The sequence below is a fragment of the Lathyrus oleraceus genome, chromosome 4 (assembly GCF_024323335.1).
Source record: "Lathyrus oleraceus cultivar Zhongwan6 chromosome 4, CAAS_Psat_ZW6_1.0, whole genome shotgun sequence".
Classification (NCBI taxonomy): Eukaryota; Viridiplantae; Streptophyta; class Magnoliopsida; order Fabales; family Fabaceae; genus Lathyrus; species Lathyrus oleraceus.
In genome coordinates this window covers 49,214,843-49,286,931 of record NC_066582.1, presented here as the reverse complement: position 1 = coordinate 49,286,931, position 72,089 = coordinate 49,214,843, and the positions used below count along the sequence as shown (strand labels likewise).

Genomic DNA, 72,089 nt, shown 5'->3' with positions numbered 1-72,089 from the left:
AATAATAATAATAATAATAATAATAATAATAATAATAATGAAGAAGAAGAAGAAGAAATTAATTATATATATAGTTACCACAAGTATCTTGATCCTTAACATTTGTGACTACTCTTTGCTGTCTCTAGTCAAAGTTGGTTGGAACATCATCATCATTTGAGTTGAAGAGTATTGGAACTGACTCCATTTTGGAGGAAGAAACTTGACTTGGTATTTTGAGTCCAGTGTATGAAGCAATAAACTCTTCGCTAGTCCCCATACTCCAGCTTGGCTTGTCTTTCATTGTCTATCATAAACTCAACTTCCTAGAATACCAGACTCACTACTCAACAAATGTATGTTACTACTCCGCATCCATCTCAAGACAAGGAATCCATTACACACACTTGTGACCATAATGTCGTTATCACATACTTTTCTTAATACAAAGGTTTAACTTTTTCCTCTACATTCCCTCCTCAATAATGTGAATGATTATAAATTACACATCCCTATCTTAGCCTCAATGAAATCCTCATGACTCCATAGTGTTCTTATCTGAAGTGCATTCCACTATAGTAGTTGTAATGCAAGGTTTACATTGCTCCCAAACTCTATAACTACTTCTTTTCTAAGGTAATTCTATCAACTCCAATTACATAACCATTCTACTAGAATTCTTTAAATCCAATTTACTTGCTCTTTTCCTAAATCAGATCTCCTTCAACCAAAACCCACTAGAGCTTCTGTTACTATATAATGTGTGATCTCTCCTTGAAACAATATCTTATAATTGATCCTTAGATAACTCAACATTCCATAATGGTCTCTTACTAACACTGAATCCCTATCAAACTATCTTGAACCTAATATCCCTATTTAAGTCTGAATATACTTGATTTATCTTCTACACTTCATTTGGTGCATAAATGTTTCACTTGGAATGGGCATTCATGTCCTCGAGTCTCTTCTTAGACTTCACCACTACCTTAGACTCTTACAAAGGTGTCAAACGTCCTTATCTCTCAAGCTCTCAACCACTTAGAAGGTACCATTCTGAACATACTCCCTGAAATACTCTCGTTCTTCCAAGATATTCTAGTGACCTTAGAAATTGAAACACCAATGCACTATCTCACTTCTAGACCTTATGACATATGTACAACATAACCATCCTTTCTCCTTCACTACATGGAATTACTTACAATACTTATATGGAATTACTTACAATACTTATTCCATATCAGTGGGTCAAACTTATTCTACTAGCAGATTCACATATTTCTCAAAACTCTGAAAATTCATCCATCAGAAATTCCCAGTTCACGACTCCTTTAGCACTACAGGATTTCTTGAACAATAAACCTCTCTTCAATTACACATTACCAAAGTTACAACTTCTACTAAGGCTTCAACTGAATTAACCAGTTCTCCTCACTATCAAACTCTTGACTTGAGTCCACCCTTGAAATACAAGCTCTACACCACCTTCGGAGTCCTCATGGTCGCTAAACCCATGATTCTACCTACCACGCACATAACATTAGGTTGATCAGGGCCAATACTACTTACAGTGATATTAAGAATCATGTTGGCTAAACACACATATGACGCAGGAATAGATTTACTTATGATGTTTCAAGGCTAGGTCAAGAATCGACCTGCTCTGATATCAACTGTAATAACCTGTATAATATACGTCTAGAATATACATTATACATAGCATTAATTGATACTGATCCAACATAAGTGCCTAAAGGCATAATTATATACATGTCTATAATATAAAATACAACATATGGAACATGTCACACAATATTTCCTAAATAAAACTCTTAGAACTATGTACAATATTTACAATTATACAAAATCCACATCAGAAGATCATAGTAAAAGCTTCCCTTTAAACATCAATGTGTAACTCCTCTTATATAGTATAACCTGCAAACAACACCTGAAAAGCAACAAAAATATTTGGGTGAGATAATAATCTTAGTGAGTTCTCCTATCTTATGGGTCCACTCAGCTCAACAGGATTTCTACTCGATTCTAACTCAAGTATTCATCTTTCGTTACTTATGCATCACTCGCACCTTGTAACTTAAACTTGAGTAAATAAGGGATAATTGCAATGTATGGAAACATGTCACTTGAGTGCATCCACTCAATAAATCACTATTCGGATTCACGAAACATCAATCCCCAAACGGACCTATGTCTAAGCCTGGCTAGGTTCATGCATGCTCGTATGATTCGACTTCCACGGTGGATATTGGGTCCTCTATGAGGCTTAAACCCCAATTCAAGTGAATGTCACCCATATGGGCCTCTAACCCACTTATGGTATCTTTCACCGTATGGGCCTCTAACCCACTTAGGATTCCACCTTTCTCCCATGCTCGCCATGGTTGGGACTCAAACCTAATTGAGGCACGAATTATTGGAGCCATATCCCCACTTACCGCTTTACCTAAGCCTTTGAAGTGGTATATGCATAATCACAACTAATTTCGAATACGTGATTAGGTCTCAATAACAAATAGGACTTTCATAGCAACGCTCCTCACCAAAATAGGACTTTTGGAACAAAAGTTCCTCACCAAAATATCAAACAAATTCTCATGATATCATATCAATTCTCATGGCATCATAACGTGATCCGTTCTTATTACATAAAATCACACATGTTCCATACAAAACATATTGATTTGTTTATCAGGTGAATATTGGGCCACGATACACACCTAGGTACCGTTGCGCCCAAGCATCACTGTATACCCATTTCCATAACCTAGATTATCTTTCTAAGTTATTAATCAAGTTATTGTCCTAGGTTTTCCCACTCATCTTCATAAGGTTATAAAACATCTTATTTCACATTCAACACAACAATAATGTTAAGCATTCATCATAATATAATTCATAGCATTTATAAGGCACATAATATACTGTAACATGGTACAAGAATAATAGGCTTTTACTTTATCTTTCTATCGCATCCGTCTGCGTCCAAAACGGAGTTACAACACTCAAATAATCTAACAATCAAACTTAATCAAGAATATAGGTTAACACTTGTTCCTTTCACACATATTCAACAACAAGAGCTTAGCCAAGTGCTTCAAACAATTTCTTTCACATTTCTGAGCTTAATCGATTGGTTCTTCTTCTCCTTCTCTCTCTCTTCATTCTGCTGAGTTTGGGGGGGGTTTTCCTGCTTTTTCTTCATAAATTCATCTGTTAACTCAATATGTTCCAACCATAACCATCTCTAATTCATTCTGACAACCCAACCAACATGAGCATCATGAAAAACAAGAAACAACGCCATAATCCATCACAAAGCATCAATAACAACATACATGAGATCCTAACATCATATTATGGTTAACAACAACAACATAATTCATAAAACCATCTCTAAATGGTGAAATTGATGTAATAGAGATGATTCGGTGGTGATGATCATGATCTTCATGGTTTCCTTCCTCTCCTCCCAAGCTCTTCTCTTCCTCTTTCTCCTCTTCTCTACTTTTCTCTATTTTTTTCTTCTTCTGATAACTCTCTCTATCTTCTGTTTTCCTTCTTATCCACTTCTTCTTTTCTGCTTTCTTTCTATACCACACAAATATATATTATCATATTAAGTAGTAATACAAAATATCTCAATTGATATTTTGTCTTCTAGTACCAATTGACCAATTACTATTGTTATCAAAATATTCCATCTCTATCTTCTCATTTCCTTCTTATCCACTTCTTCTTTTCTTCTTTCTTTCTATACCACACAAATATATATAACATATAATTAATATTATATATATATATATATATATATATATATATATATATATATATATATATATATATATATATATATATATATATTATAATATTAGGCAGTAGCACAAAATATCTCAATTGATATTTTGTCTTCTAGTACCAATTGACCAATTATTATTGTTATCAAAATGTCCCCTCTTGTATTTATTAATAATGGTCCTTCCCTTTTAATAAGGATTGATCTCTTCAATATTCATTGGTTATTCTATTGGTCCCAACTGACAACATTTAAATCACATAGGAGCTCTAATTGTTCCAACTGACAAGAGATAGAGTACATAGGAACTCAATTGGTTTCAACTGATAACTAATTAAGCATTTAAGGGAATATAGGATATTATGGCCATGACGGGAGTCATGGTCATGACGACCATACCCGTCATGGTGTTGAAGCTTGACTTTTTCTAATTTTGTCTTCTAGTGGTGATGACCCCCCCCCCCCCCTTCCCACGTCATGACGGGCGTCATGCTGGCAAGGTGGGCATCATGACAGTGCAGAACTTGGTTTGTGCTCTGGTTTTCACCGTTTCGCATCATTTCTGAAATTCTAGTTAACAGACTTTCGATGTCACACGGGATGTTATGACATCCAATTCTGCGCAGACAAGAATTATGCAGAACTTAAAAGGTAAGTCCAGTAAATAACACAAGGAATTGTTTACCCAGTTCGGTGTCACACACACCTACGTCTGGGGGCTACCAAGCCAGGGAGGAAATCCACTATTAGTAGTATCAATTCAGACCTTAAACCAACTGTTTAACCCTATCACTTAATACCTACCCAATGCAATTTCAATCTTACTCTAATATCAGAGTTCCTACTCACTCCCCCTCAATCACCTCAGTGATTACAACCTTTAATTAAGATTAAAGATAATTGTGAAGTCACACTTCAAACAACTCTTGATTGTGCTTAACAGCTTTAATCAAGATACACAGCACACACGCTTAAAAGCTTTGAGTGACACAACACTTATAACTCAATGAACACCCTAGTCCAATGCAATCATCTAAGTGATAATTGCTTGGCTCACAAGATACACCTAATACAAGACACACACAAAAATACATCAGTGAAGTATAATGGACCAACAAAATCTTCACGCCTAAAATCCCCGAGTTCTGAATGAAGGATAGTCATCCTTTTATATTGCAGCACTTGGGCCTTGTACTTGTATTTCTTGAAATTAAGGTCAAGCAAGTTAACCTAATTTCCACATATTATGGTACTAACAAATAGGCTATTTGTTAGGTTCATTAATTGTAGCTTAGTTGTTAGTTTCCTGGATTTTAGCTCAGCTGTTGACTTCCTGAAGAATAGCCTGAGAAAACTGCTGAAACATAAAAACTAACCAACCTACAATTTAGCATATGCTGTCAGGAATGAATGTCACAACATTCAGTTTGACGTCCACATCATAGACCATATGCTAAGTCTGTTTTTCCTGAAAACAGACTGTACAAAGTGTTGTACTGTACAGGACCACTCAGTCCATACTTCAGTATTAGCTTACATTAATAAATGTCACAATATCCAATTTGACATTTACACAAAGAGCCTTATGCCATGGTCTATTGTTCTCCTGAAGAACAGACTGAGATACATACTGAAATGTAGCAGAAAACCAATCTGCCTATTATTCAGTATATGCTGTCAATGATGAATGTCATAACATCCAGTTTGACATTCAGACAGTAGGCCTTATGACAGGTCTGTTATTTCCTTGATAAACAGACTGAAAATAAATACTGAGTTATAATAGAACACCAACTGTTCTATTCTCAGTATCTGCTGTCAGGGATGAATGTCATAACATCTAGTTTGACATTCAGTAAGTCCTGTATTAGCTAAACCTGCAGCATACTACTCAAGTATGTCATGACATCAGTCAAGACATCAGAGTACAGCTAGATATTCTAACACACAATGCAGTCAAACAAACATCTCCACAGCATGTCATGACATCAGTCAAGACATTAGAATCCAGCTAGTGTTTTACCATAAAATGCAGCCAATCAAACATCTACAACTTCTTCACACGATCATTCTTGCAATCAAAACACCTGAAACATAGTACAATTACAAACATAAACTTATAAAAATAAAGATAAAAATACTCATATTTGCAAGTATATCAAGTCGGAAATGTGATGCTTTTCCAAGTTATCAAACTCCCCTACACTTGAACCATTGCTTGTCCTCAAGCAAGTTAGCTAGCATAAAATCAATTAATTGTAGTAGCATGATACAAAAAACATAAAGCATAGAAAAGTATCAAAACTACTCTTACATGGATTATGAAAATTATCTCGGCTAGGATCAACTCAATAGGTACTAATGCAACACTAAGGACATTGTGACAACACAAATCACTCTTGTGGACACAAGTCACCTTTTTATTTAATCATTAGCATGTGACCTGTTAGGTCTGATACATAATGATTGGTTGCATTTTGGAAAAACAAGTATTATTGACAGATGTTGAACAAGATGTCCTAACATGTTGATTCAACATTGGAGTATGATCATTTTTAGTAACTTGTGAGATTTGTTTTCTTCTTGATTTATCTGAAGATACTTTGAAGATTTAGTTCACGAATTATGTAGATCTTTTTCTAAAAAGAAAAAGACTATTTTGCCTTGACTTATTTACATTGTAACGATGTCAAAATATTTTGGGAAACTACTGATCTGATTGAAATCAAATTTGTTGAAGATTGTGCAGAGATCTTGGATCTGCTTTAAATCAAGCCTGAAGCCTGTGTCTTTCCACTACTACTTATAGATCGGTTCTAACCCTAAGAAGGAAATGAATCAGTGCATAATATTATTAAAATTAGGGTTTCGTGTATGTGCATTGTGTGAGCCATTCAAGAATCTCCTTAATACTTGAATTGGACCTGGTTTTTTGAGTTATAACAAACAATCCCTCAGAAGCTTTTAAGCAAGAGTGGATTGCGTTATTTTATTATAAGTTGTTGTATGGTTGAAGGGAAGTGAGAGGGGTCTCATATCTAGGAGAGACTTAGATAGAAACATCCACGGGTAAATATTAGGTGAGAAGTCTGTAAAACCTGAGGTTGTTTAGGACTTCAAACTAATTATGTGATAGTAGATTTCCTTTCTGGCATGGTAGCCCCTAGATGTAGGTCACGTTGCACTGAGCTGGATTAACAACTGACTGTGTTATTTCCTATCATATTGTTATTTAAATCCTAATATTTTTTGTGGTATGATAATATGTTGAACCTATTGTTGTGACATCGTGTACGACATCTAGGATCTGCATACCAGAATTTCAATTGGTATCAAAGTAGGCATCCTGCTCTATTTTTGGGTGAGATCCGGGGAAGATACTTTATGGTACCATGGACAAGGAAGAAGGATTTAACAACAAACCCTACATCTTAGATCGATCCAACTATGACTATTAGAAGGCAAGGATGGTGGCATTATTAAAATCTATGGATGACAAGACATGGAAAGTTTCATCAAGGGATGGGATGATTCTGTAGTGAATGATAAATATGGGAAGGCTACTACTGATCTGAAACCTGAAGAGGACTAGTTCAAGGAAGAAGATGAACTTGCTCTTGGAAACTCCAAAGCTTTGAATGCCCTATTCAATGGTGTTGACAAAAACATATTCAGGTTGATAAATACTTGTACTATAACTAAAGAAGGATGGGAAATCCTCTGAAGTACTCAAGAAGGCACATCCAAAGTGATGATGCCAAGATTTCAGCTCCTCACTACCAGATTTGAGAATCGACAGATGAAAGATGATGAGAATATTCATGATTTTCACATGAGTATTCTTGAAATAGCTAATTCATCTAGTGCTTTGGGAGAAAAGATGTCAGAAGAAAAATTGGTGAGAAAAATTCTCAGCTCTCTACCTAAGAAATTTGACATGAAAGTCACAACCATTTAAGAAGCTCAAGACATCAACACCATGAGAGTAGATGAACTTATTGGGTCTCTCCAAACCTTTGAATTGGGTATCAGTGGCAAATCTGAAAATAAAAACAAGAGCGTAGCTTTTGTGTCCAACACTAAAGATGAAGAAAACTAATGTGACTTGGATGTCGGTGAAGGAATGACTAATGCTATTGTTCATCTAGGAAGACAATTCAACAAGGTACTAAAAAGAATCAATAGGAAGTCAAGACCAAATGTCAAGAACATCCCTTTTGACATCAGGAATAATAATGAATTTCATAAAAGAACAAGAACTGAAGAGAGATCCAATCAAGGTAAAGGGATTCAGTGTTGTGGGTGTGAAGGATTTGGATATTTTATGAGAAGACATTTTTATCATTTTAAGAAGAATATGAAACTAGTCACCCACGAGTATGAGTACTTTACATCATCATGAGAAGGGCTCCAAATTAGATAAGGAATTAACAAGTATGTCATTAGGTCTCACAGATGTAAAAGAATTGACATCAATACTACGGGGATAGGAGGATTATATCTCAACTATGGAAATGACTGATGTCTAATACTTTGAGAAGAATTTTAAAAGGAAAGTGCACAAAGGCACAAAATGATTTAAATAATTGATGCATTTTTTAGTATTTTGAAATTAGTCTAAACATGCTTAAGATGGACTAGCATTTGTTTAAGAAAAAGGTTTTGAAAATCACTTGACAAAAGTCACGGTTTATTGAGAAAGTAATTCAAGTGTAAAAAACAAGAAGGTTTTGAAAAAGAGAGAAGATTTTGAAAATTAAAGAAGGGGGAAGGAGAAGAAGAGATTATACTAAAGCATAAAGTAAAAGTTAGAGAGGAAAGTTCTAACCAAGAAATAGCAAGCTTTATGATATAAGTCAAGCAATAATTCCCTCCTTTGGATTAAGCCTCAAGCAAGCCAGAATAAGAAAATAATAATCTATGTATCAGATGAAACCAAAGTAACTCAAACACTACTTCAAAAGGAAATCCCAAGTCAAAGGTACCAGATGAATTGTAGGGTCTCAAATCACAAGTCCCAAAGCAAAGGTCGAGATCCTAATTCTAAGTCCATAACTCCACAATGATGCCAAGGATAGTAACCACAAGTCCATGAAACAGGATTGTCATACGGTGAACTGACTTTAATGTGTTTTTAATCGCAATGTCGCGGTTAGCAAGAGTCGCCACCGACTTTTCTTTTATCCCATAAGGAAAGGTGGAAAAAACAGGAAAGACCTTATTTAAATTCTTAGGTTCGGGAGGTACGTTATACAAAGGGAAGGTGTTAGCACCCTTTGTATCCGTGGTTATCCACGGGCTCTTAATTGCTCAATCATTTATGTTTTCTAGTTTGAAAAAGTGTGTAGAAAATGTTTTGAAAAGGAGAATTTAACTTTGCAATGATTCTTGTATGAATGTATACAAAGTGGATCTCATGTGATTTTGAAAGTTGTTTAGAAAAATATAAATCGGCAATGATCCTAGTACGGATGTATGCTAAGTGGTGATTTTCTAAAAATGTTTGAAATGTGTGAGGTGAGAAAGAATATTTTAGGTTATGAATGAGCAATTAAGGGTTATACCTGTCCGAGGTCTTTCCGGGCATTTCCTATCCTTATGAGGGTAAAACTGTCCTTACTATTGAGAAGTAAGTAGTTTATCCTTTGGATGTTAAAGGGTCATTGTAGGGTCATCGATAGGTCATTGAAGGCAACAGTTGTGAGGACACCTTAGCATTCGAAGGGACTATCATCATTTAACCGTAGGCTACACCGAAGTCATCGAGGGACAAAATCGTATTTCCGAAGGCAACATCCGAGGGACCATGATTTATTTATGATGATTTAATCGAAAGGCCATTGCTAGGTGTATCCCCACATTCGCGGGACATGACCGTAATACCGTAATCGTGGGGTAACGAAGAGAGGTCCGATATTATTTATCTTAAACTCCGGCTTTGAAATTCAATGGTGTGACAATTAGGTATTAGGTGATAAATAATGTACTATACTAAAAAAATCAAGCTTGAAGTACTCAAGAAGGCACATTAAAATGATCCAGATTTCAGCTCCTCACTACCAGTAAATCGACAGATGAAAGATGATGAGAATATTCAGATTTTCACATGAGTATTCTTGAAATAGCTAATTAAAGTGCTTGGGAGAAAGATGCAGAAAGAAAAATTGGTGAGAAAAATTCTCATACCTAAGAGACATAAAACAACCATAAGAAGCTCAAGACATCAACACCATGAGAGTAGCGAACTTATTGGGTCTCTCCAAACCTTTGATTTGGTATCAGTGGCAAATCTGAAAATAAAAACAAGAGCGTAGCTTTTGTGTCCAACACTAAAGATGAAAAACTAATGTGACTTGGATGTCGGTGAAGGAATGACTAATGTATTGTTCATCTAGGAAGACAATTCAACAAGGTACTAAAAAGAATCAATAGGAAGTCAAGACCAAATGTCAAGAACATCCCTTTTGACATCAGGAATAATAATGAATTTCATAAAGAACAAGAACTGAAGAGAGATCCAATCAAGGTAAAGGGATTCAGTGTTGTGGGTGTGAAGGATTTGGATATTTTATGAGAAGACATTTTATCATTTTAAGAAGAATATGAAACTAGTCACCCACGAGTATGAGTACTTTACATCATCATGAGAAGGGCTCCAAATTAGATAAGGAATTAACAAGTATGTCATTAGGTCTCACAGATGTAAAAGAATTGACATCAATACTACGGGGATAGGAGGATTATATCTCAACTATGGAAATGACTGATGTCTAATACTTTGAGAAGAATTTTAAAAGGAAAAGTGCACAAAGGCACAAATGATTTAAATAATTGATGCATTTTTTAGTATTTTGAAATTAGTCTAAACATGCTTAAGATGGACTAGCATTTGTTTAAGAAAAAGGTTTTGAAAATCACTTGACAAAAGTCACGGTTTATTGAGAAAGTAATTCAAGTGTAAAAAACAAGAAGGTTTTGAAAAAGAGAGAAGATTTTGAAAATTAAAGAAGGGGAAGGAGAAGAAGAGATTATACTAAAGCATAAAGTAAAAGTTAGAGAGGAAAGTTCTAACCAAGAAATAGCAAGCTTTATGATATAAGTCAAGCAATAATTCCCTCCTTTGGATTAAGCCTCAAGCAAGCCAGAATAAGAAAATAATAATCTATGTATCAGATGAAACCAAAGTAACTCAAACACTACTTCAAAAGGAAATCCCAAGTCAAAGGTACCAGATGAATTGTAGGGTCTCAAATCACAAGTCCCAAAGCAAAGGTCGAGATCCTAATTCTAAGTCCATAACTCCACAATGATGCCAAGGATAGTAACCACAAGTCCATGAAACAGGATTGTCATACGGTGAACTGACTTTAATGTGTTTTTAATCGCAATGTCGCGGTTAGCAAGAGTCGCCACCGACTTTTCTTTTATCCCATAAGGAAAGGTGGAAAAAAACAGGAAAGACCTTAATTTAAATTCTTAGGTTCGGGAGGTACGTTATACAAAGGGAAGGTGTTAGCACCCTTTGTATCCGTGGTTATCCACGGGCTCTTAATTGCTCAATCATTTATGTTTTCTAGTTTGAAAAAGTGTGTAGAAAATGTTTTGAAAAGGAGAATTTAACTTTGCAATGATTCTTGTATGAATGTATACAAAGTGGTTATCTCATGTGATTTTGAAAGTTGTTTAGAAAAATATAAATCGGCAATGATCCTAGTACGGATGTATGCTAAGTGGTGATTTTCTAAAAAAAGGATGTTTGAAATGTGTGAGGTGAGAAAGAATATTTTAGGTTATGAATGAGCAATTAAGGGTTATACCTGTCCGAGGTCTTTCCGGGCATTTCCTATCCTTATGAGGGTAAAACTGTCCTTACTATTGAGAAGTAAGTAGTTTATCCTTTGGATGTTAAAGGGTCATTGTAGGGTCATCGATAGGTCATTGAAGGCAACAGTTGTGAGGACACCTTAGCATTCGAAGGGACTATCATCATTTAACCGTAGGCTACACCGAAGGGTCATCGAGGGACAAAATCGTATTTCCGAAGGCAACATCCGAGGGACCATGATTTATTTTATGATGATTTAATCGAAAGGCCATTGCTAGGTGTATCCCCACATTCGCGGGACATGACCGTAATACCGTAATCGTGGGGTAACGAAGAGAGGTCCGATATTATTTATTTAAAGTCCGGATTTTAACAATTAATTAAATAGTCGTAATCAATTAGGTAATTAGGTCCACAGTAAATCAATGAAATCAATACATCAAAAAAATCAAGCTTGGTGATTCAAGATGAATCTCCACATTAAACTTAGGTCATCCAAAAGCCATCTCCTCAAGAATGTCCACACCTAAAGCGGCATGCATAGCCGGCTATTTCTTTGGAAGTATGCTAGCTTTAACACACCTTAAACACACGGGTGAGAATACCAAGTTAAAGTGCAATTGAAAATTGCACTACAGAATGAACACAATAGTCACAAGGCCAAATAATGCATGATTACAATAAGACAAACATAAAACGAAACATGAGAACAGCTACTGGTACGTTCGCCTCTGCTTCGCCTAGCGAAGGCTTAGCGAATATTCGCTCCAGGCTCGCTTAGCGATGTGCTAGCGAGCGGCGACAGATTTTGAGTTTGACAATAGCATGGCTTCTGTAACCCTGGACTTCATAGCATTTAATTATATGAACAGCATGGCAGTATTATTCAAGTACATTTAAATTTGCATGTGAAACCAAATTGCATTCGAAACTTCAATCACGATGCTTTATGTATGTAAAGATTATAATTTAGAAGCATAAAGCAATAGTGATGCGCAAACCTGTGGCAGCTGAACGGTAACACTGGATTGGCAGATGGCTTTTGGTATCGGACGGAGTTAGGCGGCGGTAACTTCAGAGCGAATGAGCGGCCTTCAGGGTTTCTATGCCAGGGCTTTTGCACCAGGGTTTCCGTCCTTCATCCGCCTGTTTATGTGTTTCCGCGTTTTTTCCTCTGGGTCTGTCCTATTTTCGTGGCTGAGGACTGGTATTTATAGTAGTAGTGGTGGTGACCTAATGGGCTTAAAATGAGGTCCAAAACTTCTGATTTTCGCCGGCTTCGCTAGGCGAAGGAATTGCTCGCCTAGCGAGCAAGCTAGTTTTGGGCTTTTTTCTGGACCTGACGCTTCGCTGGGCGAGTGTCATGATGAAATGTTCGCTAAGCGAAGAGACTGCTCGCCTAGAGAGCAAGCTATTTTGGGCCGCCTTTGGATTGGGCCTGTTGTGAGCTGGGCTTTTATCCATTTGATATCAGTGCCTTGCAGAGCAAGTCAGAGGGTCTTGAGAAATGCCTTGTAGTATCAATGGGCAAATTTTGGGGTATGACAACTGCCCCTGTTCAATATTCTTGAACCGAGAGAGTAGAATGGTATGTGCCGTTCGTGGTCTGGAGGTGAAAGATTATTGAACACTAGAATGCCCCGAAAATTTGCGCTTGTCCATTAGGAGCTAGTCTTGATGGAGATGTTATCCAGGAAGTTTGATGACGAGCTTCCGATTGTGTCGTACGTTAGACGATGTCTGAAGACATGGATGTCATACCGGGTCATACGCTAGACCGTATAGTGAATCATCCATCATGCTGTTGACTTCACTGGGGAGTCAGAGTATGCTATATACTGCTGGGGATAAGGGATCAGAATGGATCGTATATTAGACCGTGTCTGAATACCAGAGTGAGTTATTCATTAGGCGGATGACTTTGCTGGGGATGAAAGATCAGAATGGATCGTACGCTAGATCCTATCTGAGTTGCAGAATAAGCCATACGTTAGGCTGGATTTGCTGAAAAGGGAGTAGTCGTATACTAGACTACTATTCAGAAATGTACCTGTCCGAAGGTAGCATCTGAGGGGATGAAGGTCTAACTTGGTCGTACATTAAACCATATCTGAGCAGAATGAGCCGTCCGTTGGGCTGAATCTGCTGAAAAGGGAGTAGTCGTATACTAGACTACCATTTAGAAATGTACCTGTCCGAAGGTAGCATCTGAGTAGGGGAGTAGCCGTATACTGGACTACCATTCAGAAATGTACCTGTCCGAAGGTAGCATCTGAGAAAGGGAGTAGTCGTATACTAGACTACCATTCAGAAATGTACTTGTCCGAAGGTAGCATCTGAGTAAGGGAGTAGCCGTATACTGGACTACCATTCAGAAATGTACCTGTCAGAAGGTAGCATCTGAGAAAGGGAGTAGTCGTATACTAGACTACCATTCAGAAATGTACTTGTCCGAAGGTAGCATCTGAGTAAGGGAGTAGCCGTATACTAGACTACCATTCAGAAATGTACCTGTCCGAAGGTAGCATCTGAGTAAGGGAGTAGCCGTATACTAGACTACCATTCAGAAATGTACCTGTCCGAAGGTAGCATCTGAGTAAGGGAGTAGTCGTATACTAGACTACCATTCAGAAATGTACCTGTCCGAAGGTAGCATCTGAGTAAGGGAGTAGCCGTATACTAGACTACCATTCAGAAATGTACCTGTCCGAAGGTAGCATCTGAGTAAGGGAGTAGCCGTATACTAGACTACCATTCAGAAATGTACCTGTCCGAAGGTAGCATCTGAGTAAGGGAGTAGCCGTATACTAGACTACCATTCAGAAATGTACCTGTCCGAAGGTAGCATCTGAGTAAGGGAGTAGCCGTATACTAGACTACCATTCAGAAATGTACCTGTCCGAAGGTAGCATCTGAGTAAGGGAGTAGTCGTATACTAGACTACCATTCAGAAATGTACCTGTCCGAAGGTAGCATCTGAGGATTTGAAGGTCTAATTGGGTCGTACATTAGACTGTATCTGGGCAGAATCCGAGGACTTGACGGTCTAACTTGGTCGCACATTAGACTGTCACTGAGCAGAATCTGGTCTAACTTGATCGTACATTAGACTGTATCTGATGACTGGAAGGTCTAACTTGGTCGTACATTAGACTGTATTTGATGACTGGAAGGTCTAACTTGGTCGTACATTAGACTGCATTTGATGACTAGAAGGTCTAACTTGGTCGTACATTAGACCGTATTTGAGCGGTTGAGGGTCAGAATGGATCGTACGCTAGATCGTATCTGAGTTGTTGAAGGTCAGAATGGATCGTACGCTAGATCGTATCTGAGTTGAAGGAGTCATGTGTTGAGATGAATCAGGATGGACCGTGTGCTAGGCAGTACCTGAGAAGTGAAGGTCCAACTGGGTCGTACATTAGACCGTGTTGGGAGTAGTTGAAGATCAGAATGGATCGTCCGTTAGATCGTATCTGAGTGGAAGGAGTTATATGTTGAGCTGAATCAGAATGAACCGTATGCTAGGCTATATCTGGTAGTATTTGTATATGTTGTATTTGCAATGAATATTTGGGATGGGCTTATAGATGCCATCGTTAGGAGGATGTCAGAATGAATGTTGACACGGAGTATATCTGAAAGATGTATCTGAAGAAGAAAGTAGTCGTACGCTAGACTGCACCTCGGAATATACCGTACGCTAGGCAGTATCTGAGGGATATAGTTAAATCTTGAATGTAATAGATAAAGATGCCCGTCTGAATGGACCTTTGTTTTGACTGTGTCGGGAGGATAATTGACCTGAAAAATAAAGTTAGCTTCATGCTATGTCATGATGCATGAGATGCAAATGTTATATGCATGTGTGTGCTGTGAAATGATGTGATGAATGGGTTATGCGTCTGGAATAAATGAGAGCATTGTATACATGTATATGTTATGAAATGATGTAATGTATATGATGCGGAACGAAAATTGTATGTAGGTATGTGATGTGAAATGATGTAATGAATGCACTATGTGTCTGAAACGTTCTTCCAGGGGACTCTACTGGGGAAATAAATCTCAGTCTTCTGGTCGGAGATATTTGTATTGATGACCCTTCCTTAGCTGGGGGATACTCGATTGCCGTCTGATGGTAGAAATGTTCAACAGAAGCCTGGCTGGGGGTGGAAGAGGTGACCCATTTGTCTAGTAATGCCCCTCTCTTCTGGGAATGACTGGCTTAGCCGGGGAATAGAATTGGCAACAGATTCATTGGAAAGCCTGGTTAGACTTTCTCCTCGATCCTGAAGTCCTTCAGTAATTGTCATTGTTATTTTATGCATGTATTTTGATAAACATTGATCATATTCAAATGCATATATCAATTCAAGTTAAATCAACGGACGTTTACGCAAACAAAACAGAGAAAGTAAAACAAAAGCATCTTTTTGGAAATAAAATTGTATTGATTTTGCAAGAGGGCCTATAAATAGGCAATTCGAGTACAAGGAGACAGAAATCCTAGTAAGAGGAAATTGTCAGGCAAACAAAGAGAAGCTATGAGGAAAAATCCTGTTGATTTTAACTCCACTACTGTCATTATGTCTTCAAGCATCTCATCTCCTGCTGTCGGATAGAAGTGATTGGCTTGTTCAGTCCCTTGAACTTGGTTGAAGCAGACAGAGAATGAGGCATAGTCATACGCTTTAATCCCTAATTTTTGCCTGGACCGCCTTTTCAGGTTTTCAGTCCACCGGGATACCCTTTTTTGCTCAAGCCGCCTTTTCAGGTTTTCGACTTGCCGGGTGTATGTCTTTATATGTTTATCCCTAATTTTTGCCCGAACCCTTTTGGTTCGCCGGGATGCCCTTTCTTTTGCCTAGGTACGTCGCCCTAGCGGGTCTCTTTTATGCGTAGTATTTTTTTAACTATGTCAGCGTTCACAGGATGTGGGAACTCTTCGCCATCCATTGTAGCAAGCATCATGGCTCCACCAGAGAATACCTTCTTAACTACAAATGGCCCTTCGTATGTGGGAGTCCATTTGCCCCTGGAATCACCTTGTGGTAGAGTGATGCGCTTTACCACCAAGTCGCCAATTTGATACACCTGTCTCTTGACCTTTTTGTTAAATGCCTGGGTCATGCGCTTCTGATATATCTGCCCATGACAAACAGCCGCAAGTCTCTTTTCATCAATCAAATTTATCTGATCGAGTCGAGTTTGAATCCATTCATCCTCATCTAAGCCTGCATCTTTCACGATTCTTAGAGAGGGGATCTGAACTTCCACTGGTAAAACGGCTTCCATTCCATAGACTAAAGAGAAAGGGGTTGCCCCTGTCGAAGTGCGGTAACCATGAAGAGCAAAAGGTAACATCTCATACCAGTCTTTGTATGTTACTGTTATATTCTTGATATTGTTAGCAGCCTCCACGGTGTCGTTCGTCTTTGGCCGGTACGGAGAAGAGCTATGGTGTTTTATTTTGAACTGCATGCAGAGTTCAGTTTAGTACCATTATCAGTGATAACTCTCTCAGGAGACAGCAGGTTTCTCAAATAGATATTTGATAGAATCCATCTTTGTTGATTCCTTAGGATTGGCAGTAATTTTAGAAAACAAATAATGTAATCATCTCTGTTGTTTTAATATGTTGGGTTGAAGAGTGTCAACATCTGGACCAACATGTCATGTACGATGTCACGACATCAGGTCTGTGACATCGCACATGTGTAGGAAACTGAATTAATTAATTCAGTATATGTCATGGGATCAGCAAGGATATCTGGTGAATATCCTAACTCCCATGTGGAGGTCTTGAAGACTAAATCAGAATATATATAGGCTCTAAACATGGAGATATATATGGAGAGAGTTTAGGAACTTGAAGACCTTGTTTGTAGCAGAATTTTTCTGCTGAAGTTGCAACAGCAAAGAACAAGTCTGCTGCAATTTTCTGAAGGCCCAAATCCAGTTGGGTGATTAGGTTATAAATAGCTGATTGTAATCTAGTTTTTGTAAGCCTCTTAGAATGAATTTTTAGGGGTGTGTGTAAGGTAAACCTCCCAATCTGTGGGAAGGTTACCATGTGTTTCTCAGTGGTAAACCTGAGAGTGTTTGTCACTCAAAGCCTGTAGGCAAGAGTGATTATGTTCTTGAATGAAGCTGTGAAGCAAGTTCAAGGTGTTTGCACATTACATTGTATTTGTAGTGATAGGAATGGAAACTGGAGGTTTCTATCTAGGAGTTCCTAGGTATAGATTGCATTGGGTAGGGATTAAGTGATGAGTTGTAAACGGGGGAGTTTAACTCTGAATTGATACTACTAATAGTGGATCTTCTTCCTGGCTTGGTAGCCCCCAGATGTAGGTCATGTTGGACTGAACTTGGTTAACAATTTCCTGTGTTGGTTTTTCCTTCTGTATGATATAATCATGTCTGCCAAAACTAAGCATGTAATTTAGTCTGTTCAGCAAGATAATATCAGATCTGATACATAGCCTTCTGTTGGAATGTCAAGCAGAATGTTTTGACATTCTCCAACAACAGCACATACTGTTTAATAAGCTGATGAATTCAGTTCAGTATGTTGTGAAGTCTGGATTTAAAAAGCATCACAGACCTGGCCATAAGATCATTGTGAAACTGTCAAACTGGGTGTCTTGACAGTTCTTCCAGTAACCTGATACTGAAGTATAGACTGGTTGGTCTTTTACAGTACAGCAAATTTAGCCCAGTCTGTTTTCAGGAACCAAACAGACTTAGCATATGGTTCTGGACTTGGATGTCAAACGGGATGTTGTGACATTCACTCCTGACTGCATATGCTAAATTGTTGGATAGTTAGTTTTTCTGTTTCAGGATTTTTCTCAGGCTATTCTTCAGGAATCCACCAGCTGAACTAAAATCTAGGAAACTAACAACTAAGCTACAATTAATGAACCTGGCAAATAATATATTTGTTAGCTCCTTAATAAGTGGAGATTAGTTTAACTTGTTACAACCTTTAATTTAGGAAATACAAGTACATGACCAACAAACTGGAACAATGTAACAGATGATATCTGTGTAGGAAAACAACAGAAGTGAAGGTTATGGTGCACATAACAAATTGTTCCTCCTCTATAGGATGACATAGAAGGAGAGGTTGTGACACTGTGAAAAGGTGCACAATAGTACAGAGTGTAATAACTGTCTTGCTGTAATAAGTACAATGTTAGATCAGATGTCGTGACTTGAAGTAGAACATCTGAATACTGACTACACCAGAATTTCAATCTTAGAAATCAATAAAGTGGTATGATTCAACATATACTGTCTTAGTCGGCGAGCAGCCCAGTCCAAAGCGCAGCAAGCTTTCTCGGGCTGTGAGTATCTTGTTTCACAGTCGGTACCTTTTTACTAAGGTGGTATATTGCATGCTCTTTTCGACCAGACTCGTAATGTTGCCCCAGCACACCCTATTGAATTTTCTAACACGGTCAAATACATAGTTAGAGGTCTTCCTTCAACTGGTAGCATCAGAATTGGAGGTTCTTGGAGATATTTCCTGATTTTGTTATTCATCATTCCATACCATCTCTTGATTTTTCCTTTTTAGTAATTTGAAGATGGGTTTGCAGGTAGCAGTCAAGTGTGGAATGAATCGGGCAATGTAATTCGAGTGCCCCAAGAACCTCAGACTTCTTTCTTGTTTATTTCAGTACCCAGATTTACAATTTCAATTGATTCCTCATGCGGTTGTATAGTCTTTTCTTCTTGCAGTAGTCGGGCAAGTTCTCCAGGGACTTCACAACCTTCCTCCCTTCCATCCTCGGCTTGGTAGATCGGATTTTCAAAGTCATAATGAACAGTAGCAGAGTCATTACCAACAGGATCCAGAGTGGATATGGATCGGCAAATTGTTACGTGAGTGTGTGCAAGAAAACATAGCTTATTTGAAAAATGACAGGAAAGATAAAGAGCGCAATATTTGAATGCAAAAGTCCATTGATTTATTGAATGTGAATATGCTTATGAAATGACAAAACCCTTAAAATTAGCTATTATGCCCCGGGTATAGACACAATGCTTTTGAAATACTAAAATGGCAATAACAATTACTCCCGACTAAAGGAAATCGGGATAGTGTCTTCAGCCTTCCAATTATTGAGTCCGTCGCCAATTGTTGGGAAAATCCAGCTATCCAAGTCATAATCGTTATCAGTATCTTCCACAGCATTGACAGTCTCGCCCTGATTTGGCAGAGGAGCAGTGATGACATCAGGAGTCTCCGGAGGATCAGAGGTAGCCGCCTGTATTTTTCCACTTCGAATGCCGCTTTCAACATGTTCACCTGTTAATATAAGTTCAGTGAAACCCAATGAGGAACTTCTCAATAGATGGCTGTAGAATGGGCCAGTCAGTGTGCTCATGAACATGTCCACTAATTCTCGATCAGTCATGGGGGGTTTGACTCTGCCAGCCAAATCTCTCCACTTTTGAGCATATTCTTTAAAGCTTTCTTTAGATCCCATAGTCATATTCTGCAACTGTAACCGAGTAGGTGCTAATTCAGAATTATACTGGTAATGCTTGTAGAAAGCTGTCGCTAAGTCAGTCCAGGTGTGGATGTCAGAGCTCTCAAGCTGATAGTACCATTCTAACTGTGTGCCAGACAGACTCTCTTGGAAGAAATGGATCCATAGTTTCCTATTAGTGGTATATGGTTGAATCTTTCTCACATAAGCTCTCAGATGCATTTGAGGACAAGATGCCCCATCGTATATAGTGAAAGTGGGGATCTTGAATTTGCGAGGAATGAGCACATCAGAGACCAGACCTAAGCTTTCGAAATCCAGACTGGGCGCCTTCTGAACTTCCATGGCTAGCATACGTTCTTCCAGCAACTTGTATTTATCATCTCGTGGAGAGTACTGTTCATTCTCATAATCCTCATCGTCGTCCTCATGGTTGGAGAGATCAGCATTCTCATCTTCTGAATCACTCTCTGTTTCCTCTTCTTGATCCTTTGGAAGTCTAATCTTGACTCCCGCAGCCTGTCCTTTAAGCCTTCTTCCCAGGTTAATGTAACTCACAGGTTTCTTGTCTTTCTTCTCGAGCAATAGAGCCTTTAGTTCCTCCTGCCCCTTGGATAAGTTCAAGATCATCTCCTGGAGTTGAGCATTCTGAGCATGGAGATCTTTGACAGTTTGTTCGAGGTCCATTTTTCTATTTGGAGGAAAACCGTGAGAACATTGATCCCTTTAGAGTACCTGTTATGCGGTGTTATGTTATGCTATGCAATGTATGAAATGTTTTCAAGGACTTTTGGAATTTAACTTTACGTAAACTAAAAAAAAAGGAAACTTTTTTTTTTTTTTTACAAAACAGAGCAAAGTTAAATCCCTAAGTCCTCGAAGTGGTTAGTACAATGCATGATGTTATGATGTCATGATGTTATGATGTTATAATATTATGATGTTATGATGTTATGTAAGCACAGACATGTCACACAACAATCATTCCTAGGTTTTAAGGCTTGCATGAGTTCCATAGGTAAATACCCTCCCCACTGAAGTTTGGTTGGTTCAACCTGTCCTAGAATAGTAACCGGGTTCTAGAAGGATCTCCAATCATTGACCTTTCTTTAAGTCCACTTCAGTGCAACACCAAGTGGTTGACCAAAGCTTCCCTAAAGTCCAATCTCAAAGAGTGTAGTATCAACCAACCTCAGTCGGAACCGAAGCCAGTTATCTCACTACTTTCTAATGGCTAGGATGAGTCAATTAGGGTTCTAAAGGTCTGGTTAATGCTTTGATGACACCACGCGGAAGCCAAATTTTTCCTCAAGTAACATGAGGAACATCAGGACAACCAAAGTGTCACATTAACCGTAGCTATCACTTTAACCATTCCAGTATACGCCGGATAGTCGCGATGATCTATTGCTACTTACCTAAGGTACACTAGATCCGGGTGTAGGATCTTTCACTCAAACAATCCCTTAAAAGAAGGTGCAATCCGAAAACATAAATGATTTTTTTTTTTAGGTGACCTCTCTTTTATGTCCCCAGCAGAGTCGCCAGTTCTGTCATACGGTGAACTGACTTTAATGTGTTTTTAATCGCAATGTCGCGGTTAGCAAGAGTCGCCACCGACTTTTCTTTTATCCCATAAGCAAAGGTGGAAAAGAACAGGAAAGACCTTAATTTAAATTCTTAGGTTCGGGAGGTACGTTATACAAAGGGAAGGTGTTAGCACCCTTTGTATCCGTGGTTATCCACGGGCTCTTAATTGCTCAATCATTTATGTTTTCTAGTTTGAAAAAGTGTGTAGAAAATGTTTTGAAAAGGAGAATTTAACTTTGCAATGATTCTTGTATGAATGTATACAAAGTGGTTATCTCATTTGATTTTGAAAGTTGTTTAGAAAAATATAACTCGGCAATGATCCTAGTACGGATGTATGCTAAGTGGTGATTTTCTAAAAAAAGGATGTTTGAAATGTGTGAGGTGAGAAAGAATATTTTAGGTTATGAATGAGCAATTAAGGGTTATACCTGTCCGAGGTCTTTCCGGGCATTTCCTATCCTTATGAGGGTAAAACTGTCCTTACTATTGAGAAGTAAGTAGTTTATCCTTTGGATGTTAAAGGGTCATTGTAGGGTCATCGATAGGTCATTGAAGGCAACAGTTGTGAGGACACCTTAGCATTCGAAGGGACTATCATCATTTAACCGTAGGCTACACCGAAGGGTCATCGAGGGACAAAATCGTATTTCCGAAGGCAACATCCGAGGGACCATGATTTATTTTATGATGATTTAATCGAAAGGCCATTGCTAGGTGTATCCCCACATTCGCGGGACATGACCGTAATACCGTAATCGTGGGGTAACGAAGAGAGGTCCGATATTATTTATTTAAAGTCCGGATTTTAACAATTAATTAAATAGTCGTAATCAATTAGGTAATTAGGTCCACAGTAAATCAATGAAATCAATACATCAAAAAAATCAAGCTTGGTGATTCAAGATGAATCTCCACATTAAACTTAGGTCATCCAAAAGCCATCTCCTCAAGAATGTCCACACCTAAAGCGGCATGCATAGCCGGCTATTTCTTTGGAAGTATGCTAGCTTTAACACAACTTAAACACACGGGTGAGAATACCAAGTTAAAGTGCAATTGAAAATTGCACTACAGAATGAACACAATAGTCACAAGGCCAAATAATGCATGATTACAATAAGACAAACATAAAACGAAACATGAGAACAGCTACTGGTACGTTCGCCTCTGCTTCGCCTAGCGAAGGCTTAGCGAATATTCGCTCCAGGCTCGCTTAGCGATGTGCTAGCGAGCGGCGACAGATTTTGAGTTTGACAATAGCATGGCTTCTGTAACCCTGGACTTCATAGCATTTAATTATATGAACAGCATGGCAGTATTATTCAAGTACATTTAAATTTGCATGTGAAACCAAATTGCATTCGAAACTTCAATCACGATGCTTTATGTATGTAAAGATTATAATTTAGAAGCATAAAGCAATAGTGATGCGCAAACCTGTGGCAGCTGAACGGTAACACTGGATTGGCAGATGGCTTTTGGTATCGGACGGAGTTAGGCGGCGGTAACTTCAGAGCGAATGAGCGGCCTTCAGGGTTTCTATGCCAGGGCTTTTGCACCAGGGTTTCCGTCCTTCATCCGCCTGTTTATGTGTTTCCGCGTTTTTTCCTCTGGGTCTGTCCTATTTTCGTGGCTGAGGACTGGTATTTATAGTAGTAGTGGTGGTGACCTAATGGGCTTAAAATGAGGTCCAAAACTTCTGATTTTCGCCGGCTTCGCTAGGCGAAGGAATTGCTCGCCTAGCGAGCAAGCTAGTTTTGGGCTTTTTTCTGGACCTGACGCTTCGCTGGGCGAGTGTCATGATGAAATGTTCGCTAAGCGAAGAGACTGCTCGCCTAGAGAGCAAGCTATTTTGGGCCGCCTTTGGATTGGGCCTGTTGTGAGCTGGGCTTTTATCCATTTGATATCAGTGCCTTGCAGAGCAAGTCAGAGGGTCTTGAGAAATGCCTTGTAGTATCAATGGGCAAATTTTGGGGTATGACAAGGATAACCAAGTTTTTTTTAGGTTTTTTCTTTATTGATGTTTTCTTCACAAGGATATAAAAGAAAGGTCCAAATGGACAAAGAACAAATTACAAAAATCATAAAATGTGATATGAGATGCTAACATAACGTATAAAGCAAATGGCATAAATATAAAAACATAAAGTAAATGACATAAAATAAAAGTATAAAGTAAATGACATTTGAGGTAAAAGTTAATACAATAAAATGTTAGTAACCAGGGATGAAATATGTTTTAGTCATTTTTTGGAGAACACTCAATTATTCACTCACAAGCATGAAAACATGAACCTATACATCATTTATGAGAAGGGCTTCAACTTGGATAAAATCAACAAGTATGCCACTAGCTCTCACAAAATGGAAAATGAGCAAAATTTTCATACAATACCATGAGGAATAGGAGACTTACAATTTCACTTATGAAAATGCCTCCGTTTTCTTTGGGACAAATTTAGTGCAATGTTAAGCAATCGTAATTAGTCTTTTCTAGAAGTCACAACTATCTGAGGTCGGTCAATAATAATGTTTGTGTTAATACATACTAGAGAAATGACATGTAAATCATTCTCCTAAAGACATGCCACACAAAAAAGAAAGAAAGAGGATGATCAAGCACAAAAGCTAGGAGGATGGTCCATTACTTCAATCCACACTTCATGACACTTAAGACAAACTTATGCATCAATCCAAAGTACCTTAAATGATCCATGATCAATTAGGAGGTAGATTTGAAATGATGAAAGTTCATCAAGTAGCAATCCATACATCATGAGCAAGATGGACACAAGCCATCCAATTGATCAAAGAGAAAAGAAAGAGATGAAAAAATAGAGACACAAGAGAAGTCACATCCAAATTGGACCAAAAGTTTGATCAAGTCATCATCAAAATCAATCATCAATTTTGGTGGATTAGGGTTTTCACCCCATCAACACCCAATATCCATTGGTTTTGATGAGACTTGAAATCCAAACCATCATGATCCAAGGTCAACAGAACTTCACAAGGGTCACACAGAAATAGAATGCAATTAAATGAAATAAAAATGCATCAAAGGTATTTTTAAATGAAATTTAAAATAGAAATAAAGTGAAAAATCCATAAAGTCCTTCAAAACACCAAATAAACGGTCAAGAAAATTATGGAAAGTTGGAAATAAAATAAGAATCATGTAATAAATTTTTCAAAATTTAAAAATGCAGAAAAATATCTTTTAACCAATTAAAACAAGGTAGAAAAGAGAAAATTCATGAAAAATAGAAAATCAGTGAAATAAAATGTGAAAATATAAAAATCAAATGAAGAAAAATAAAAGAGAATTTTAGAAATTATTTTGGGATTTTTTGGATGAAAAATGAAATTACTATGAATTTTAAAAAGAAAATAGAAATTAAAAATAATAAAAGAAAAATAATAGAAATCAGAAAAACACGGAGTGTTGGATCACACCTTATTAATTGACGTGGTAGATCCAACACTCAATATGTTAGAGAACACGATGGAACGCGTTGCAAGCCAAACACAGGATCCAGTTTAAATCCAACCAATCAGAATATTATATTCCTCCAACGTGTTTGATCAAACTCAGACAACCTGAGAAAAATTCGGTCATCTTCTCCGGTGAGCTCTCATCGGAGTTTCATCGTTTGGTAAATTCAAGACACGAGACCACCACCATTGTCATCCTCTTCTCATCCCGAATTCAACCTTATGCTCAAAATTCATTTATATAAACTGAGCAAAGGGAATTCTAGACAAGTTTAAGAAACAAGCAAGCCACAAAAAAATAAAAATAAATGATGAACAAGATCAATCAACGCCAGATAAGTTAGAGGAAAGCATCAGAAAGTGAAGGACTACATTGTGGTGACTTGTTTGACTTCAAATGATGCTAAGAACTACCTTGTCTAGATGGTGATCGTAAGTTGATGAAGCTCGGTCTGGCTAGACCACTTCAGAAGGTCTTAGAGCTTGGGAATTGTTGCAACAGTTTTAGAGGATATTGAAGGTGCTAATGGAATCATTAAATTGAATTGAATATGAGAATGAAAGCGGAAGCGTACCTGAGTTTTTCATTTGGGTAGATGAAGCTTGGGGGTATGTGATCTTATAATTTGTAGAGTTTCTTAGGGTTTCTTGAATATCTTATGACAGGAATGAAGAGAGAATCCTGATGAACTATGTGTTTTGATCTCTCTACAAATGTGTATCATAACCCATATAAATAACCTTATGGTTATTTCTTAGTTTTCAATATTCTAATTTCACTACAACAAAATATACCTTTCGTAAAATCATATTACTACGACCGTTTAAGCATTTATAGTAATAACTCATCTTAACACACATAAATTTATTTTTGTTTCTTACAAGACATTTCATTACAATTCATAATAACAACCATGTTAATAGATGAAAGGTTACATGCTTCGAATTCCAACACCGGCATTTTTTTTCGTTACAAAAAGGGCTTATCCATAGACTCTTATAAATATATTAAAATTAAAATTAAAATACCTATCACAATTGTTAGTACCAAAAACCAATGTGAATAGTATTGGCATTTCATCACAGTTTTATTACCAACCATTGTGATAGGAATTTTAATTTTAATATATAGGCGAAGTTATCAACCTTCAGCAAAGAATAGATGTCTTGCTCAAAACACAAAGTATAAAAACTCTCTCTTCCACATCTAGGGAATTTTTATCTCTTCTTCTTCCATAAAACTCATCTTTCTTCTTCTTTAAACTAAAAGTCTAATCAAGTTCAACACTGTTTTTCTTTATCTTTCTTCTTCTAAAAGGTAATCATTTTATTCATACACTTTCTTCTATTTTTCTGTGTATAGGTTCTAATATTCATACTTTTGAAGAACTTTCAAGTTACGTCATTCCTCCATGCGCTTTCTTCCATTTCGATTTCAAATGATTTTCGTGTTTTTTGTGTTGTCTCTACTTAGATCTCAATTTTTTTAAATTGTCATTACGTGTTTAATAAATCAAAAGACAATATAAATGGGAAAGTATTTGCCATATATGTTCCAAATATCATTGTGCCCTTCTTTAAAAAAATTAAACTTTCCAAATCTCGTTTATTTTCATTTATGTTTAACGTGCTATTTGTAGGATTACAATGTCATGCTAGCTTAGGTTCCCAAATCTGGTTAACAAGTTTTTTGTAGGATTTCAATGTTATGCTAGTTTATGTTACCACATCTAATTAACATTATGTTTGTCATACTACAATGTCATGCTAGTTTATGTTGTTAAATTTGGTTAATATGTTATTTGTAGGACTACAAAATCATGCTAGTTTATGTTATTAAATTTGTTTAACATGTTGTTTGTAGGATTACAATAGTATGCTAATACATTTTAACTTGTAAGAAAGGTGAACAAAAATAAATAAATCAAGAAAGCACATATTATGGGTGTGATTCAAAAACTGTTTGTGTTGCTATGAAGAAAAAATACGAGGATGGGGCATAAGTGAAAGCTCAAACTTGTGTGAAAGACCCATAATAACATCCATTCAAATTTAAAACAAGTATGTAACTCTCACTTCAGTTTCATCCTCCTTTCATTGTGGATGTTATTCTGAGACAAGTAGATCATTTCTCCATCTTCATTCTCTATGAATCTTTTCAATAAAATGTACATTTGTGAAACATTTTATATCTTCATGTTTTTGTATGTTTTAGAACAAACTTGTTTTGTGCATCTATATGTGATTTGATTTTGCTCTAATTTCATTTTAGTTTATTATATCGTATATAGATTTCTTGGTTCACTAACCCTTCATTAAACATGTGCATTCATTTAAATTAATTTAGAAAATGGTAATCTGAAAATTAAGTTATATTTGAAAACCAACTTAGATCAATCAATATTTTTCGAATTACACGCATCTTGTAATTCATATCTCACCATCTAATATATAGAACATAGATCAATGCCCCCAAGTTCTTCAAAGCAACGATTCTTTTCTTCTATTTTATTTTGTAAAGCATCAAATTTGTTGAGAAATTCTGATTCATCGTTATCATTGTCATCATTATAATCATCATCATCATATAAGATGATAATGATGATGATGATAGTGATGACGATAACCGGAATTCGTCAACAAATTATTTCCTTTCAAAATAAACTAGAAGAGAAGGAAATGTTGCTTTAAAGAACTCGGGGCATTAAAGCAAACTTTATATGTTAAAGAATGATAAATGAATTACGAGATGCATGCAATTCGAAAAATAGTGGATCATTTAAGTTTTTTTTCAAGAACTATTTAATTTTTCAGATAATCATCTTTAAATCAATTTAAACGATTGTATATGTTTATTGAGGGGAAAATAAAAACAAGCAATCCACGTATTTTGTAATAAACTCATATGCATACCACCACGATTGGAATATGTAATCGTGGTGAAATGCTAATATTATGTGCGCTTTAATTAAATTACAGTTGTTGGCTTTCAAACTCATGGCTTTTATAATTTTAGACACATACTTAATATTAATTAGACCACTATAGTTTTAGCCAACTAAATAATGACCACAATACATGTTGTTAGAATGTTGATAGTGATGACGATGAATCAGAATTAGTCAACAAAATGTTTACTTTCAAATAAACAAGAAGAGAATGAAATGTTGCTTTGAAGAACTTAGGGCATTAAATCAAATTCTATATGTTATAGAGCGAAAGATGAATTACAAGATGCATACAATTCGAAAAATAGTGGATCATTTAAGTTGTTTTTCAAGAATATCTTAATTTTTCAAATAATTATCTTTAAATCAATTTGAATGATTGTATATGTTTATTGAAAGGAAAGAAAAAACAAGCAATCCACATATTTTATAATAAACTCATATGCATACCACCACAATTGGAATATATAATCGTGGTGAAATGTTAATATTATGTGTGCTATAATTAAATTATAATTGCTAGGTTTCAAACTCATGGCTTTTATTATTTTAGCCACGTACTTAATATTAATTAGACCACTATAGTCTTGGCTAACTAAATAATGACCATAATACATGTTGTGACTCAATATTCTAACAGCCGACACATATGATATAGTTCAAGGTACATATGCATATGATATATGGTTAATGATACTTTCATAAACTTCTTATTTTAGTTCATGAGCAACGATCACTAACCCATTAGCATATTTATCATGTTGTCACTGCCACGTGTATATTCTGTCACCAAAAAACTTTCATGTTTTGTGTTACATCAACTTCTGTTAATGGACGTTGACATGAGGGACCAAAAGTGTGGACGGTAAATATTAGGAGGATGATTTTTTAAAGAAATTTCTTGAGGGACTAAAAATTAAAATAGTCCATATTTAGAGGGATTAAATTCATATTGAACCCAAAATAATTTATTTTAAAAATTTATTAAATAATTAATGTATTTGAAATTAATATAAACTAAAAACATTACTTATTGAATTATAAACTAAAAACATACTTATTAAACTAAAAGCATTACTTATTAAATAATATTTTCAATAAAATGCACGTTTGTGACACATTTTATATCGTCGTGTTTTGGTATGTCCTGGAACAAACATGTTTTGTTCAGCTATATGTGATTTAGTTTTGGTCTAATTCCAGTTTAGTTTATTATATCGTTGCTTGTTTCAATAACCCTTCACTGAACATATGCATTCATTTAAATTAATTTAGAAAATGATAATCTGAAAAATTAAGTAATATTTAAAAACCAACTTAGATCAATCAATGTTTTTCAAATTGTATGCATCTTTTAATTCCTCTCTCGCTCTTTAACATTTAGAACTTAGTTCAATGTCCCAAGTTCTTCAAAGCAATGATTCTTCTCTTCTAGTTTATTTTGCAAACCATAAAATTTATTAAAAAATTATGATTCATCGTCATCATTTTCATCATAATAAGCATCGTCATCGTATAAGATAATGATAATGATGGTGATGACGATGAATAATAATTAGTCAACAAATTGTTTTATTTTAAAATAAACTAGAAGAGAAGGAATCGTTGCTTTGAAGAACTTTGGGCATTAAACCAAATTCTATATGTTAAAGAGCGAGAAATGAATTATGAGATGCATGAAATACGGAAAAAAAAAGTAGATTATTTAAGTTTTTTTTCAAGAATAATTTAATTTTTCAGATTATTATCTTTAAATCAATTTGAATGGTTGTATATGTTTATTGATAGGAAAGGAAAAACAAACAATCCACATATTTTATTATAAACTTATGAACTATATATATCACAACGGTTATTTACTATAATTGTTGTGATAGGTAGTGTGTTACCTAATTTATCACTACGGTCAATCACCTGTGGTAGAAAGCAGCATATTTATAATAATACCCTACCTAACCATGATTGATTAATCGACATGGTATCATTTCTCCAACCTTGGCGAAAGGGTCTTTACTTAGTAGTGTTTGACCCCTCATCAAATTAAATATTTACTTATGGTATCTACACACTATGATTTTAGCCACAAACTTAATATTAATTAGACTACTATAGTTTTGGCTAATTTAATAATGACCATAATACATGTAATATTACATTTGTGACTCAACATTCTAACAGCTGATACATATGATGATATAGGTCAAGGTACATATGCATATGATATATGGTTAATGATACTTTCATAAACTTCTTATTTTAGTTCATGAGCAACGATCATTAACACATTAGCATATTTGTCATGTTGTCACTGCCACATGTACATTCAGTCACCAAAACACTTTCACGTTTTGTGTTACATCAGCTTCTGTTAATGGACGTTGACATGAGAGATCAAAAGTGTGGACGATAAATATTAGGAGGACGATTTTTTAAAGAAATTTCTTGAGGGACTAAAAATTAAAATAATCCATATTTAGAGGGATTAAATACATATTGAACCCAACATAAATTATTTTTAAAATTTATTAAATAATTAATGTATTTTAACTTAATATAAACTAAAAACATTACTTATTGAATTATAAAAAAAAAGGTAAAATTTACTCTTATAATAAATAATAAAGAATAGGAGATTATAAAATTGAAGGAAATTTATAATTTTGAAAAATAAGTAAGAACATATGTCTTTTTCAAAATATATAGTTTTTAGGAAAGGCTAAGTGTGATGATTAAAGCATTAGAGAAGAACAATTTTTATTATTATATTGTAAGCGAGGTAACATATCGTTCAAATATTTGGTATTGTCAATTGGTAATAATCCTATAGCACTTTAATTTAGAATATCGTAGTTGATAAGATTCTCAAAAGACTTTGTTATGTGTCATATCCGCTTTTTCAATTTATTTCTAATATGTAATAATGTTTAATTTTATTTTATTCATGTAATTAGGAAGAGTTTCAATACAATATAATTAAGCACTAAGAAGTCAACCAAGTGTTTTAGGGAAAGGAAACTAACAACATAATAATAGGAAACTTATTATAACGACACAACAAGAACTAATATGGTAAAAAACAGTTTAAAATTACCAACTATTAGGTAATAAGCATACATAGCAATGCCACATTGACCTCCAGTTTCATCATTTTCTCCGAGTACCCTCATGTAACCATTCTCACCCTAGTTTTCACCCCAAGATTTCTTAACCATCCAATACTTCATCCCTTCTTCACTTATTCCATAACCAACTATTGTAACTGTATGGTTCAAATCGGTTCCACACAATCCTGAATAAACCCCATGCATGTATTTCTTAAATTCATCACCTATAGAGATTGCAGTTGATACTGGCTGTTGCGCCACAACTTGTAGTAGTTGTTGTTCATCATTGGGAGTTACGGTTGCATAACTATTTATTTGAGCTCCGACTTGTACTTGACCATTTAGTTGGCAAGTTTGATCAACTCCTTTATAAGGATAATCAGTTTCTCGAAGAATTCCTTGATCGTTTACTATAGATTCAAAGGCAGAGTCAATAGAACCACCTTTACACCCGTGGCTTTGCTTATCACAATCAACCAGTTGTTGCTCTGACAATGAAATCAAATCACCTATTTTGATTTTAACAATACCTTCTACAGCTGTCACAGCTGTAAAAGCCCAACAACATTCTACAATAGATTGATTTAATTATTAATAATAATAATAATAATAATAATAATAATAATATTAATAATAATAATAATAAACTAGAAGAGAAGAAATTGTTGCTTTAAAGAATTTGGGGCATTAAAGCAAATTTTATATGTTAAGGAATGATAGATGAATTACGAGATGCATGCAATTCGAAAAATAGTGGATCATTTAAGTTGTTTTTCAAGAATTTTTTAATTTTTTAGATAATTATCTTTAAATCAATTTAAACGGTTGTATATGTTTATTCATATGCATACCACCACGATTGGAATATATAATCATGGTGAAATGCTAATATTATGTGCGCTTTAATTAAACTATAGATGTTGGGTTTCAAACTCATGGCTTTTATGAATTTAACCACAAACCCAATATTAATTAGACCACTATAGTTTTAGCTAACTAAATAATGACCATAATACATGTTGATAGTGATGACGATGAATCAGAGTTAGTCAACAAATTGTTTACTTTCTAAATAAACTAGAAGAGAATGAATTGTTGCTTTGAAGAACTTGCCCTCTATTTTTAACTCTAACCAATTTTTTGTTTCACATTCATTTGCATCATCTTCATAGCATAACATTTTTTTTCTGTCTTAATATTAGCCGGAATAATTTCTCGGAATTTACAAACAGACTGGTCAAATTAACTTTTTAACTGTGCCTAAAATTAGTTAACGAAAAAATATCAAGTTTAAGTTTGCAAATGTCGGTAACATTAATCTGCGGTTCACGTGGTTTAATTTGACATGCTAAAAATATTTTTACGACTATTTTTGTTCATATGTTGATCAGTCTGAGCAGTTAAACGGTCATAATTTTTATTTCAAAATCCAACCAAACGCTGTATTTTTCCGAGTCATTTATTTCGCGTTGATTATTTTGACGTGTTCATTTTATTTTTTCGAGCATTTTGGTGCCCGACTTTTTTTTTTTGAGTCTATTTATTTTTATATTGGGTCTAGAATAAATAAATAGGTTAATTAGTTTTTATTTTAATTTTAACTATTTTAATTATTTAACTTTATTCAGTTTTTAATTTAATATTGGGTTTCAAAATAAACTTAGGCCCATTATCATTAACCTAATTTGTTCCTATATATATTTACTAGCATGACTGATAGAGAGAGGCAAAAAGACAGAACAAAAAAGAGAAACTGAGAGTGGCTGATCTATACTATCGTACACACATTTTGGTAATAGTTTATATATGATATATACTTTATCTATTTTGTTGATATATTTGTTACTGTGTTTCAAATAGCTGTTCATATATGTAACTAGTGTGTTAATATATATATATATATATATATATATATATATATATATATATATATTTCTATTTTATGTTATAATTTGATTATGTTTTCGGATCGGATCGTGTCAATACGCCGTTTTCACATATACGTGTATGAGGCGTGACATTTGTGTTATCCGATCCAGTTGCGAAGATCGCAATTTTGCGCTAGCAACGCCGTTGTTTTTTTTCAATTCATATTTTTTATATATATACATATATTTAGATCTGCACTTTTTTTTTTCACAACTAACTACCCTGATTTTTCCTAAACCCTGACAATTTCGCCACAAACTCTAAATTTCAAACCTAAAATTTTAACCGTGTTATTTCCTCTAAACCATAAACCTTTTCTTAAACCTTAACAAACCTTATTATTACTTCCTATTTTCGCTCATATTTATGTTATTCGTACACTGTAACTGCTTCGCCCTTGTAATATTTTAAGTTTTAACTTGTAATATTTTCAGTTTTACTTTTCGCCATCTTTATTATGTAACTGCACCGAAGCGTTGTAATAATTAGGGTTTTATTTTCTGCCATTGATTTTCTGCCATTTATTTTTCTGCCATTTAAATTCCTGCCATTGATCCTATATTAACTGCGTGGTTTAGTAATGTAGGGCGTGAAAACCTACTAAATTAATTATTTAATATTTTTCTATAACCTTTATATTTTTTGTAAATAAATAATAAATACTAACTATTTTAATAAATTTTTTTATTACTTACTTATAATAATAAATCCTTATATATTTTGTAAATAAAATCTAATTGACCATTTTTCTAATTGAATAATAATAATAAACCTATTAATCTAATAATTTGATATTTTCTATAATCTTTATTTATTTTGTAAATAACTAACTTAATATTTTTCATATAACTCTTTTATTTTATAATTTGTACATTAATGTATTTTAAATTCTTTTATTATTACTAATTTATTTTAAACTCATATTTTTCTAATAACTTCTAAAAAAATCTAACTTGTTTAACCTAAAATAATTTCTTTTAAAATTCTAACCTATTTATTATCACTTTATTATTATTGTTATTTTATTATTGCTTTATTACCATTGTTTATTTATTATTTTATTATTATTTGCTTTTATCTATTCTATTTTTGCTTCATTATTTTCCTTATTTTAATTCTGTTTTATTTATAATATTAGGAACAAATGTATAGGTTGTAAATTTATTCTTTCTCGCCTGATTATTATGTATCTGTCCCATAGCCATGTAATAGTTTAGGAATTTATTTTTCTTGCTTTTATTTTTTATTGCGTGGTTAGTAATTTAGGGAGTGCAAAAAACTAACTGTAAATAATTGAACTTAGAAAATTAAATTCAAGACAAATATCTGAAAAATAACACTCACACACGTAAGTCGATCTTTGATCGCCATCTGTACTTCCTAGGGTATTCCTCTTGGTTGCCTTCTTTAAATGGTCAAGTCCCTCGAAAATAGGGGTGTCTTAAGCAAAGTCCCTTCAAACAGAAAAATCATCAAGTCCCTATAAACTTAAAAGATCAAGTCCCTACGAGGTTGCCTACGATATAATGATCTTGTCCCTTCGGTAAATATGATGATAGTCCCTACGAGTTGCTAAAGACACCCCTTATGTTGCCTTCATTGACCATACGATGACCCTACGCCCGTCCCTTAAACACATCCAAGGTAATGACTACCTATTCCTTAATAATAGGGACAGTCTTACCATTGAAAGAATATACGAGAACACGAAAGACTTAATCTAGGGTAGGTATCTCATAGTTACTTGCTCACACTTTTCAAAATTACTTTTACACCTCACAATTTCTAAATTAGGCTTTGTATACACCCAAACGAGGGTCATTACTAAGTACTTACAGAAATTTTTCTAATCACACAGTACACTCTTGCAAACAAACAAAGTGAGCTAAGTAACTAAGAGCCCATGGATAACCATGGATATAAAGGGTGCTAATACCTTCCCTTTGTATAACCTACCCCCCGAACTCAAAATCTTTTTAAGGTCTTTCCTGTTCTTTTATGTCCTTTCCTTTTGGATAAAATAAAAGTCGGTGGCGACTCTTGCTATCCGCAACATTTAACTAAAGTCAGTTCTCCCACCGTGTTAAAGAACTGGCGACTCTGCTGGGGATTTAATAAAAGAGGGGTACCCTTAGGAATTAGATCACTTTAAAATTGTTTGCCTTGTTTGCTTTATACTTATCTGTTGGGTGCTCTTATGTGTGAAAGACCCTAACCCGGATCTAGTGTACCTTAGGTAAATGGCAATAGACCAAGGAAACTGTACGGCGTATATCGATATGGTTGATCTGGTGGCCATAGTTAGTGTGACTTCTTGGTTGGTGCTTATGTTCCTTAAGCAAGTTGAGGATAATATGAGGCTGCCATATGTTGTTAATACACTAACTGACTTTTAGAACCCTAGTCATCCCATCTTGGCCTTTAGAAAGTAGTGAGATAACCGGCTTTGGTGAATACTGAAGTTGGTTGATACTCGATACTACACTCATTGAGATCCTAAACTTGGAGGGTTTTGGTTGGCAAGTAAGTTGCCTACTGAACAACCACCCTTGTGAAGGATCAATGATTTTGAGATCCCTTAGAACCTGGTTACTTTTGTAGGACAGGATGAATCAACTAAACTTCAGGGGAGGGTACTTACCTTTAAACCTCATGCAAGCCTTCAAACCTAGGGCTATTGTGTGACTTGTTTGTGTGTGCCACATGTTTGTGATTGAGCATAACATCATAGCATCATCATGCATCATAAGCATATCATTTTCACTAACCATTTCAAGGACCAAAGGATTTATCTTTGTTCTTTGTTGCATGTCATGGCTTCTTTTCGTAGGAATACTATCCGGATCAACTTTGTAGGAATACCTCCTAAGCTTAAGGAATTGGTCTCTCAAGTTTCTGAAAACTCCCAGTTCATCAAGAGGCATGGTCACCTACTGGATCTAGTCACTTCAAGGTTCAATGAAGACATGATGAGTGTCCTGTTTCAGTTCATTGACCCTAAACATCATTGCTTCACATTTTCCTACTGTGTGTGATGGGCTCAACAATTGGAAGACTGAAGACGTTATTCCTATCTCCTTTAGTCAGGAGTAAATACTATTACTGCGTTGTTATTTCTAAGCCTTGTGCATTACCCGGGGCACAATGGTATGCTTGTTTCGGGATGTCATTTAATTTGCATACTTCATTCAATAAAAATCAATGGACGTTTCGTTTTCGTAAATATTGGGCTCTTTGTTTTTCTTTTATTTTATTTTCATCAGCTATGTGTTCCTACACACACCCACATCACTAAAATGCAGATCCTCATCCACTCTGGATCCTGTTGATAACAGTTCTACTATTGCCAATTATAATTTCGAGAATCCGATCTATCAAGCTGAAGATGGAAAGGATGAAGATTGTGAAGTACCTGTAGAGCTTGCTAGGTTATTACAACAAGAAGAGAAAGTTACACAGCCGCATGAGGAATCAATTGAGGTTGTAAATCTGGGTACTGAAGTAGACAAGAAAGAAGTCAAAATAGGAGACGGCTTGGAAAACAGTGTCAAAGAAAGATTGAGTCGGATGTTACGTGACTATGTAGAGGTTTTCGCTGGAAAAATCGAGAGATGATATGGAATGATGAATGTCAAGAAGCTTTTGACAAAATCAAGAAGTATCTCCAAGAACCTATAAATCTGATGCCACCAGTTGAAGGAAGACCTCTAATCATGTATTTGACCGTGTTAGAAAATTCAATAGGGTGTGTGTTGGGGCAACATGACGAGTCTGGTCGAAAAGAGCATGCAATATACTACCTTAGCAAAAGGTACCGACTGTGAAACAAGATACTCCCAGCTCGAGAAAGCTTGCTATGCTTTGGCTTAGGCTGCTCGCCGACTAAGACAGTATATGTTGAATCATACCACTTTATTGATTTCTAAGATGGATCTTATCAAATATACATCTGAGAAACCTGCTCTCTCCGGAAGAACAACAAGATGATTGCTGAACTCTGCACGCAGTTCAAAATAAAACACCATAACTCTTCTCCGTACCGGCCAAAGATGAATGGCGTCGTGGAGGCTGCTAATAAGAATATTAAGAAGATCATACAAAAGATGACAGTAACATACAAAGACTGACACGAGATGTTACCATTTGCTTTTCATGGTTATCGTACTACAATACGTACTTCAACAGGGGCAACCCCATTCTCCTTAGTCTATGGTATGGAAGCAGTTCTGCCCATTGAAGTTCAGATCCCTTCCTTAAGAATCATGAAGGATGCAAGCTTGGATGAAGATGAGTGGATTCAGACTCGACTCGACCAGATAAATTTGATTGATGAGAAGAGGTTGGCAGCTGTTTGTCATGGTCAGATGTACCAGAAACGAATGATCAAAGCTTTCAATAAGAAGGTTAAGCCAAAGGTATATCAAGCTGGTGACTTGGTAATCAAGCGTATCATACTACCACAGGGTGATCCTAGGGGCAAGTGGACTCCTACATATGAAGGACCATTTGTGGTCAAAAGAGTATTCTCAGGAGGTGCCATGATGCTTACTGCTATGGATGGTGAAGACTTTCCACAGCCTGTAAACGCAGACATAGTTAAAAAATACTACGCATAAAAAGAGACCCGCTAGGTTGACTGGCCTAGGCAAAAATAAGGGCATCCCGGCAAACCAAAAGGGTTCAGGCAAAAATTAGGGATATATATAAAAAAAATGTACACCCGGCAAGTCGAAAACCTGAAAAGGCGGCTTGGGCAAAAAAGGGTATCCCGGTGGATTGAAAACCTGAAAGGGCAATCCAGGCAAAAGTTAGGAAGTAAAGCGTATGACTATGTCTCGTTTGGATCACTCATGTAACTTCAACTGATGGTGCTACCTAAATCAAGTTCAAACAGATAAAGATCAATCCAATCGTTTCTGTCTCAACAGCAGAAGATGAGATATTTGAAGATAATGGCAATAGTAGAATTGAAACTCAATAGGATCATTTTTCACATAGCTGTTTTCTTTGTTTTATAAAAAATTTACGACGAATTCCTCTTACTAGGATTTCTGTCTCCTTGTACAAACTTGCCTATGTATAGGTCACTTTGTGATATAAATAAAACTTCATCTTTGAATCCAGATTTACTTTTACTCTATTTACATAAGCGAAAACGTCCATTGGTTGTGTTTGAATGTATGTATGCTTTTGAATACGATTGATGTCTACCAGAAATGCATAAAATGCAGTAATAGTATTTACTAAGGACGAACGAGGGTAGTAGTTCAACGAAGCTTCGCCGGTTCATCCCCACTACAAATCCCCAGTAGAGCAAATCTATCTTTATAGATGCTTCGAATTACGTCTCCCCTTGAATTTATGTCCATCTCTTTTATCCTCAGTCGGGATACTCAGGAACTTATTCCTTCAATAGAAGTACGACGAACGAATACGGGAAGTGACAAATACTATACTATCAAACAAGACGGGAACGAGTTCCTCATACTCTTCAGCAACGAATCGGGATTTATTTTCCCTAGCCAACAGTTGTTATACAAAGATATCCGGACGCTTCAGGCCGCATGATTCATACATACATCATTTACATCATACCATGGCATGTCCATAAGTGCATAATACATTTACTTAGATGCACCATGCCATGCATGCATACATATTGCATAAACTAACCTTTTCCTTGCAGGATGGTTATATACAGAAAAAATTCTATCAACAATTCACAACAAGTCAGAAACGATCTATATGAAGATCTAGTGCTGATACTTAATCATTACTCAAGGTGTCCTTGGATAGTAGGCAAACGGCCTATACGAAGATCTATTCCCTAGTCCAGGATGTTTTCAGGAGAGTTAATCCTGATACTCTTTTGTCCTCGGATAGTAGGCAAACGGTCTATACGAAGATCTATTCCCTAGTCCATGATATTTTCAGGAGATTTCATCCTGATATTCTTTTGTTCTTGGATAGTAGGCAAACGGTCTATACGAAGATCTATTCCCTAGTCCAGGATATTTTCAGAAGATTTAATCCTGATATTCTTTTGTTCTTGGATAGTAGGCAAACGGTCTATACGAAGATCTATTCCCTAATCCAGGATATTTCCAGAAGAGATAATCATCACGAAGATTTATTTCTACTGGTCTATTCAACAATTCAAAACAGTTCAGAGACGATCTATACGAAGGTCTAGTGCTGATACTTAATTCAGAAAGAAATCGCCACGAAGATTTGGTTCTGACACTTAAATTAAAAGTATGTTCTTAGATACGATTCAGAGACGGCCTATACGAAGACCTAGTACTGATATCCAGTATCAACATCAAGATATTATCACCTCTTGATATTATGGATGGCGTCTATAAGCCCATCTCCAGTTCTTCCAAGTGGCATCTTCAAGCCCACTTAAGCATATCCAACTAGTCATCAGTGTTACTTTACGCACCGGCGAGTGCAAATTTTTGGGCTTTTGTGTTCAATCCCCTTCAACCTTCCAAGTCACGAATGGCACACAGGCCAATCTAACTCCTCAGGTTTCAGAAAATTGAACAGGGGCAGCTGTTGCACCCCAAAATTTGCCCTCTATTTTTAACTCTAACCAATTTTTTGTTTCACATTCATTTGCATCATCTTCATAGCATAACATTTTTTTTCTGTCTTAATATTAGCCGGAATAATTTCTCGAAATTTACAAACAGACTGGTCAAATTAACTTTTTAACTGTGCCTAAAATTAGTCAACGAAAAAATGTCAAGTTTAAGTTTGCAAATGTCGGTAACATTAATCTGCGGTTCACGTGGTTTAATTTGACATGCTAAAAATATTTTTACGACTATTTTTGGTCATATGTTGATCAGTCTGAGCAGTTAAACGGTCATAATTTTTATTTCAAAATCCGACCAAACGCTGTATTTTTCCGAGTCATTTATTTCGCGCTGATTATTTTGACGTGTTCATTTTATTTTTTCGAGCATTTTGGTGCCCGACTTTTATTTTTTTTGAGTCTATTTATTTTTATATTGGGTCTAGAATAAATAAATAGGTTAATTAGTTTTTATTTTAATTTTAACTATTTTAATTATTTAACTTTATTCAGATTTTAATTTAATATTGGGTTTCAAAATAAACTTAGGCCCATTATCATTAACCTAATTTGTTCCTATATATATTTACTAGCATGACTGATAGAGAGAGGCAAAAAGACAGAACAAAAAAGGGAAACTGAGAGTGGCTGATCTATACTATCGTACACACAATTTGGTAATAGTTTATATATGATATATACTTTATCTATTTTGTTGATATATTTGTTACTGTGTTTCAAATACCTGTTCATATATGTAACTAGTGTGTTAAATATATATATATATCTTTCTATTTTATGTTATAATTTGATTATGTTTTCGGATCGGATCATGTCAATACGCCGTTTTCACATATACGTGTATGAGGCGTGACATTTGTGTTATCCGATCCAGTTGCGATGATCGCAATTTTGCGCTAGCAACGCCGTTGTTTTTTTTCAATTCATATTTTTTTTATATATACATATATTTAGATCTGCACTTTTTTTTTCATAACTAACTACCCTGATTTTTCCTAAACCCTGACAATTTCGCCACAAACTCTAAATTTCAAACCTAAAACTTTAACCGTGTTATTTCCTCTCAACCATAAACCTTTTCTTAAACCTTAACAAACCTTATTATTACTTCCTATTTTCGCTCATATTTATGTTATTCGTACACTGTAACTGCTTCGCCCTTGTAATATTTTAAGTTTTAACTTGTAATATTTTCAGTTTTACTTTTCGCCATCTTTATTATGTAACTGCACCGAAGCGTTGTAATAATTAGGGTTTTATTTTCTGCCATTGATTTTCTGCCATTTATTTTTCTGCCATTTAAATTCCTGCCATTGATCCTATATTAACTGCGTGGTTTAGTAATGTAGGGCGTGAAAACCTACTAAATTAATTATTTAATATTTTTCTATAACCTTTATATTTTTTGTAAATAAATAATAAATACTAACTATTTTAATAAATTTTTTTATTACTTACTTATAATAATAAATCCTTATATATTTTGTAAATAAAATCTAATTGACCATTTTTCTAATTGAATAATAATAATAAACCTATTAATCTAATAATTTGATATTTTCTATAATCTTTATTTATTTTGTAAATAACTAACTTAATATTTTTCATATAACTCTTTTATTTTATAATTTGTACATTAATGTATTTTAAATTCTTTTATTATTACTAATTTATTTTAAACTCATATTTTTCTAATAACTTCTAAAAAATCTAACTTGTTTAACCTAAAATAATTTCTTTTAAAATTCTAACCTATTTATTATCACTTTATTATTATTGTTATTTTATTATTGCTTTATTACCATTGTTTATTTATTATTTTATTATTATTTGCTTTTATCTATTCTATTTTTGCTTCATTATTTTCCTTATTTTAATTCTGTTTTATTTATAATATTAGGAACAAATGTATAGGTTGTAAATTTATTCTTTCTCGCCTGATTATTATGTATCTGTCCCATAGCCATGTAATAGTTTAGGAATTTATTTTTCTTGCTTTTATTTTTTATTGCGTGGTTAGTAATTTAGGGAGTGCAAAAAACTAACTGTAAATAATTGAACTTAGAAAATTAAATTCAAGACAAATATCTGAAAAATAACACTCACACACGTAAGTCGATCTTTGATCGCCATCTGTACTTCCTAGGGTATTCCTCTTGGTTGCCTTCTTTAAATGGTCAAGTCCCTCGAAAATAGGGGTGTCTTAAGCAAAGTCCCTTCAAACAGAAAAATCATCAAGTCCCTATAAACTTAAAAGATCAAGTCCCTACGAGGTTGCCTACGATATAATGATCTTGTCCCTTCGGTAAATATGATGATAGTCCCTACGAGTTGCTAAAGACACCCCTTATGTTGCCTTCATTGACCATACGATGACCCTACGCCCGTCCCTTAAACACATCCAAGGTAATGACTACCTATTCCTTAATAATAGGGACAGTCTTACCATTGAAAGAATATACGAGAACACGAAAGACTTAATCTAGGGTAGGTATCTCATAGTTACTTGCTCACACTTTTCAAAATTACTTTTACACCTCACAATTTCTAAATTAGGCTTTGTATACACCCAAACGAGGGTCATTACTAAGTACTTACAGAAATTTTTCTAATCACACAGTACACTCTTGCAAACAAACAAAGTGAGCTAAGTAACTAAGAGCCCATGGATAACCATGGATATAAAGGGTGCTAATACCTTCCCTTTGTATAACCTACCCCCCGAACTCAAAATCTTTTTAAGGTCTTTCCTGTTCTTTTATGTCCTTTCCTTTTGGATAAAATAAAAGTCGGTGGCGACTCTTGCTATCCGCAACATTTAACTAAAGTCAGTTCTCCCACCGTGTTAAAGAACTGGCGACTCTGCTGGGGATTTAATAAAAGAGGGGTACCCTTAGGAATTAGATCACTTTAAAATTGTTTGCCTTGTTTGCTTTATACTTATCTGTTGGGTGCTCTTATGTGTGAAAGACCCTAACCCGGATCTAGTGTACCTTAGGTAAATGGCAATAGACCAAGGAAACTGTACGGCGTATATCGATATGGTTGATCTGGTGGCCATAGTTAGTGTGACTTCTTGGTTGGTGCTTATGTTCCTTAAGCAAGTTGAGGATAATATGAGGCTGCCATATGTTGTTAATACACTAACTGACTTTTAGAACCCTAGTCATCCCATCTTGGCCTTTAGAAAGTAGTGAGATAACCGGCTTTGGTGAATACTGAAGTTGGTTGATACTCGATACTACACTCATTGAGATCCTAAACTTGGAGGGTTTTGGTTGGCAAGTAAGTTGCCTACTGAACAACCACCCTTGTGAAGGATCAATGATTTTGAGATCCCTTAGAACCTGGTTACTTTTGTAGGACAGGATGAATCAACTAAACTTCAGGGGAGGGTACTTACCTTTAAACCTCATGCAAGCCTTCAAACCTAGGGCTATTGTGTGACTTGTTTGTGTGTGCCACATGTTTGTGATTGAGCATAACATCATAGCATCATCATGCATCATAAGCATATCATTTTCACTAACCATTTCAAGGACCAAAGGATTTATCTTTGTTCTTTGTTGCATGTCATGGCTTCTTTTCGTAGGAATACTATCCGGATCAACTTTGTAGGAATACCTCCTAAGCTTAAGGAATTGGTCTCTCAAGTTTCTGAAAACTCCCAGTTCATCAAGAGGCATGGTCACCTACTGGATCTAGTCACTTCAAGGTTCAATGAAGACATGATGAGTGTCCTGTTTCAGTTCATTGACCCTAAACATCATTGCTTCACATTTCCCGACTATCAGCTGGTTCCTACAATGGAAGAGTTCTCCAAGCTTCTGGGTATACCTATTCTTGATCAGAAACCCTTCACAGGCTTGGAAAAAGAGCCTAAACCTGAAGTCATTGATGCCGCCTTACATTTAAAGAAATCAGACATTGTCCTAGAAACAAGGAGTGGAGTTAAGGGTATTCTTGCTAAGGTATTGATGAAGAAAGCTCAAGTATTCCTGAAGGCTATGAGTTATGATGCTTTTGAGGAGATCTTAGCCCTATTGATTTATGGCTTAGTACTGTTCCCCAATCCAGACCAGTTCATAGACGTACACGCCATCAACATATTTCTGACTCGCAATCCAGTGCCTACATTACTTGGAGACATCTTACACTCTCTTCATACCCATACTACGAAGGCACGAGGAACTCTGATGTGTTGCATACCTCTATTATCTAGGTGGTTTATTTCTCACCTTCCTCGATCAGTGATGAAGAATGAACAAGGGTTCAGGTGGTCCAAGAGGATTATGTCACTTTCTCATTCAGATATTCATTGGTGCTCTAGATCTATGGAGAATGTTACCATCATTGACCGTTGTGGGGAGTTCCCTAATGTGCCACTCCTTGGCATAAGAGGGGGCATTACCTACAACCCTTCTTTAGCTCTACGTCAGTTTGGTTACGCTCGGACTGATGGTCCTCATGATATGCTTATTCAGGGTATTGTGTTCGACTACGACAACGATCTTCAAGGTTACCGTCAAAGGATCATACGAGCATGGGGTAAAGTGAACAAGGTTGACAGCAAGACTCTGGAACCCAAGTACACTATTCCTATGGAACCATATCTCAGATGGGTACGATCTCGTGCTCAGACTCTTATGATGCCATATCCTGCTATCCTGCCAGTTACCATGGAGCCTGTTGCTGAAGGAGATACTTCTTACATCATTCTTCATCCAGACATGCCCACTGACATGGAAGAGTTACAGAGGTCCTGGATCCAGTTGAAGGAGCAAAGAGATACTTTTGAGACTCATTATAAGGCAAGTCAGGAAAGAATCCTAGAGCTAACAAAACAACTTCACGAGGAGCGGAATCTCAACTCATACCTCAACACAAAGAGGAAACGTCCATGGGAGACTTAAAACCCCATTTTTTGTATTCATTTCATTTTTATTGTAAGCCCAAGGGGCAAACAAGTTTATTACTAATAAAAGTTTACTTTTTTGTGGGATAAATATAGGGAATAATGAACTCGGATTGACTTAATTAATCATATTTGGGACTGACCTTTTATTAATTGGGACATTTTGGTTACACTAATAATGGGTTAATTGCTCTAGTAGAGTAATTATCTAAATGTGGTATCACTCAAGATATTTTTCTACTACTCCTACCCACTTTCTATCCACACGAATATTTCAACTCTTGTTGTCCACATGTTCTCACCTAGTGGCCTCTTACCAATCACATGTAGTAATACATGTTCTATGTCTCATTTCCACATATCAGTAGAAGCACTTGCAGAGGAAATGGAAAAGTTAGAGAGTGAAGGAAGATAAGCTTGAGAAGAGTATGAGCAAGAAGAACTGTGAAGAACGGGCTCATCATCTTAATTACATCTCCTCATCCTCAATAACTTCTCCTCTTCCATTCCTAAGGTGGGTTCAAGGTATAACTTTAGATTTAGAAGTTAGGTTTTGATGAACCATGAATTTGATAGTATGATAGATGATATTATAATAAGTTTCTCCATGAAACATGTGAACCTCCACTGATGATGCTTCTATTTGTGTTCTTGTATTTGTTGGATTCTGGTGATATAATGATGTGGTTGTGGCTTTGAAAGTGTTGTTGATATGTTTTCATGATTATGAGAAGAGATTGGTTGCTAGAAATGAAACAATATTATGCAGGTTGAAAACTATGTGGTTGTGTAGAAGAAATTTTGATTTGTGCAGGAACCAATCGATTGGTTCTGGAGTCTTTTCCAGACCAATCGATTAAATGGAGTTTCTGAGTTATGGAAAGTGAACAATGTTCGGGACCAATCGATTGTATTATCTTTCTGTATTGAAGAAAATGAATCTTTTACAGGACCAATCGATTGATATTGGACTCCAATCGATTGCATGAACTTACTGACTTGAAAATTGGAAATTCTTATAGCTGTCAATCGATTGACACACAACATCAATCGATTGATCCTCTGCATTCTTTGAAAAACAGATATGTGAGATAGACCAATCGATTGGGCCTCCCTAACCAATCGATTGGCTCATGCTTAAACCTTCAAATCTCATTTCTTTGATGTTCCTAAATGTATTGCATCAACTATTAATCACTTGTCATGTTATACTTATATTGAATCAATGTTAAATGTGACAATTACATAACGAATCAAGTGAGTTAACCTAGGGATCATTTTTAGGCTATAAGTTAGACATGTAACTTAGATAACAGTAGAAAGCAACATTTATTCATACGATACCTATGTGAAGGTCGTAAATGAATGGGTGATATATTTGAGAGTGAGACGCTTTGTATGGAACATGCATTGTTATTGATTGTATATTGGTGAATGAAATCACCAGTGATTGATGAATCTAGTTATGTTTAATGGAATTGATCATGTATTCATAATGTTTTACCCTTGATGGTGTACATCCCTATTTGAGATGCTTAGATGAGTAAGCTGTGGGATGTGACTCCAATGATTCGTGCCTCAATTGGGTTTGAGCCCCAACCATGGCGGACATGGGGGATAGGTGGACACCAAAGTGGGTTAGAGGCTCATACAGTGAAAGATACCCAAAGTGGGTTAGAGTCCCATACGGGTGACGGTCGCTTGGATTGAGTTTGGAACTCATAGAGGACCCGATATCCACCGCGAATGTCGAATCATACGACAATGCATGAACTGAGCTTGTCGTAGACGTAGGTCCGCTCAGGGATTGATGTTTTGTGAATCTGAATAGCTACTTATTTGAGTTGTGAGAACTCAAGAGCATGTTGCCATACATTACGAGACTTTTCCCCATCACTTAAGTCTTTTTTCCTTGTTGACTTAAGTTGCATATTGATTAGAAAACCATGTAGAGCCGAGTGGGCCATAAGAAAGAAAACCCACTGGGATTTTTATCTCACCCCATGTTGTTGATTATTTTTCAGGTAGTTCCGAGCAGGCGACGGGTAAGGACAAGACAGAGTGATGTCTTGCTTACCTGATGTTTTTTATGGCTTCTCCGCTGTGTAGATACTTTTGAGATCATTCTACAATGATCTAGTTCCTAGTTTTATTCAGGGCACCTTTGTGTATATTTAGTGTCATGTAGTGTTTTCTTTTGGGCATGTAATATGTACACTATTTCTGCTAGGCGCTTATGTATTTCAGTACTAGTATTACGCTATGTATAATATGTATTCTAGACATATATTATATGTGGGTGTTACAATTAGTATCAGAGAAGGTCGTATCCTCGACCTAGCCATGAGATATTATAAGTATTCTTTTTTGCCTCATATGTGGGTTGTCATCATTGTCCTTGATGTTATATTCATAGTATTGAGCCTGATCAACTTAATTCTATTTGTATGACCTTCAGGATCATGGCTGACAGATGCAGAGGTCGTGGTAGACCCATAACTCAAAATTCAGATTCAGAACCACCAAGTGGTAGTAAAGGTTTTCACTGGCCTCAGTTTCTGCAACAGATGCAGCAACAACAGAACCAATTCATGCATCAGATGATGCAATAGTTGAATAGTGGTCTTCATCCTCAAGGGGTTCCACAAGAAGTTGCATGTGGTAGTTTCCGAGATTTCTTTCGCATGAATCCTTTTGAGTTCCATGATGGATTAAATCCTGTGAAGGCTCATGAGTGGGTAACCAGCATGGAGAGGATTTTTCAGATAGTGCATTGTAGTGAAGAGAATAAAGTTGTGTTTTCTTCTCACATGATGAGGGGTCCTGTTGTGAGGTGGTGGGAAAGCGCTTTGAATCTTATGACCAATCAAGGAGTACCTAGGGATTGGGAGCATTTTAATACTACTTTTCTAGATAAGTATTTTCCTAGCTCTTTGAGGACTCAGAAAGAATTTGAGTTTCAGCAGCTTAGACAGGGTAATATGTCAGTAGCTATGTATGCTGAAAAGTTTGAAGATATGGTTGCTTATTCTAGACAGGCCATGTACACACCAGATGAGAAGTGGAAGATCGATCAATTCCTTTTTGGTTTAAGAGGTGAAATTTCTCATAGTGTTTCTCAAAGAGAATTCACTACTTATGTTGAATTGCTAAGGCAATGCTATGTGGCTGAGAACAGTTTAAAGAAAGTTCAAGAAGAAAGGGATCAGTATAGGATTGGACAGGAGGACCAGGGAAGGCCAGGTAACCATTTTAGGCCTAGACCTCAATTTTTAAAAGGAAAACAAGTGCAGCATGTGTCGCATTACGCGAAAAACCGGCGGGAAAACAAGAACAACAGAGCCGCCACCGTGCGTTATTTATCCCAAAAGAGGGAAAGGAAACGCTCAGAGTAAACCTGGAAAAGACATGGTCTCGCGACCAAAGAGAATGGGATCGGGAGTCGGTTATGCGAAGGGAAGGTATTAGCACCCCTACGCATCCGTCGTACTCGACGGGATCCACGCACTAAAGGAAGGAAAATGGTTGCTAAAACACTGCTCAAACACACACACACTGGCTGAAAGAGACACGAGAAAACAGACAAGACTGAAACTGACTCGGCAGGATATCGCATCCTGGGCCTACTTAGTCTATCAGGCATAGACATCAGAGTCGAAGTAGTTCGGACTGGGGAAACTGTAACACCCGAATATTGTTAGATTAAATTAAATATTATTTTTATATGATTATTTGAAGGTGAAATGAATTATTAAATAATATTGGGAATTACTATTATTATTATTATTATAGATGTTATTTATTTTAGTAATAATTAAATAAATAAAATAAATGGAATATGAAGAGTGGAAGGGTAAAAGTGGAATTTGATAAGAGAGGCCAAAGGGAGAACTCAGGGTGTTTTTCACGTATTTTTGCCTCAGAGTCAGAAAAAGGGAGAAGCGCGGAAGAGAAAGAGAAGGAAGAGGAAGAGGCCAAAGATTGCTCAGAACTTCCTTCAATCCAAAGAGGTAAGGGGTCTGAACCTTATTAAACGATAATATGCTGAAAATGGGGAAATATTGGATGAACAAAATTGGGATTTTAATCGAAGGAATTCGTAGAAATTATATGCAATGATGTTAGGATTTGTGAAATCGAATAGGGGACTATTCGTATTAGATGATATGAGTGATTTTGTGTAAAATTTGGACTGTGGAAGGATGAATTTGGATAGATCTCGTAGCAGAGAAAGCCATTGCAGATCTGGAAATCTGGTTCCTGGTCATACGCGTATGGCACTAGGCAATACGCGTATGAGATGGCTGGTACGCGTATGGCGCTAGGCAATACGCGTATGGATGAGGAAGAGGATGTTTTGAACGTGGTTTGGTCTCTGTTGGTACGCGTATGGGAATGTGATACGCGTAGCATACGCGTATGGGCATGGGCAATACGCGTATGGATTTGGGCAGGCGTGGGCAATACGCGTATGGGCATAGGCAATACGCGTATGGGCAGACTTGTGGTTTTCCTGGGCTGTTGTTGTGCAGTTGTTGGTTGTTTAGGCTGAGCGAGGTAACTTAGCTGATGCATGATATACGAGGGATCATTTCCCGTTGTTTGAGTAGTAGGGATATTAATAGAGTATACTAAAATTGTGTTGATTATGTGGCATGATGTGATATGCTTTTGCGATAAAATGTATTAATGATGATGATAACATGACTATATGATGCTGTTGTTGCTATGTTGATTATGATGCATGTGTGGTGTGCATGCATTCATGAAAGGCCGATGCCTAGTGATGAACGGACTGAGTTCTAATGATGTTGTTGACTCCGGGCTTGTGGAGAGGCTTGGTTCCTTGCGGGGAACTCGGATTCTATGGTGATGAATCTGGGAGTGGTGATCCTGTAGTTGGTCACAAAATGGGTATACCGAGTCGTGTTGAGTCATGCATGGGTGTGTGCATTGCATTTGATATGTTGTTTTGTTGATGTTCATGAGTATGTTGATTATGATGATTATGATGAGCTGTGTTGGCATATGTGAAATATATTTATGTTTATATTTCTGTCGTTATATTATCATTTAATAATGTAATTCTCACCCCTTCTGCATGTGTTTATGTTCATCTATGATGAGCAATGTGCAGATAAAGAGGAGTACCTATTGTTGAGGTTTGAAGAATAAGTGTAGAGTTATTCTACAGAGTCGAGTCAAATGCTCTGGTCATGTGACACCGGGGTTATGGGATTCGATAGATAATTGGTTATTATTTACGTTGTTTATGATGACTAATATGTTGAGATGTTTTGTTGAGATAATGTTGAAACATTATTATGAATTGTTATATGATGAATGATAATACTTGTGTTGTTGTCCGCTGCGAAGTTTTAATAAAACAAATAAAATGTTTTATGTTGCGATGCGATAAGTGTTATGTTGTAAGAAATGTAAACTCTTCTACGTGTTGTACTCTGATAATTTATTTAAATATGTCGTTTGGGTAGAAGGGTGTTACATTAGTGGTATCAGAGCATTGTCAGTCCAGTCGAGTTATAATGTGATGTTTTCCCTGCTGGTCGATTAGTGTAAATGACACTGTCGATATTTAACGGTTGTGGTGGTGTTGTGCAGAGTATGGCTGGAGAAAATGACCGTGCGATTGCTGAGGCTCTGGCTGCTATAGCGCAGGCTATGCAGGCGCAGCAGAATCCGCCGGTCGACGAGTTTAAGAATTTGGGAAGGTTTCTGAAGAATAACCCTCCTACATTCAAAGGGCGCTATGATCCAGATGGTGCTCAGATTTGGCTGAAGGAAATTGAGAAGATTTTCCGGGTGATGACGTGTACTGAAGCACAGAAGGTGCAGTTTGGTACGCATATGTTATCTGAAGAGGCTGAAAACTGGTGGGATAACACTCGCCAGAGAATTGAAGTAACAGGTACTGAGATGACTTGGGAAAGATTCAAGACGGTCTTTCTGGAGAAATATTTTCCTGCTGATGTGCGATGTAAGAAGGAGATGGAATTCCTAGAACTGAAGCAGGGTAACATGTCTGTTGCTGATTACGCTTCGAAGTTTGAGGAGCTGGTGCAGTATTGCCCTCATTATAATGGTGCTGATGCTGAGGAATCCAAGTGTGTCAAGTTTGAGAACGGGTTGCGTCCCGAGATCAAATAAGGCATTGGTTACCAGGAGATTCGTAGGTTTCCTACACTGGTTAATAAGTGCAGGATATTTGATGAAGATAGCAAGGCTAGAACTGCTCATTACAAGAGTCTTAGTGAGAAGAAGAATAAGGATCGTGGTAGTCCTTATGCATCTCCGAATGGTAAAGGTAAGCAGAAAGTGGTAGATGAGAAGAAGCCAAGTGGGGGAGGATCTTCCATAGCTGGTAAATGTTTCAAGTGTGGCGAGCCAGGCCACCGTGCTGATAGCTGTACCAAGAAAGTGCTGAGATGTTTCCGATGCGGTCAGGCTGGTCATAGAGTTACTGAATGTAAGGATGCTGGTCCGACATGTTTTAATTGCGGAGAGAAAGGCCATATCAGTTCGCAGTGCTCGAAACCGAAGAAGGCGGCTACTGCAGCTCATACTACTGGTAGGGTGTTTGCTCTGAGTGGGGCTGAAGCTCCTAAAGAAGACAATCTGATTAAAGGTACTTGCTTGATTAATAATGTTGAATTGCTTGCTATTGTTGACACTGGTGCTACTCATTCTTTCATTTCGTATGAGTGTGCGACCAGGATTGGTGTGATTATGTCGTCCCTAGGCGGAAGTATGGTGATAGATACTCCTGCTAATGGTTCTGTGAAGACTTCTGTGGTCTGTCGAGGTTGTCAATTGACGATCTTTGAGAGAGAGTTCGTGGTTGATTTGGTGTGCTTACCCTTGCACCAAATTGATATTATTCTGGGAATGAATTGGCTAGAATTCTATGGCGTGTTTATCGACTGCTATAGGAAGACGGTGCGGTTTTCTGAAGTTGGTGAGAATGATGAGGCAAGATTTCTATCTGCTAGGCAGGTGGGGGATTTTGTGAAAGATGAAGCTCAGATATTCGCTTTATTTGCGTCTCTGCAAGCGGATAAGAAAGTGGTGAGTGTAGATTTGCCTGTTGTCTGTGAATTTCAGGATGTGTTTCCGGAAGATGTAAGTGATTTACCTCCAGAACGTGAAGTCGAATTTGCCATTGACTTAGTACCAGGTACGAGTCCAGTGTCGATGTCTCCTTATAGAATGTCGGCAACTGAATTAGTTGAATTGAAGAAGCAACTTGAAGAATTGCTTGAGAAGAAGTTTGTGCGTCCAAGTGTTTCTCCTTGGGGTGCACCAGTATTGTTAGTGAAGAAGAAGGAAGGTACGATGAGGTTGTGTGTCGATTATCGGCAGTTGAATAAGGTGACTATCAAGAATCGGTATCCATTGCCGAGGATTGATGATTTGATGGACCAGTTGGTTGGAGCTCATGTTTTCAGTAAGATTGATTTGCGGTCGGGTTATCATCAGATCCGAGTGAAGTCAGATGATATTGCGAAGACTGCTTTTCGTACGAGGTATGGTCATTATGAATACACTGTGATGCCATTCGGTGTATCTAATGCTCCAGGTGTGTTTATGGAATATATGAATCGTATATTTCATCCGTACCTTGATAATTTTGTTGTGGTGTTCATAGATGATATATTGATATATTCTAAGACGGAAGAAGAGCATGCAGGACATCTGAGAATTGTTTTGCAGGTGTTGAGAGAAAAGGAATTATATGCAAAGTTATCTAAATGTGAGTTCTGGTTGAAGGAAGTGAGTTTCCTGGGCCATGTGATTTCGAGTGGTGGGATTTCTGTTGATCCTGCCAAAGTTGATGCCGTATTACAGTGGGAGACTCCGAAGTCTGCTACTGAGATACGCAGTTTTCTGGGGTTAGCTGGTTATTATCGCAGATTTATTGAAGGCTTCTCTAAGTTGGCATTGCCGTTGACGCAGTTGACTAAGAAGGGTCAAGTATATGTGTGGGATGCAGCTTGTGAAGCGAGTTTTGTTGAGTTGAAGAGGCGGTTGACCAGTGCTCCAGTGTTGATCTTGCCTAATCCTGGTGAGTCCTTCGTTGTTTATTGTGATGCTTCCTTGATGGGTCTTGGTGGTGTTTTGATGCAGAATGGTAAAGTTGTAGCTTATGCTTCTAGACAGTTGAGAGTTCATGAGAGGAATTATCCTACGCATGATCTAGAACTTGCAGCTGTTGTATTTGTGTTGAAAATGTGGAGGCATTATCTGTATGGTTCCAGATTCGAAGTGTTCAGTGATCACAAGAGTCTGAAGTATCTGTTTGATCAGAAAGAGTTAAATATGAGGCAGAGAAGGTGGTTAGAATTACTGAAGGATTTTGACTTTGAATTGAGTTATCATCCCGGTAAGGCTAATGTAGTTGCAGATGCGCTGAGTAGGAAGTCTCTACATATGTCTATGATGATGGTTCGGGAACTTGAGTTAATTGAACAGTTCCGTGATATGAGTTTGGGTTGTGAAGTTTTCGCTGATAGTGTAAAGTTGGGTATGCTGAAGTTGACTAGTGGAATTCTGGAAGATATTCGGAATGGTCAGCAAGTTGATGTCGCTCTAGTTGATCATATTACTATGGTTAACCAGGGTAATGGTGGTAATTTTGAGATCGACGAGAATGGCATCCTGCGATTTAAAGGTAGAGTTTGTGTTCCTGAGGTGTCTGAATTGAAAAAGAGTATTCTTGAAGAGGGCCATAGGAGTGGATTGAGTATCCATCCAGGTGCAACTAAAATGTATCAAGATTTGAAGAAGTTGTTTTGGTGGGCTGGGATGAAAAGAGATGTTGCTAAGTTTGTGTATGCCTGTTTGACTTGTCAGAAGTCAAAGATTGAACATCAGAAACCGGCAGGTATGATGCAACCTTTGAAGATTCCTGAATGGAAGTGGGATAGCATTTCCATGGATTTTGTGACAGGATTGCCGAGGACGGTGAAAGGTAATGATTCTATTTGGGTGATTGTGGATCGATTGACTAAGTCGGCGCATTTCTTGCCGATGAAGATTAATCACTCTTTAGAGAAGTTGGCAGAGTTGTATATTGAGGAGATAGTGAGGCTGCATGGTATTCCATCCAGTATTGTGTCTGATAGAGATCCCAGATTTACTTCTAGATTTTGGGAAAGTTTGCAGAAAGCGTTGGGGACTAAGTTGAGGTTGAGTTCAGCTTATCATCCTCAGACTGATGGTCAGACTGAAAGAACTATCCAATCCTTGGAGGATTTGTTGAGAACTTGTGTGTTGGAGCAGAGTGGTTCTTGGGATAGTTATTTGCCGTTGGTGGAGTTTACTTATAATAATAGTTTTCATGCTAGTATCGGTATGGCTCCATATGAAGCATTGTATGGTAGGAGGTGTAGAACTCCATTGTGTTGGTATGAATCAGGTGAGAGTGTTGTACTCGGACCTGAGATTGTGCAGCAGACGACTGAAAAGGTTAAGATGATTCAGGAGAAGATGAGAATTGCTCAGAGTCGTCAGAAGAGTTATCATGATAAGAGGAGAAAGGCACTTGAGTTCCAAGAGGGAGATCATGTGTTCTTGAGAGTTACTCCGGCGACAGGTGTGGGTAGAGCTTTAAAGTCTAAAAAGCTTACTCCGAGGTTTGTGGGTCCGTATCAGATTTTGAAGAGGGTTGGGGAAGTGGCGTATCGGATAGCTTTACCGCCGTCGCTTTCTAACCTGCATGATGTGTTTCATGTATCTCAGTTGAGAAAATATATTGCGGATCCTTCGCATGTTGTTCAGTTGGATGATATCCAGGTGAGGGATAATTTAACCGTTGAGGTGTTGCCAATTCGGATAGATGACCGAGAAGAGAAGACCCTGAGAGGTAAGAAGATTGCTCTAGTGAAAGTTGTTTGGGGAGGTCCAGCTGGTGAGAGCTTGACTTGGGAACGTGAAGATCAGATGAAGGAGTCGTATCCGGCTCTATTTGCTTGAGGTATGTTTTCGAGGACGAAAACTTCTAAAGTGGGGGAGAGTTGTAACACCCGAATATTGTTAGATTAAATTAAATATTATTTTTATATGATTATTTGAAGGTGAAATGAATTATTAAATAATATTGGGAATTACTATTATTATTATTATTATAGATGTTATTTATTTTAGTAATAATTAAATAAATAAAATAAATGGAATATGAAGAGTGGAAGGGTAAAAGTGGAATTTGATAAGAGAGGCCAAAGGGAGAACTCAGGGTGTTTTTCACGTATTTTTGCCTCAGAGTCAGAAAAAGGGAGAAGCGCGGAAGAGAAAGAGAAGGAAGAGGAAGAGGCCAAAGATTGCTCAGAACTTCCTTCAATCCAAAGAGGTAAGGGGTTTGAACCTTATTAAACGATAATATGCTGAAAATGGGGAAATATTGGATGAACAAAATTGGGATTTTAATCGAAGGAATTCGTAGAAATTATATGCAATGATGTTAGGATTTGTGAAATCGAATAGGGGACTATTTGTATTAGATGATATGAGTGATTTTGTGTAAAATTTGGACTGTGGAAGGATGAATTTGGATAGATCTCGTAGCAGAGAAAGCCATTGCAGATCTGGAAATCTGGTTCCTGGTCATACGCGTATGGCACTAGGCAATACGCGTATGAGATGGCTGGTACGCGTATGGCGCTAGGCAATACGCGTATGGATGAGGAAGAGGATGTTTTGAACGTGGTTTGGTCTCTGTTGGTACGCGTATGGGAATGTGATACGCGTAGCATACGCGTATGGGCATGGGCAATACGCGTATGGATTTGGGCAGGCGTGGGCAATACGCGTATGGGCATAGGCAATACGCGTATGGGCAGACTTGTGGTTTTCCTGGGCTGTTGTTGTGCAGTTGTTGGTTGTTTAGGCTGAGCGAGGTAACTTAGCTGATGCATGATATACGAGGGATCATTTCCCGTTGTTTGAGTAGTAGGGATATTAATAGAGTATACTAAAATTGTGTTGATTATGTGGCATGATGTGATATGCTTTTGCGATAAAATGTATTAATGATGATGATAACATGACTATATGATGCTGTTGTTGCTATGTTGATTATGATGCATGTGTGGTGTGCATGCATTCATGAAAGGCCGATGCCTAGTGATGAACGGACTGAGTTCCAATGATGTTGTTGACTCCGGGCTTGTGGAGAGGCTTGGTTCCTTGCGGGGAACTCGGATTCTATGGTGATGAATCTGGGAGTGGTGATCCTGTAGTTGGTCACAAAATGGGTATACCGAGTCGTGTTGAGTCATGCATGGGTGTGTGCATTGCATTTGATATGTTGTTTTGTTGATGTTCATGAGTATGTTGATTATGATGATTATGATGAGCTGTGTTGGCATATGTGAAATATATTTATGTTTATATTTCTGTCGTTATATTATCATTTAATAATGTAATTCTCACCCCTTCTGCATGTGTTTATGTTCATCTATGATGAGCAATGTGCAGATAAAGAGGAGTACCTATTGTTGAGGTTTGAAGAATAAGTGTAGAGTTATTCTACAGAGTCGAGTCAAATGCTCTGGTCATGTGACACCGGGGTTATGGGATTCGATAGATAATTGGTTATTATTTACGTTGTTTATGATGACTAATATGTTGAGATGTTTTGTTGAGATAATGTTGAAACATTATTATGAATTGTTATATGATGAATGATAATACTTGTGTTGTTGTCCGCTGCGAAGTTTTAATAAAACAAATAAAATGTTTTATGTTGCGATGCGATAAGTGTTATGTTGTAAGAAATGTAAACTCTTCTACGTGTTGTACTCTGATAATTTATTTAAATATGTCGTTTGGGTAGAAGGGTGTTACAGAAACGACACATGCTCGCTAGGGTATCGCACCCTATGCATACGTATCTTCTCGGACGAGAGGAGAATCAGAGCACTCGTAGCTCGGCTGACACGCACACAAACAAACACTGGCAAAGGCAAACGTGGAGCCTGAATGCCAATCACTGGACTTACATCAGCATCCGAACCAACAAACCCACACTGGAACCCAAATGCCACTCGATGGACTTACATCAGCTTCCAAGCACACAACAAGACAAAACAAAGACACAGGCGCCCGGAGAGATCAGCTCATCTCCTGCCTACGTACCTCATCTGGTATGAGGATCAGGGCGACGTAGTTCCCCTACAGAGGGATACAGGACTAGCCTAACCAGATAACAGAGGGAGACACAACACTAGGGAGACTACGACTCGAGCCTAGATGTTGTCATGCAAAATCATCCCTAAGTTAAGGTTTCTAGCTAACTTGCACAGGAAGCAAGCCTATCCTAAACATGACTTGCACAGGAAGCAAGCCACACCTAACCTAACTTGCATAGGAAGCAAGCTAAAGCAAACCTAACTTGCACAGGAAGCAAGCTAAAGCAAACACACAAGCACAAGTAGCACACACTATATGCAAGCAATGGGCTCAAACAAGGTCAGGTTTTAGTCGAGGGGTCATATCAACCTCAACAAACAAACCACTGGAACTGGGTAGTGTTAGCTCTTAACCTTGCCATTGAGGGGCTAAGGTGAAGCAGATGAAAGGTGAGTGAAGATGAGACTTCACAGCTCTTATCCCTGGCCTAGGAGAGCTTAAGACAGGAATGTGTGGGTTCAGAAGGTGGGAACCCTTCTACACATTTGACACTGACTCAACTGCACAACTGTACAAGATCTTGGGTTGGTATCTGCAATGCATCAACACAGTGGTGTGAGCAAAGCAGATGACACACAGAATAGCAGGGGATGGATTGCACGTCCCTTGTGTCTGCCAATGCCTCTTCACTTAGGAGGTCTTTAAATATGTACAAGGACAAATGTAAACAGTCACAAACATTGCCTCTTAAGGAGGACTTCAGACAGGTGCCTGGCCAAGTAACCGGCCAGGTCTTCCAGACTACATGGAGTAAGGAAATATACCTCAATGCAAATTGCTACTCAAGCAAAGCAAAGCAAAGTTCACAAGGAACTAAAAGCAACTAAAGATACCTGAAACCAGTCAGACAACATTAGTACACAAGTCAAAGTTAAATCAAAATGAAACAAAAGTCAACAGTCAACACAAGCAGATAAATATGCAATGCACAAAGCTCAAGGCATGTGAGCCAAGCAACCTACAAAACAAAATAGGTTAGTCATGATAAACAAGCAAACTCAATCAATTTGAATTGGTCTCATTGGGTAATTGTTGCTTAACCTGAAAACATGAACTCAAATGTGAGTAACAGGACCACTAGGACAAGCCTAGGGTCAAAAGGGGATGAGAAAGTCAAAACGGCAAATGGTAAGTGTCCAAAATCAAATTCAAACAATCAAGAAACAAACCCAATTGGTTTCACATTCATATCAATCATCATCATCATTTCATGAACAAATGAAGTCAAAGCATGGCATATGGAAGCTCATAGAAGTCAACAGCAAGACTCAACTAAAAACCAATCATAAACAAATCCAAAAATCATCAAATAAATCATGGTCAAACATAATCCACAGCATGGTAAGTGTCATTAGGAGTAACCAGAGAATCAAATTCAATTGCCCCATCGTCGATCATATCCTGAATTTTATTCTTCAGCGGCCAACAATCGTTTGTATCGTGCCCAGGGCTGTCGGAGTGGTACGCACACCTGGCGTTGGGATTATAACGAGGAGAAGTAGTGTTGGGCTTCATAGGAGGATCTCTGAGGGTAATTAAATTGGCCTTTAGCATACCCTGCAGTGCCTGTGCTAAAGTCATATTGATCTTGGTAAACTGCCTTCTCGGCCTGTCTTGTCTGTGTTGGAAGTTTTGAGATGGTGGTGCTGCAATCGTAACTGCTCCAACATCGTGGTCACGGTTTTTCCTGTCACGACCCTTTTGACCGTACACAGCATTGGATTCATTCTTTCCCTGATAGGACTTTTTGGTGCTTGCAGAGGTAGCTGCCTGTATCTTTCCACTTCGAATGCCGCTTTCAACCCGTTCACCGGTCAAGATAAGTTCAGTGAAACCTGATGAAGAACTTCCCAATAGATGGCTGTAGAACGGGCCAGTCAGTGTGCTCATGAACATGTCCACTAACTCTCGATCAGTCATAGGAGGTTTGACTCTGCCAGCCAAATCTCTCCATTTTTGAGCATATTCTTTAAAGCTTTCTTTAGATCCCATAGTCATATTCTGCAGCTGTAGCCGGGTAGGTGCTAATTCAGAATTATACTGGTAGTGCTCGTAGAAGGCCGTCGCTAAATCAGTCCAGGTGCGGATGTCAGAGCTCTCGAGCTGATAATACCATTCCAACTGAGTGCCAGACAGACTTTCTTGGAAGAAATGGATCCATAGTTTCTTATCAGTGGTATGCGGCTGAATCTTTCTCACATAAGCCCTTAAATGCATCTGAGGACAGGATGCACCATCGTACTTAGTGAAAGTGGGGATTTTGAATTTGCGTGGAATGGTCACATCGGAGACCAGACCCAAACTTTCGAAATCCAGACCAGGCGCCTTCTGACCCTCCATGGCTAGCATGCGTTCTTCCAGCAATCTGTACTTATCGTCTCTTGGAGAGTACTGTTCATTTTCATAGTTCTCATCGTCATCCTCAGGGTTGGAGAAATCAGCATTCTCTTCCTCTGAGTCATTCTCCGCCCCCTCTTCTGGACCATTCGGGATTCTAAATTTGATTCCCGTAGCCTGTCCTTTACGCCTTCTTCCCGGGTTAATGAAACTCACAGCTTTCTTGTCTTTCTTCTTTTCGACCAAAAGAGCCTTCAGTTCCTCCTGCCCCTTGGATAAGCTTAGCATCATCTCCTTGAATTGAGCGTTCTGAGTCTGGAGATCTTTGACAGTTTGTTCGAGATCCATTTTTCTGTGTGGAGGAAAACCGTGAGAACATTGATCCCTTTAGAGTACCTGTTATGCAATGTTATGTTATGCTATGCAATGTATGAAATTTTTTAAAGGACTTTTGGAATTTAACTTTACGTAAACCAATAAAAAAGGAAACCTTTTTTTTTTTTTTTTTTTTACAAAATGGAGCAAAGTTAAATCCCTAAGTCCTCGAAATGGTTAGTACAATGCCATGATGTTATGATGTCATGATGTTATGATGTCATGATGTTATAATGTTAAGTAAACAACAAGCACAAGCAAGTCATACAACCATCATTCCTAGGTTTTAAGGCTTGCATGAGTTCCATAGGTAAGTACCCTCCCCACTGAAGTTTGGTTGGTTCAACCTATCCTAGAATAGTAACCGGGTTCTAGAAGGATCTCAAATCATCGACCTTTCTTTAAGTCCACTTCAGTGCAACACCAAGTGGTTGACCGAAGCTTCCCTAAAGTCCAATCTCAAAGAGTGTAGTATCGAGTATCAACCAACCTCAGTCGGAACCGAAGTCAGTTATCTCACTACTTTCTAATGGCCAGGATGAGTCAATTAGGGTTCTAAAGGTCTGGTTAATGCTTTGATGACACCACGCGGAAGCCAAATTTTTCCTCAAGTGAACATGAGGAACATCAGGACAACCAAAGTGTCACATTAACCGTAGCCATCATTTTAACCATTCCAGTATACGCCGGATAGTCGCGATGATCTATTGCTACTTACCTAAGGTACACTAGATCCGGGTGTAGGATCTTTCACTCAAGCATAGGATACCCAAGCAATCCCTTAAAAGTAAATCAGACAATTTTAATAAGTGATCTTGTTTTTAAGGTAACCTCTCTTTATTGTCCCCAGCAGAGTCGCCAGTTCTGTCATACGGTGAACTGACTTGGGGTATTTTGCTTTTTATCGCAATGTCGCGGATAGCAAGAGTCGCCACCGACTTTTCTTTTATCCAATAAGGAAAGGTGGAAAAGAACAGGAAAGACCTCAATAGGGTTTGAAAGAGTCGCCACCGACTTTTCAATTAGCACCCTTTGTATCCATGGTTATCCATGGGCTCTTAATTGCTGGATCACTTATCTTTTTATCTGAAAAAGTGTCGGTGGATTGCTTAAAAAATGTTTGAAAGAGAGTTTGACTTTGTAATGATTCTCGTATGAATGTATACAAAGTATTTATCTCGTTTAATTTTGAAAGCGGTTTAGAAAAGGGTTTGAAAAGAGAATTTAACTTTGTAATGATTCTTGTATGAATGTATACAAAGTGGTTATCTCGTTTAGTTTTGCAATTGTTTAGAAAAATATAACTCGGTAATGATTCTTGTATGAATGTATACCAAGTGGTGATTTTTTAAAAGATGTTTTGAAAGGTGTGGGGTGTGAAAAATATTTTAGGTGGTGATCCAGTAATTGAGAGTTATACCTTCCTAAGGTCTTTATGAACGTTTCCTATCCTTATGAGGGTAAAACTGTCCTTACTATTGAGAAGTAAGTAGTTTTATCCTTTGGATGTAAAAGGGTCATCGTAGGGTCATCGATAGGTCATTGAAGGCAACAGTTGTAAGGATACCTTAGCATTCGAAGGGACGATCATCATTTAACCGTAGGCTACACCGAAGGGTCATCGAGGGACAAAATCGTATTTTCGAAGGCAACATCCGAGGGACCATGATTTATTTTATGATGATTTAATCGAAGGGTCTTTGCTAAGTGTATCCCTACATTCGCGGGACATGACCGTTATACCGTAATACCGTAGTACCGTAGGGCAACAAAGAGAGGTCCAAGATCACTTATTTAAGGTCATATTTTAAAGTCAATGAAGTAATTAAGTCCATACTAAAATCAATACATTAAAATTAATACATTAAAATTAATTATTAAAATTAACACATTAAAATTAATTAAGCAATTTAGGGTGAGCCTCCACAAGGGTATCCCACAAGTAAAGTGGAAGACCTAACGGCGGTCTTTTTTCTGGGACATATGAACCTTCGCAAAATTCAACAAACGGGTTAGCATATCAAATCAGGGTGCAATCGAGGATTACACCGCAAAAGAAGATACAACAGCATGAATGTCAGGAAAAACAGTGCATAATTAACATAGAATAGATCAGGTTACGCATAGAACATAACAAGTATCAATGGCTGTCCCGTTCGCCTCTGCCTCGCCTAGCGAAGGCCTAGCGAACACTCGCTACATGCTCGCTTAGCGATGTGCTAGCGAGCGGCTGCGGGTTTTGAATTTCAGAACAGTATGACTTCAACCTGCGGCATGGCTTATGGCATTCAACACATAATTACATGGTTCAGCATTCACAATATTCAGGCACACTTAAATTCACATGCAAAACCTCAAATATGTTTATGAATTCAATTATAATATCACATGCAAGTTAAGAACATAAAGCGGTATCACATGCAAATTAAGAAAATAAAGCGATAATAGTAATGCAAACCTGTTTGCAACCGAATTGTAACCTTGAGTTGGCCGATCGGATCGAATTGAGCGGAAGTGACCTTGCTGCCGCCGGCTTTTCCTTCAGGGCTTCCTTTAGGGTTTTCCGTCCGTGAGCGCTAGGGTTTGCTTGCTAGAGTTCTCCTCTCTCCTTTTTTCGTTTCCCCTTCATTACTGAAGTGCTGGTATTTATAATGCTCTTTTTCATGACCTAATGGGCTCAGAACGAAGCCCGAAATTTTTTGTTGTCTGTCAGCCTCGCTAGGCGAGCTGGTAGCGAACGTTTGCTTCGCTAGGCGAGCGTGTAGCGAACGTTCGCTAGGCGAGCGTGTAGCGAACGTAACGTTCGCTAGGCGAGCGTGTAGCGAACAGGCCAGTTTGGGCCATTTTCTGGATTGGGCCATTCGTGAGCTGGGAGAGAGAGAGAGAGAGAGAGAGAGAGAGAGAGAGAGAGAGAGAGAGAGAGAGAGAGAGAGAGAGAGAGAGAGAGAGAGAGAGAGAGAGAGAGAGAGAGAGAGAGAGAGAGAGAGAGAGAGAGAGAGAGAGAGAGAGAGAGAGAGAGAGAGAGAGAGAGAGAGAGAGAGAGAGAGAGAGAGAGAGAGAGAGAGTTTTTCCATAAAAGAAAGATGAATATTGATGATTATTACCGTTGCATTCTTACTCTGTTGTTGAAGAGAAGTTTAATTGTTTCCATGTGTATGTACTCTGCATTACATCCTCATACCAAAAACATTAAAGAACACAAATTCAAAAACATTAAAGAATAATTTAATTTTATACATTGAGTTATTTATTGATTTGCTTGAAAAAAACGGTTAAATAAAGTCACGTCACACTGTAATTTTCTCAATTCAAACAAAATTTAATGTGTAAATATTACATATTATAAATAAAATTTAATATGTATCTGAATAAATATCATATTTTTTATCATATAAATAATTTATATTAAAATCAAACTTATAAAAAAAGACGTTATTAATATTTTCACGTGTAAGCGTAATAAAAAAAGCGGACAAACGGGCACGGAGTGCCTGTTTGAACGCTAGTAATAATAATAATAATAATAATAATAATAATAATAATAATAATAATAATAATAATAATAATAATAATAATAATAATGAAGAAGAAGAAGAAGAAATTAATTATATATATAGTTACCACAAGTATCTTGATCCTTAACATTTGTGACTACTCTTTGCTGTCTCTAGTCAAAGTTGGTTGGAACATCATCATCATTTGAGTTGAAGAGTATTGGAACTGACTCCATTTTGGAGGAAGAAACTTGACTTGGTATTTTGAGTCCAGTGTATGAAGCAATAAACTCTTCGCTAGTCCCCATACTCCAGCTTGGCTTGTCTTTCATTGTCTATCATAAACTCAACTTCCTAGAATACCAGACTCACTACTCAACAAATGTATGTTACTCCGCATCCATCTCAAGACAAGGAATCCATTACACACACTTGTGACCATAATGTCGTTATCACATACTTTTCTTAATACAAAGGTTTAACTTTTTCCTCTACATTCCCTCCTCAATAATGTGAATGATTATAAATTACACATCCCTATCTTAGCCTCAATGAAATCCTCATGACTCCATAGTGTTCTTATCTGAAGTGCATTCCACTATAGTAGTTGTAATGCAAGGTTTACATTGCTCCCAAACTCTATAACTACTTCTTTTCTAAGGTAATTCTATCAACTCCAATTACATAACCATTCTACTAGAATTCTTTAAATCCAATTTACTTGCTCTTTTCCTAAATCAGATCTCCTTCAACCAAAACCCACTAGAGCTTCTGTTACTATATAATGTGTGATCTCTCCTTGACACAATATCTTATAATTGATCCTTAGATAACTCAACATTCCATAATGGTCTCTTACTAACACTGAATCCCTATCAAACTATCTTGAACCTAATATCCCTATTTAAGTCTGAATATACTTGATTTATCTTCTACACTTCATTTGGTGCATAAATGTTTCACTTGGAATGGGCATTCATGTCCTCGAGTCTCTTCTTAGACTTCACCACTACCTTAGACTCTTACAAAGGTGTCAAACGTCCTTATCTCTCAAGCTCTCAACCACTTAGAAGGTACCATTCTGAACATACTCCCTGAAATACTCTCGTTCTTCCAAGATATTCTAGTGACCTTAGAAATTGAAACACCAATGCACTATCTCACTTCTAGACCTTATGACATATGTACAACATAACCATCCTTTCTCCTTCACTACATGGAATTACTTACAATACTTATATGGAATTACTTACAATACTTATTCCATATCAGTGGGTCAAACTTATTCTACTAGCAGATTCACATATTTCTCAAAACTCTGAAAATTCATCCATCAGAAATTCCCAGTTCACGACTCCTTTAGCACTACAGGATTTCTTGAACAATAAACCTCTCTTCAATTACACATTACCAAAGTTACAACTTCTACTAAGGCTTCAACTGAATTAACCAGTTCTCCTCACTATCAAACTCTTGACTTGAGTCCACCCTTGAAATACAAGCTCTACACCACCTTCGGAGTCCTCATGGTCGCTAAACCCATGATTCTACCTACCACGCACATAACATTAGGTTGATCAGGGCCAATACTACTTACAGTGATATTAAGAATCATGTTGGCTAAACACACATATGACGCAGGAATAGATTTACTTATGATGTTTCAAGGCTAGGTCAAGAATCGACCTGCTCTGATATCAACTGTAATAGCCTGTATAATATACGTCTAGAATATACATTATACATAGCATTAATTGATACTGATCCAACATAAGTGCCTAAAGGCATAATTATATACATGTCTATAATATAAAATACAACATATGGAACATGTCACACAATATTTCCTAAATAAAACTCTTAGAACTATGTACAATATTTACAATTATACAAAATCCACATCAGAAGATCATAGTAAAAGCTTCCCTTGAAACATCAATGTGTAACTCCTCTTATATAGTATAACCTGCAAACAACACCTGAAAAGCAACAAAAATATTTGGGTGAGATAATAATCTTAGTGAGTTCTCCTATCTTATGGGTCCACTCAGCTCAACAGGATTTCTACTCGATTCTAACTCAAGTATTCATCTTTCGTTACTTATGCATCACTCGCACCTTGTAACTTAAACTTGAGTAAATAAGGGATAATTGCAATGTATGGAAACATGTCACTTGAGTGCATCCACTCAATAAATCACTATTCGGATTCACGAAACATCAATCCCCAAACGGACCTATGTCTAAGCCTGGCTAGGTTCATGCATGCTCGTATGATTCGACTTCCACGGTGGATATTGGGTCCTCTATGAGGCTTAAACCCCAATTCAAGTGAATGTCACCCATATGGGCCTCTAACCCACTTATGGTATCTTTCACCGTATGGGCCTCTAACTCACTTAGGATTCCACCTTTCTCCCATGCTCGCCATGGTTGGGACTCAAACCTAATTGAGGCACGAATTATTGGAGCCATATCCCCACTTACCGCTTTACCTAAGCCTTTGAAGTGGTATATGCATAATCACAACTAATTTCGAATACGTGATTAGGTCTCAATAACAAATAGGACTTTCATAGCAACGCTCCTCACCAAAATAGGACTTTTGGAACAAAAGTTCCTCACCAAAATATCAAACAAATTCTCATGATATCATATCAATTCTCATGGCATCATAACGTGATCCGTTCTTATTACATAAAATCACACATGTTCCATACAAAACATATTGATTTGTTTATCAGGTGAATATTGGGCCACGATACACACCTAGGTACCGTTGCGCCCAAGCATCACTGTATACCCATTTCCATAACCTAGATTATCTTTCTAAGTTATTAATCAAGTTATTGTCCTAGGTTTTCCCACTCATCTTCATAAGGTTATAAAACATCTTATTTCACATTCAACACAACAATAATGTTAAGCATTCATCATAATATAATTCATAGCATTTATAAGGCACATAATATACTGTAACATGGTACAAGAATAATAGGCTTTTACTTTATCTTTCTATCGCATCCGTCTGCGTCCAAAACGGAGTTACAACACTCAAATAATCTAACAATCAAACTTAATCAAGAATATAGGTTAACACTTGTTCCTTTCACACATATTCAACAACAAGAGCTTAGCCAAGTGCTTCAAACAATTTCTTTCACATTTCTGAGCTTAATCGATTGGTTCTGCTTTTTCTTCATAAATTCATCTGTTAACTCAATATGTTCCAACCATAACCATCTCTAATTCATTCTGACAACCCAACCAACATGAGCATCATGAAAAACAAGAAACAACGCCATAATCCATCACAAAGCATCAATAACAACATACATGAGATCCTAACATCATATTATGGTTAACAACAACAACATAATTCATAAAACCATCTCTAAATGGTGAAATTGATGTAATAGAGATGATTCGGTGGTGATGATCATGATCTTCATGGTTTCCTTCCTCTCCTCCCAAGCTCTTCTCTTCCTCTTTCTCCTCTTCTCTACTTTTCTCTATTTTTTTCTTCTTCTGATAACTCTCTCTATCTTCTGTTTTCCTTCTTATCCACTTCTTCTTTTCTGCTTTCTTTCTATACCACACAAATATATATATTATCATATTAAGTAGTAATACAAAATATCTCAATTGATATTTTGTCTTCTAGTACCAATTGACCAATTACTATTGTTATCAAAATATTCCATCTCTATCTTCTCATTTCCTTCTTATCCACTTCTTCTTTTCTTCTTTCTTTCTATACCACACAAATATATATAACATATAATTAATATATATATATATATATATATATATATATATATATATATATATATATATATATATATATATATATATATATATATATATATATATTATAATATTAGGCAGTAGCACAAAATATCTCAATTGATATTTTGTCTTCTAGTACCAATTGACCAATTATTATTGTTATCAAAATGTCCCCTCTTGTATTTATTAATAATGGTCCTTCCCTTTTAATAAGGATTGATCTCTTCAATATTCATTGGTTATTCTATTGGTCCCAACTGACAACATTTAAATCACATAGGAGCTCTAATTGTTCCAACTGACAAGAGATAGAGTACATAGGAACTCAATTGGTTTCAACTGATAACTAATTAAGCATTTAAGGGAATATAGGATATTATGGCCATGACGGGAGTCATGGTCATGACGACCATACCCGTCATGGTGTTGAAGCTTGACTTTTTCTAATTTTGTCTTCTAGTGGTGATGACCCCCCCCCCCTTCCCACGTCATGACGGGCGTCATGCTGGCAAGGTGGGCATCATGACAGTGCAGAACTTGGTTTGTGCTCTGGTTTTCACCGTTTCGCATCATTTCTGAAATTCTAGTTAACAGACTTTCGATGTCACACGGGATGTTATGACATCCAATTCTGCGCAGACAAGAATTATGCAGAACTTAAAAGGTAAGTCCAGTAAATAACACAAGGAATTGTTTACCCAGTTCGGTGTCACACACACCTACGTCTGGGGGCTACCAAGCCAGGGAGGAAATCCACTATTAGTAGTATCAATTCAGACCTTAAACCAACTGTTTAACCCTATCACTTAATACCTACCCAATGCAATTTCAATCTTACTCTAATATCAGAGTTCCTACTCACTCCCCCTCAATCACCTCAGTGATTACAACCTTTAATTAAGATTAAAGATAATTGTGAAGTCACACTTCAAACAACTCTTGATTGTGCTTAACAGCTTTAATCAAGATACACAGCACACACGCTTAAAAGCTTTGAGTGACACAACACTTATAACTCAATGAACACCCTAGTCCAATGCAATCATCTAAGTGATAATTACTTGGCTCACGAGATACACCTAATACAAGACACACACAAAAATACAGCAGTGAAGTATAATGGACCAACAAAATCTTCACGCCTAAAATCCCCGAGTTCTGAATGAAGGATAGTCATCCTTTTATATTGCAGCACTTGGGCCTTGTACTTGTATTTCTTGAAATTAAGGTCAAGTAAGTTAACCTAATTTCCACATATTATGGTACTAACAAATAGGCTATTTGTTAGGTTCATTAATTGTAGCTTAGTTGTTAGTTTCCTGGATTTTAGCTCAGCTGTTGACTTCCTGAAGAATAGCCTGAGAAAACTGCTGAAACATAAAAACTAACCAACCTACAATTTAGCATATGCTGTCAGGAATGAATGTCACAACATTCAGTTTGACGTCCACATCATAGACCATATGCTAAGTCTGTTTTTCCTGAAAACAGACTGTACAAAGTGTTGTACTGTACAGGACCACTCAGTCCATACTTCAGTATTAGCTTACATTAATAAATGTCACAATATCCAATTTGACATTTACACAAAGAGCCTTATGCCATGGTCTATTGTTCTCCTGAAGAACAGACTGAGATACATACTGAAATGTAGCAGAAAACCAATCTGCCTATTATTCAGTATATGCTGTCAATGATGAATGTCATAACATCCAGTTTGACATTCAGACAGTAGGCCTTATGACAGGTCTGTTATTTCCTTGATAAACAGACTGAAAATAAATACTGAGTTATAACAGAACACCAACTGTTCTATTCCTCAGTATCTGCTGTCAGGGATGAATGTCATAACATCTAGTTTGACATTCAGTAAGTCCTGTATTAGCTAAACCTGCAGCATACTACTCAAGTATGTCATGACATCAGTCAAGACATCAGAGTACAGCTAGATATTCTAACACACAATGCAGTCAAACAAACATCTCCACAGCATGTCATGACATCAGTCAAGACATTAGAATCCAGCTAGTGTTTTACCATAAAATGCAGCCAATCAAACATCTACAACTTCTTCACACGATCATTCTTGCAATCAAAACACCTGAAACATAGTACAATTACAAACATAAACTTATAAAAATAAAGATAAAAATACTCATATTTGCAAGTATATCAAGTCGGAAATGTGATGCTTTTCCAAGTTATCAAACTCCCCTACACTTGAACCATTGCTTGTCCTCAAGCAAGTTAGCTAGCATAAAATCAATTAATTGTAGTAGCATGATACAAAAAACATAAAGCATAGAAAAGTATCAAAACTACTCTTACATGGATTATGAAAATTATCTCGGCTAGGATCAACTCAATAGGTACTAATGCAACACTAAGGACATTGTGACAACACAAATCACTCTTGTGGACACAAGTCACCTTTTTATTTAATCATTAGCATGTGACCTGTTAGGTCTGATACATAATGATTGGTTGCATTTTGGAAAAACAAGTATTATTGACAGATGTTGAACAAGATGTCCTAACATGTTGATTCAACATTGGAGTATGATCATTTTTAGTAACTTGTGAGATTTGTTTTCTTCTTGATTTATCTGAAGATACTTTGAAGATTTAGTTCACGAATTATGTAGATCTTTTTCTAAAAAGAAAAAGACTATTTTGCCTTGACTTATTTACATTGTAACGATGTCAAAATATTTTGGGAAACTACTGATCTGATTGAAATCAAATTTGTTGAAGATTGTGCAGAGATCTTGGATCTGCTTTAAATCAAGCCTGAAGCCTGTGTCTTTCCACTACTACTTATAGATCGGTTCTAACCCTAAGAAGGAAATGAATCAGTGCATAATATTATTAAAATTAGGGTTTCGTGTATGTGCATTGTGTGAGCCATTCAAGAATCTCCTTAATACTTGAATTGGACCTGGTTTTTTGAGTTATAACAAACAATCCCTCAGAAGCTTTTAAGCAAGAGTGGATTGCGTTTTTTTATTATAAGTTGTTGTATGGTTGAAGGGAAGTGAGAGGGGTCTCATATCTAGGAGAGACTTAGATAGAAACATCCACGGGTAAATATTAGGTGAGAAGTCTGTAAAACCTGAGGTTGTTTAGGACTTCAAACTAATTATGTGATAGTAGATTTCCTTTCTGGCATGGTAGCCCCTAGATGTAGGTGACGTTGCACTGAGCTGGATTAACAACTGACTGTGTTATTTCCTATCATATTGTTATTTAAATCCTAATATTTTTTGTGGTATGATAATATGTTGAACCTATTGTTGTGACATCGTGTACGACATCTAGGATCTGCATACCAGAATTTCAATTGGTATCAAAGTAGGCATCCTGCTCTATTTTTGGGTGAGATCCGGGGAAGATACTTTATGGTACCATGGACAAGGAAGGAGGATTGAACAACAAACCCTACATCTTAGATCGATCCAACTATGACTATTAGAAGGCAAGGATGGTGGCATTATTAAAATCTATGGATGACAAGACATGGAAAGTTTTCATCAAGGGATGGGATGATTCTGTAGTGAATGATAAATATGGGAAGGCTACTACTGATCTGAAACCTGAAGAGGACTAGTTCAAGGAAGAAGATGAACTTGCTCTTGGAAACTCCAAAGCTTTGAATGCCCTATTCAATGGTGTTGACAAAAACATATTCAGGTTGATAAATACTTGTACTATAACTAAAGAAGGATGGGAAATCCTCTGAAGTACTCAAGAAGGCACATCCAAAGTGATGATGCCAAGATTTCAGCTCCTCACTACCAGATTTGAGAATCGACAGATGAAAGATGATGAGAATATTCATGATTTTCACATGAGTATTCTTGAAATAGCTAATTCATCTAGTGCGTTGGGAGAAAAGATGTCAGAAGAAAAATTGGTGAGAAAAATTCTCAGCTCTCTACCTAAGAAATTTGACATGAAAGTCACAACCATTTAAGAAGCTCAAGACATCAACACCATGAGAGTAGATGAACTTATTGGGTCTCTCCAAACCTTTGATTTGGGTATCAGTGGCAAATCTGAAAATAAAAACAAGAGCGTAGCTTTTGTGTCCAACACTAAAGATGAAGAAAACTAATGTGACTTGGATGTCGGTGAAGGAATGACTAATGCTATTGTTCATCTAGGAAGACAATTCAACAAGGTACTAAAAAGAATCAATAGGAAGTCAAGACCAAATGTCAAGAACATCCCTTTTGACATCAGGAATAATAATGAATTTCATAAAAGAACAAGAACTGAAGAGAGATCCAATCAAGGTAAAGGGATTCAGTGTTGTGGGTGTGAAGGATTTGGATATTTTATGAGAAGACATTTTATCATTTTAAGAAGAATATGAAACTAGTCACCCACGAGTATGAGTACTTTACATCATCATGAGAAGGGCTCCAAATTAGATAAGGAATTAACAAGTATGTCATTAGGTCTCACAGATGTAAAAGAATTGACATCAATACTACGGGGATAGGAGGATTATATCTCAACTATGGAAATGACTGATGTCTAATACTTTGAGAAGAATTTTAAAAGGAAAAGTGCACAAAGGCACAAAATGATTTAAATAATTGATGCATTTTTTAGTATTTTGAAATTAGTCTAAACATGCTTAAGATGGACTAGCATTTGTTTAAGAAAAAGGTTTTGAAAATCACTTGACAAAAGTCATGGTTTATTGAGAAAGTAATTCAAGTGTAAAAAACAAGAAGGTTTTGAAAAAGAGAGAAGATTTTGAAAATTAAAGAAGGGGGAAGGAGAAGAAGAGATTATACTAAAGCATAAAGTAAAAGTTAGAGAGGAAAGTTCTAACCAAGAAATAGCAAGCTTTATGATATAAGTCAAGCAATAATTCCCTCCTTTGGATTAAGCCTCAAGCAAGCCAGAATAAGAAAATAATAATCTATGTATCAGATGAAACCAAAGTAACTCAAACACTACTTCAAAAGGAAATCCCAAGTCAAAGGTACCAGATGAATTGTAGGGTCTCAAATCACAAGTCCCAAAGCAAAGGTCGAGATCCTAATTCTAAGTCCATAACTCCACAATGATGCCAAGGATAGTAACCACAAGTCCATGAAACAGGATTGTCATACGGTGAACTGACTTTAATGTGTTTTTAATCGCAATGTCGCGGT

At 36.8% G+C, this 72,089-nt stretch overlaps 2 protein-coding genes across 2 annotated transcripts; one reads left to right on the top strand and one right to left on the bottom strand.

Moving 5' to 3' along the window:
* Positions 1-31,349: 31,349 nt before the first annotated feature.
* On the bottom strand, positions 31,350-32,147 carry LOC127135958 (senescence-specific cysteine protease SAG12-like). The gene is made up of 2 exons (XM_051062577.1): positions 32,123-32,147; positions 31,350-31,840 (listed from the first exon to the last, which is right to left on the bottom strand). The coding sequence occupies exons 1-2, from the start codon at positions 32,145-32,147 to the stop codon at positions 31,350-31,352; spliced, it is 516 nt and encodes a 171-aa protein (XP_050918534.1).
* A 15,319-nt stretch (positions 32,148-47,466) lies between these two features.
* LOC127135956 (uncharacterized) lies at positions 47,467-48,425 on the top strand. The gene is made up of 2 exons (XM_051062576.1): positions 47,467-47,962; positions 48,421-48,425. Exons 1-2 carry the CDS (start codon positions 47,467-47,469, stop codon positions 48,423-48,425), a joined length of 501 nt encoding a protein of 166 aa, XP_050918533.1.
* Positions 48,426-72,089: the final 23,664 nt, after the last annotated feature.

Coding starts and splice junctions, on each gene's coding strand:
- LOC127135958 (XM_051062577.1), bottom strand. CDS start 32,147: ATGATTATATATTCCAATCGTGGTG. Junction 31,841..32,122: donor TATATATTCCAATCGTGGTG/GTATGCATATGA, acceptor AATCTATTGTAG/AATGTTGTTGGGCTTTTACA.
- LOC127135956 (XM_051062576.1), top strand. CDS start 47,467: ATGGAGAGGATTTTTCAGATAGTGCATTGTAGTGAAGAGAATAAAGTT.